This window comes from Vulpes lagopus, chromosome 17 (genome assembly GCF_018345385.1).
Source record: "Vulpes lagopus strain Blue_001 chromosome 17, ASM1834538v1, whole genome shotgun sequence".
Lineage (NCBI taxonomy): Eukaryota > Metazoa > Chordata > Mammalia > Carnivora > Canidae > Vulpes > Vulpes lagopus.
The window spans coordinates 39069373-39140314 of record NC_054840.1 but is presented as its reverse complement, the minus strand read 5'-3'; the positions used below and the strand labels follow the sequence as shown (position 1 = coordinate 39140314).

Genomic DNA, 70942 nt, shown 5'->3' with positions numbered 1-70942 from the left:
GCTGAGCAGAGAATGGGGTGCAGTCCCAGGATCCTGAGATCATGACCTGAGCTAAAGGCAGACACTTAACCAACTGAGCCAGCCAGGTGCCCCACATTCTTCCTATATCGTAGCTAGATGCTAAGTCTTCTGCTTTGAGAATTGTATCTTGAATAACAATAACTTCCCCCCCCACCACCACCCCCTGGGCTATTTTGAAGCAAATCCCAGACATGTAGTAGTTTTATCTGTATTTACAGCAGCATGTAGCTATAAAAGGTAAGGATTGTGTACACACACACACACACACACACAAACCATCACTGTGGTAGTATTATCCCCCCCTTCCCCACCATTAACCATAGTTCTTAATACCATCAAATTCTGGTCAGTTCAATTTCCCCCAGTTGTCCTACAAGTGATTTTTACAGTTGACTACTGCTATGGACTGAATTGTGTTGCCCCTATGTTCATCCGTGGAAGCCGTAACCCCCAATGTGATGGTGTTTGGAGGGGGTGCCTTCAGTGGTTAGGTTTAGATGAGGTCATGAGGGTGAAGCCCCTTGATGGGATTAGTGCTCTAATAGGAAGAGGCCAGAAAGCTTGTTCTCTCTCTCTCTCTCTGTGCCGTGTGAGGACACAGGGAGAAGGAGGCTATCCACAAGTGAGGAGGAGAGTCCCCATCAGCACCTGACCCCGCCAGCACCCTGATCTGGGACTCCCAGCCTCCAGAACTGTGAGAAAGACATTTCTGTTGTGTACGCTGCCTAGCCTGTGGTATTTTGTTATGGAAGTTGAGCAGGCTACTATGTACTTAATGAAATTATTAATTCTTTTCCTTATGGTTTATGTTTTTGGGTCTCATGTAAGAAATGCTTCTTTACTCCAAGATTGAAGAAACCTGTATTTCCTGTTTTCTTCTAACAGATGACTTTTGCTTTCCTACTCAGGTTTCTCACCATGTGGCAGGGCTGCTACGTGGTAGGTGGGGATCCACTGTGATCTGTTTACTTGCCTGGGTCACTCAGTGTCGCATTTTATCCCCTTTATTGGCCAGTCCATCTTCCCGCCATGGATCCACCAAGCACTCCTGCCCCTGTAATGACCTCCAGAGCCCTGTCCTGTTCTACTCCATCTCTGTGCCAGCTTCACACCACCATCCTGCTGCTGGACCTGGCTGGAGTGATCAGCCTCAGGGACCGTGCACATTTCCCTGGTCTTTCATTTTCTCACTTCTCTTGACCCATCCAACCTCCCGCCTGCTCTCACCCTCACTGTTGACTCTGCTCTCAGGTCTCTGAGCAGATGTGAGTAGGGAGCATCCATAGCCTCCTGCCCCGATGCCACCCAGCCTTCCACCTTACCTCCTGGGACTGTGGAGGATCCATCCATGCTTCCTAGGAAGGTGATCTTCTCCACGTGCTGACCCTGTTCCCTATCACCTAGCTAGAGACCATTCCCCTGCGCCCCTCTCACCGTTGGTTCGGTTTGGTTTTGCTTTCTTTTCCTCTGTGAGGTACCATTCTTATCCACATATAAATGTGCTGAGATTTCTTCCATTAAAAAATAGAAAGACATGTTGCCTTATCTTCCCTTCATCTTCTGCTCACTCTCGTTGCTCCTGTTTCTGGCAAAAACCTTGAAGAGCTTCTGTATTCACTCTGATTCTCTCCTCTCATTCTCTCCAGCCTGCTGCTGTCTTGCTCATCCTGGTCCTTCAAACCTGTTCCCATGGAGGTCACCCTGACATCCACGTTGCTCAACCCTGCAGCCAACCATCTGTATCTCTCAGGGCATGTCCTCTTGTAGAACATCATGGTCTACACTCTGCCTCTTTGAAACCCTGTATTCATGTGACTCCAGGCTCATGACTGGGGGTTCCTCCCCTCTCGCTTGCTATTTCTTCTCAGGCTCACTTGCTTGTTGCTTCTTACCTTCCCAAAGCCTTTAATGGTGAAGGCTCCAGGGCTGATCTTCTAGATCCTTCTCTTCTTTGTCTACTGTCATTCCCTACATTATGTCATTCACTCTCAAGGTTTTAAATATTATGTACAGCTGATTCTCATTATTTACAGTATAGTTGACCCTTGAACAACATGGGGGTCATGGGGGTTAGGAATGCTGACCTCCGTGCATCCAAAATCTGCACATAACTTTTGACTTCTCCTAATACCCTATTGTTGACCTGAAGCCTTATTGGTAACATAAACAGATGATTGATACATATTTTGCATATTATACGTATTATATATCACATTCTTACAATGAAGTAAGCTACAGAAAAGAGAGCATTAAGACATTTTAAAAAAGAGAAAATACGTTTACAGTCTTGGATTGTATTTATTGAAAAAAATCCATGTTTAAGTGGATCCGTGCAGTTAAAACCTGTGTTGTTGGAGGGCCAGCCATAGTCATGTTCTGTGAAGTCACATGGACAAGTGGACCAGCAAATCCTGAACCACTGCTCCGAGGGGAAATACCAGTAGGTTCCTGAGAGCCTCTGGTCACATTTCTGTCAACTGGTCAGTACATAACCTTGTTTAATACGCCTTACTTAATATACAGTTAACTTATTGACATTGAACCCATCATGAGTAGCTGTAGCACATACCTGAACTAAGCTTGTCTACTGTACATATTGTCTTTGGAGGCACATTGCAGCCCTCGTACCCGTTGGATCATGAGACAGCTCTTCAGCACTATGCATGGAGTCCATTTTTAAATAACGAAATCACCAGCAAAAAGCACTGAAATGCAGAAAACGTGGCACTCAACAGAAGGCAAACAGGATGCTTGTTTGCAGTGGGAGCTGATGAGAAAGCAGAGCATGGCCTTGTTAGACCTTGGTTGGGACTGTGCGTGTCAGTGACTCAGACTTGTCACTGCTTTACAAAAGTCTGTGGATGGTGGCGAAAGCACTGCAAATATTGATTTTGGAGTTGCAAGTAAATTTTGCAACTAGGCAAATTCATGTGCATGGAATCTGCAAAAAAACCGAGGCTTGGCTGTAGATTGCTGACTATTCTCAAATTTATAGTTTCAGCTTGGACCCCTGCCCTGAAATTCTTGTTATGAGCTGTCCACTGAGCTTGTCTGACAGACAATGCAGACTTATTGCCCCACATTTAAGACCCTACCTCCTCAAACCTGCTCTTCCCAAATCTCCTCTTTCTCATTTAAAAACACTCTGTCCTCTTCCAGTTGCTTGGGCAGAAAACCTCATCTTCACGGACTCCTCTTTGCCTCATTCCCCTTCATGTGCCATCTGCCAGAAAAACAGTTGGCTTTCCCTGCAAATTCTCTCCAGACCCCAGCCGCCCTCAGGCTTTTCCCCCTACCGTCCGTCTTCAATGGGTAGTGTTTTTCTGGTCATGGATTGTGAAAGTCTTGCTCTAAGTAGATTTGCATTTCCTTCTGCCTTGTGCCCAGGGATTTCTCTGCCCAGGGCCAGTTGTTCAGTTAATTGCATAATCTATTCCTACTCTGAAAGGGTAGTGGACATTTTGGGGGATTGGTTTCTTTCTTCCCCTCCCTGGGCTTTCTAACCATGGTTTTAGTCCTAGTTGGTAGAGTTTTCTTTTCTTTCTTTTCTTTTGTTGTTTTTGTTTTTATTTTCCCCACTAAAGAGAATCCTTTGGAAGCTCTGACAGTGTATGGGGTCTCAGTCACAAACCTCCATCTCATAGGGTCCCAAGGCTTCACTGGACACAGAATCCTAAGCACCGGGTTGTGTCACTGCTTATTCCTGGGTCTTGCCTGCTCCCCAGCGTCCCCAGGCTCCCCTTGTATTTGCTCATGCCACCTTGAACCTGGCTTCACGTCTCCTTTCCAATGCTGGCTTGGGGTTGTGCCCATTTTTCCTATGAGCTCCATTTAAATTTTTGTCTGTTGGTTACGTTCACTCTGGTATTTCTAGTGTTTGTAATGGGAATGGATTCCTATTAGCTCCAATCAGAATCCCAAGTTACCAGCTATTTCCTCCATGAATACACTATGATTGTAGTTAAAATTAATTCTTTTCTATACTCTTGGTTTTGCTTACTGTATATAATCTTGGGATTTGCACCATTCAGAATATAAATAATGCATGTTTCTCTCTCTGTAGCCCAACTTAAATCTCTCCAATGGCTAACGAGGCTTATCCCTGTCCGTGTGACATTGGCCACAAGCTAGAGTATGGAGGGATGGGGCGTGAAGTTCAAGTGGAGCACATCAAGGCTTATGTCACCAAACCCCCCTTTGACACGGGCAAGGCTGTGATTGTCATCCAGGATATCTTTGGCTGGCAGTTGCCCAATACCCGATACATGGCTGACATGATCGCAGGAAATGGATACACGTACGTATGAAGTTCTGTTGCTTTCCTTAAATTCATGCAAATTTCTGTGATCTCTTTTGTTCCCTTCTGGGAAAACAAAACCCAAACCAAAAAACCTCGACTGCATTCTAAGTTAGGCTACCTACTTCCTTATCTCTCCGGGGTGCAGATAAATGGGGAATGTCAAGTGAACCCAGAACACCACCTGGCATCCAGAGGAAGCCACTGCTCCCAACCCAGGCCTGGGGCTTCAGTTTCTCCTTGGCGTGCCTGGCCCCATAGACTTGTCGGACCCTGACAGAGTTATTTCCCGATGTGGGGCCCTGCCTGGACACAGGTACTGGACGCCTTGGGCAGACTCACCAGCTCTGAACTGGATCTGCTCCTCTGGCCCTCGATGCATCTCAGCCCAGGTCAGATTTCAGCAGGGCGCCCGGGGTTATCCTAGTGCCAACACAGGCTGTCCTGTTTGAGTTACAGAGGCTTCCAGAACTGATACCATGAGGCCTCACTCCTCTCTCGAAGGTTATGCCTTTGTCAGATCTAGTGGCGTGCTCGCCTTTGGCAGATACACCTGTCTGCTCCCCACCACACCAGGTCTCCGCAAAGTGTCAGCAAACACAGAGGAGAGGACGAGCCACTCCTTCCCTCTAGCTTCAGAAAGCTGAAGACCCAGCCAGCCCTGAGTGTGGCGCACCCCCGTTTCCTTCGTTGGCTCAAAAAGCTGCAAATCAAAGTGTGCACCTACTTCATTTTCCTACAAGAGAGGTCACTTTGAAAGCACACCCTGTGTCACATGATGCAAAGCTAGTGCTGACCGAACAGAGGATTTCCACTGGAGTTATCACTTTTTCATGCCCCCAGATTCCATGTGCATTGCGAGGCAACGTAAGTTTCTAGGGGCAAGCCCAGTAATAAACTCCTTGGCCAAGCCTGGTGGCCCTCTGGCTCTGCCGGAGCCTGAGCTAGTGCGTTACAGGGGTAACTGTCCTTCATCCTCCCAACAACCGCCCCAGGATGGGCCTGCCCTGAGCCACCAGGTAGAGCTTGCAGGCTCCCACTGCAGCCGGCAGGCAGCTTGCACGGGACCGTGGCTCCTGTTGTCTCACGGTAGCTCATTTATTTGGAGGCAGAACATAAAAGATGACCAAAGAAGCCTGTGCCTGCAAACCTCTCTCCCACTGATCCAACTCCTTTGCCCTCACAATCATCCTCTGAGGGTGGCGGTGCAGAGTGCAGTCTGTTCAGCCAAGAAAATGGGGCTAAAAGTGAGGAAGTGACTTGTTAGGGTTACAGGGCAGACGGGGCAGGACTGGGACTTGAACTTGGATTCTTCTGACCCAGATGTTCCTTCCCTTCTGACGGGAAGAGCTCGGTTCCTCCATCCATGGCAATGGCCTTTATTTTGGGAAGCGAGTCTCTGGCCAGTGTGGACCCACCCTCCAGGGTTGACTAGCATGGAGGATGGACACGTATTCAGGGACCCAGCTTGTTTTCTCTCGTGGCCCTTTTTAGGCCTCCCCATGAGGCCTTCCCCTCTGCACAGGAGGTTGTGTCCTGTTGGCATCCTGGGAGGAGGCTGGGGAAAATTGCTTGGTCATAGTGACTGGACGTGCTACACAGGTGTACCTTCTGACCTGGGCTGATGCAAAAGGCCAGCCAAGCGATGGGACTCCTCAGGAGGTGGGGCAGGGGGAACCCTGTGCTCACCCCACCCACGGCCTTGTCACCCAGGGCTCCCTTCTGTGCCATGAATCTTGTCAGGAGCGTGCCTGGCCGATTGCCCCATCATCTCAGATGGGCTGGGCTATAAGCAGGCTGCCAGAGGCCGAGCACCTACTGTTGTGAAATCCCAAGTGGCCTGGCCTGGTGCCAGCTGGCTCTTTGATGGGATCAAAGTTGGCTTCCGTGGCCACCACTTTTCTTCTGTGATTCAGAATCACCAACATAGCAAGTTTCTTAACGAATGTAAGCAAATACCCACAGCTCTGAAATGAAGAGCAGCTCATATCCTATTTTGCAGGGCCATCGTTCCAGACTTCTTTGTAGGGCAAGAACCCTGGCATCCTTCTGGGGACTGGTCCACCTTCCCAGAGTGGTTGAAAACAAGAGATGCCAGAAAAATTGATAAGTAAGTTATCACGCATGTTTGTGTCACCCTCCCTCCCCTGGCCTCCCTGCCCCAGGGCACCCAGGAGAGCAGGGGCTGGAGGGAGAAGGGGGTACAGCTTCACCGTTCAGACACCTACTCACCCTCCTTCATGGGGGGCTTCCATGGCCACGGCTAACAGAGTTTGTCCAGCTGCTTTCACTTAGCGCCGTGGGTGGCCTGGAAGGTGGGCCACCAGCAAGCACTCCTGCTGCCTCCGCAGGCTCATCTGCCATCCCCCCTTCCCCCAAGCTTCATGCATGACTGCCAAGGGAACTTGGTCGATGCACCACAGTGTGGGTGGGCAATTTCCCTTTACAGGGAGGCTTTCAGGATCCAGAGGGTCAACACTCCTTCCTTCCTGTCCTGGCTGCAGAACCAGCCGAGACAAGGAGCAGAGAAAAGAAACCAGAGCAGGGCCAGCCCCTTACTGCCCAGATGATTGGAAACCCACTGGGCCACCCCCACCCCTTGTCTAGACCGGACCCCACCTGCCCCTCTGAGAGGACTTTGGGTCTTTACACCAGACCTACCAGGCCAGGGCTGCGGTTTTGCCAGGGCCCAGGGAGCAGTGTGAAATGAGGGGGATCCCCCGGGATTTTAGCCTTTTACTGAATTAGCTCCAGCGGCCCAGAAGCTTGGATCAGAGCGCTCAGCTGCCACTCCGACACCCCCTTTGGGTCTGGACTAAGCATGGAGGGTTCCCCCCACACCAGCTGTGACTCACCTTGGCCATTTATCCTTCTGAACACTCTCCTTCCCTGTTGCCTGACATGGGCCTGAGGTTTGATAAGCTGCTCCCCCAGCCCAGATTGGGGAAGCTGCTAAGAATGTGGTCTCTGGCCTGTGGCCTCTTGGTCCTTGGAACTAACTCTCTGCTCATTTTTTCCACCATCAGAGCTGAACCCAGGGCTGCTGGCCCCTCTGTCCCCTGAGCCTGCTGGCAGGCCTCCTGGCATGGCCGAGTATCTGCACCCGGGGCCGTGTTAACCAGCGGGTCACCTCAGGGCCTTATGGGCGGGAGATCAGTCCATCAGCTGCCTGTGGACTGCGTCTGGGATGTCAGCTACCTTGTCTTCCTCTGCCCCAGCCTGAGGAGCCTCCCTACAGGGGTATGAAGGCCTGGCTCCCCACCTCAAGTCAGGCAGATCCTCAGGGGCCACCCTGGCTCTGAGCTCCCCTGAGAAGCTGCTTGAGGCCCATGTGGACACTGTGCCACAGCTGTCTTCTCCCCCTGCCTGGCCCTGCTCCCTTCCTGCCCTTCCTGCGGTTGGAAGGGGGCCCTGAGATTCCCGGCAAACACCCTCCTGCACACTTACCTCTTCCAGGTCCCTCCCAGGGGACCTGCAACCCCCTGAAACCAAAATGAAGCAAGAAGTGAAGGGAAAGTTAGAGGTAGAAACACAAGAGAGCCACAGAGACTGGGGTGTGGATGTGAAGTCCAGCTTGCCATGGGGCTGGCGTGGGGGAGAATAGGATGTTTTGCTGCCTTCTGATGAGGAGCTGTGTGGGTCTGCCTTCCGTTTGTGAATACAAAGCAGAGGGATCGTTTCTGGCAGGTGCTGGAGCAGCCCGGTGGCACTCTTCCACGGACGAAAAGGAGAGCCACGCATTTTAAATAAAAATGGCGGGGCACCTGTGTGGCTCAGTGGTTTACACATCCAACTCTTGGTTGTGGCTCAGGTCATGGTCTCAGGATCATGAGAGCGAGCCCCACACATTGGACTTCATGCTTGCTTAAGATTCCCCCTCCTTCTCCACCCCCCCCCTCCGTGTGCTCTCTTTCAAAAAACAAAACAAAACCTAAAAACCAGAGACACTAACTTTGAAAGGGAGACTGAAAACCTTTATATGGTCAGGTGTTTTTGTTTGTAAGTAACAGAAGACCCATCTTAAATCTTAAATGCTGACTGCTTCAGCAGTCCTGGGATTTCTTGGTTTGTAGAACTGCAAAGAGGTAGTTTCTGGCTTCAAGCAGGGGCTGGTTTCAGAGTGCAGAAACTATCTCCAGGACTTGCCTTCCAACATTTCTCTGCTTCATTGCCTGTAGGCTGGCTCCATTCTCAGGCAGCTTTTGCCCTTGGGTGGCAAGATGGCTGCAGCAGCTCCAGCCTTCCATTGGTCTCTTTTCCAGCAACCCAACAAAATTCTCATTATGCCCTGATGGTATGGCTCAGTCGCAGGTCCATCCTTGGACTGGTCATTGCTACGAGATTGCAGTCCTCTGATGGTCAGCCTGAGCCACACAACTTCACTCCTGGAACTGAGGGCAGAGTCCTCCAAGGTGTGGGGAGATGGGGGGAGTCGAGGGGAGGTGGGGGGAAGAAGCTAAACCCTGATGCTCCCTGAAAAGTGGGGAACACATGCAGAGCAACACAAGCAAAGACATGTTCACTTGAGTTAAAGTATTTTTATAGAAATGGCCTCTTCCTTCCTGTCCCTTCTAATTAAGGCCGTTATTCTTAAGATCAAAGCATTCAAGGAAAATTTACAACCACAAATGTCAAGAACTATTGCTTTTTCCATGTTATTTTGCAGAATTAATTATTGCTCATGTCATGAATATAACTGCTTGTATGCAGTGGTAGGATACATATATTTAAATGTGCTCAAGGATATGCTATGATTAAAAGGGAAAGGAAGTGCAATAGAAAGGCTTTCGTTTTCTTTTTTAAATTGTAAGCAGCATTTCTTCCTTATCAGATCATACAGAACTTTCTGGCTGGCCTCGCTTCCCTACTTCCATTTGGGTGTATTGCTTCTAGTTGGAAATGCACCGAATTCCAAGCAACCAATTTGCAAATGAACCATTTGCAAAGACAGGGCCACTATTCTTGGTCCTCTCCTGGTTTAAATAGTGCTGATGGCTTTCCAAATTCTACTCTGCTGTTTGGGCACAGGAAGGGACAGGCGGTACAGAGTTGGGATGTTAGCTGAGAGAGTGAATGTGCCAAGTCAGAGAGTTTGGGGAGGTGCCCAGTTGGGCCTGGTGCCTGTCAGGGGAGAATAGGCTGGGGTGCTCTATGGGGGCGGATCTTGGGATCAGGTTTTAGGAGCTGTGCTTAGGGCTTTGGCCTTTATCCTGAGGCTGTGGAAGGCCGGGGCTCAGCTTTCAGCTGGGATGTGAGCTGGTCTGATTTGTGGTTTGCAAAGAGCCAGCCTGCAGCCCTGTCAGGTGGTTGGAAGAGGCTGTGCTTGGTTAGAGAGGCCCGTGGGGAGATGTGCCCGTGGTGAGGACAGAGCTCCAAAAGTCGGAATCTTAGAACCTCAGGGAAGAACTAGCTGCTGCTGAAGCCCTGTTACCATCCATCGGCAGAGCACTTGCTGCCCAGCGCACTCCCCAGGACTCGTAAAATATCTCTTGATGTTTTTTGGTCTGCACCCCCCACCCCCGTGGCTTTACTGAGACACGGTTGACACATAATGTTGTGTAAAGTTCAGGTGTACACCGTGTTGATTTAATACATTTATATTTTGCATAATGATTGCCAGCACAGCCTTAACTAACATCTCTACCTATCACATAGTTACTGTTTCTTTTTTGTGGTGTGGACACTTAGGGTCTTTCCTCTTAGCAACCTGCAAGTATAGAATATAGTATTATTAACTCTAGTCACCAGGCTGCACACCACAACCCCAAACTCATCAGTCTTTTAACTGTAAGTTTGTGTTTTTTGTCCAGTCTTTCCCCATTTCCTCATGGCCCACCCCTGGTAACCACTCTACTCTGCTTCTCTGAGTTTGGCTGTTTGGATTCCACATATAAGTGATCTCTGTCTGTTGATTCTTGAATAACTTTCTGTTCTAGAGAGGTTGATGCCGTCTTGAAGTATCTGAAACAACAGTGTCATGCCCAGAAAATTGGCATTGTGGGATTCTGCTGGGGTGGCGTGGCCGTCCATCACGTGATGATGAAGTACCCAGAATTCAGGGCAGGGGTGTCCGTCTACGGTGAGTAGGCCTTGTACATTTTACACAGTGGAAATGGGAGGAGTGGTCGAGTGACGGTCCTGAGCTGCTTCCCAAGCTAACAGTTCCAGAGCAACACACAGCCCCATGGTGCAGAGATGGCCCAACCTAAGGAAATTGGCTTTAAAATCTGAAAGTAGAGGTGGAGGTTTGTAATACAGTGACCAGAGGACGTCACTGGGATTGTGGCATCTGGGTCCCAAGAGCCAGCTGTTGGGAAGGTCACCTAACCCAAGGGCTTGATTCTTCACCTAGGGTGAAGAGGGTGACATTTATTTCTGTGATAATGGTTAATATCAAGCACTATTTTTTATAAGGAACATCTATGAACATATTTTCCCGAGATATGCGTTATTTTCAACTGCGTACACACTACATATATATACATATACACACACACAGGGAAGGAAGGAAAGAAAAGGAAAAGACTCTAAAATGTAAGTAGCAGCAACAACCCCGGTATCATAGCAATGAAATAAGAACATACCTGTATATAGGAATGGCATACTAAGTTCATGATCGAGAAGCAGACCATAAAAATGTCAAAAAAAAAAAAAAAAAGGAAATTTGGCTTTCTTTCATGATGGTACTAAGGATTCTTATTTGGACTAATGGTTTCTTGCTGTGGTGTTTTTGCTTACTTTTAGCATTAAAAAAATCCTTTAAGTACGAACTTGCAGGCAAGCTAGTAAGGGTCAGGTGCGGTTGGGCGCCGGAGAAGGCTGTCCCAGGCCCCTTCCCCCCGTGGGCCGCCCCCCTCCCCGCCCCCGTGCCCCCCCCATCTAGCCTCGGCGGCCCTCCTGGACGCCTCGCCGGCGCCCCCTCCTGGACGCCCTGCACCCTGCACGAATTGCGGGGCTTGTGGGGACTGGGAGGCTGGAGGCCCCACGGCGCTGTCCAGCCTGGTGGCCGGGCCTTCCTGTGGCTGCCCGCCTCCCGGAGAGGACAGGTGAGGACAGGTGAGGGGCGGTTCCGGGCTGCTCAGCTCGGCTGTGCTGCCCGGGACCTGGACACAGGAGGTACCCGCTGCTGCTTCCCACGGCCGGGGCCTGTCCCCACCACACCTGAGTCAGGCTCACCTGTGAGTCGTCTGACGGGGCCCCGGCTGGGCTCTGTCCTTCCCCATTGGGGCAGTTTAGCGAGCACCCCCCACTTGGGTTGTCTGACCAAATCCCTCACCCCAAACCCCCCTTCATGGCAGCAAGAATCCTGTGCATCATCCAGCCAGAGTCTTACTCTGTTTCCTCGTAGTGATTTTCCATTCACTGCCCTGACCCTGCTCCTCAACCCTAAATCCCCACTTGTCCTTGGGGTACTGGGCTTGAGTGACCTCTCTCCCCTGCAGCAAAACCCCGTTTAGAGGTCCCTGTTGAATAAAACTCCCTTATCGAGCGTCAGAATGACCCTTTAACGCAGCTCTTACCTTAACATGGCATTAGAGTGCAAGACTCTGGCCCGTTTTCCTCCAGCAGCGGGCACACCGCAGTCTGAATCCTCGAGGCAGAACGGGCTTTGACCAAATGCTCGCTAAAATTCTGAAATGAAGGACGCCAGGGAACTTTTACAGACGGCCTGTGAGGACCTGCGGGCACCCCCAAGACGTCACAAGCATGGTCTTGTCTGAGCACAGATACCTCATGAAACAGCCACCCCGCCTTGGGAATGAAGTCACTGGGCATACTGAGGTCAGAGGCTGCAGGGCTCATGGACCGTGAGAGGCTTCTAGAACAATAGGGCAGATGGTCCCGATATGAACGTTTCTCACCTCTTGGTAGTTGAAGGCAGGTCCTACAGGGAGCATTTCTCGGGCTGCTCCTGTCTCTTTGCAAGCCAAGCAGACAGCAAGGTCCTATTCCATTATTTATGGTCTGACTCGTAGGGAAGGGAAGAGCGGGAAGGTCTGATGAGATCAGTTTCTCTTTGAGATTAATTTTATAGGCCACGCCACATCTGTGGAATTGCTAAAAAGGAAATAAGCCAAACACCAAAGCACATATTTTACTTTGAAAAATCAAACCAAACCCACATAGATTTCTGAGGCCCATGAATGGAAGTCCTACCCCGTGTTCCTGTCTTCATCTTCCAGGCATCATCAAGGATTCTGAAGATGTGCACAGTTTAAAGAACCCCACATTGTTCATTTTTGCTGAAAATGATGCTGTGATTCCTCTTGAGCAAGTAAGTTGACCTCTTTCCTCTTCTCTTTCCTTCTTTCCTTGTCTTTCTAAGATCTATGTATTTAGAGGGAGTGCGTGTACTTGAGCTGGTGGAGGGGCAGAGGAAGATGGAGAAAGAATCCTCCAGCAGACTCCCTGCTGAGCGTGGAGCCAGACCCGGACCCGGACCCAGGGCTCCATCTCAAGACGCTGAGATCATGACTTGAGCTGAAATCAAGAGTCTGACGCTTAAGTGACTGAGCCACCCAGATGACCCTCCTCTTCTCATTTCTGTATTTAATAACATGATCTGACCTTTCAGGGAAAATGTTCCAAAGGGTTCATTTGTTGCTCCAAATATTTTTCAACATTAAAGTTTTAAAGGTGGGTGTTATTGGGGACTTAAGGGCCATAACCCCCACAAAGTGCTCCAGGTCTGGCCTAGTTACTGGGCATAGAAGCAGGCCCTGCCTCTCCACCATCCCATGTGGAACCCATGAGTTAAGATAAAGTGTGTGTCGCTAAAGACGTGGGTGTGGGGGCTCCTGGCTGGCTCAGTCATTGGAGCTTGCAACTCTTGATCTTAGGGTCGTGAGTTTGAGCCCACGTTGGGGATCACAGCTTAACTTTAAAAAAAAAAAACTTGGACATGTTAAACCCCCAGCATGTTGATAAGAAAAAAGCAGAACTGTGGCATACAAGCAATCGTTTAGAAATTATTGTTGTTATTCATAATTAATACATTATATTAATACAAATTTAAAATAGTTTATTCTTGAATATTTTGTTGAATGTTATACAAAAGATATTTATACAGTTTCAAATAACTGGTGTTGTGTCATTTTTATATGTTCAAAATCCTATCCTTTGCCAGAGGTAAGGACTGTGTTAGTTATAAAATTAAAAGAAAAAAAATTCATGATAGCAACAGAATTTAAGGCACTGATGTTAACTTTCTTTCATGAGCATTCAGAGAGTGTTTGGAGGATGGGAAATATGACTAGATTGTTAAAATCATACCATCATATCTTTTGCACATCAGGTGTCTTTGTTGACTCAGAAGTTGAAAAAACACTGCAAAGTGGAATATCAAATTAAAACATTTTCTGGGCAAACCCATGGCTTCGTGCATCGAAAGAGAGAAGATTGTTCAGCAGAAGACAAGCCCTATATAGATGAAGCAAGAAGGAATTTGATTGAGTGGTTGCACAAGTACGTTTAGCCGCAGCCAAGTATAAACTTCCTCAAAATAGTTTGCATCCAGAAATTTGCTTTGGGATACTGGGGTCATTTGATTTAATTTTCACTTTATATAAAATACATCAAGGAATCCTGAAACTCATTATTCCATCTGAAACATACATTCAGTAGAAAATGGCAATGCATGGTATAATTTAACTTTTAACGCATTAAAAAAACCCCAAACCAGGTCAGTACCTGAAGAATTTGGATGATAGAGTAATATCCTAACTATTAGTAAAAACCTAGGGCTGTTTATGGACCAGCTGACAGCTCCGGTGTGGACTTCATGATTTTTAATTAAGTACATCCTTTAAAATGATTAACGTGCCAAAGCCATGAAGAACATGAAGTATTAACTCAGATTCAAAGCCCAGCTTAATTGGGCATTTATCTGTCTCAATGCAGAAGAATCTGTGATGTTCATAAATTTCATTATGAGAGATCCTGAGGTTAAAATAGGGTTTCATTGACCTAATTCTATCAAGCCCATAAGCTTACTTTTTGAATGTGTGGCTTTTTCTAAAAGCTAATAAAGAACCATGGGTTACACTGACTGTTTCCTAGGAGGTGATTTTCCAAAACACGGGCATTCGCGGGGCTCAGGGCTGGGGCCTGCATCAGAAATCACTCATGCATTCACTCAGAAGGATGGCAGTGCACAGGGTTGGGGTTCAGTTTTTAGAGTTTATTTTTTCATTTAATTTTTTATTAGAATTTTATTATTTATTTATTCATGAGAGACACAGAGAGAGGCAGAGACACAGGCAGAGGGAGAAGCAGGCTCCCTGTGGGGAGCCCCTGGGACTCGATCCCAGGACCCCGGGATCATGACCTGAGCCAAAGGCAGACACTCAGCCACTGAGCCACCCAGGCGCCCCCAGTTTTTAGATTTTAATTAATTCATATTAAATCCCATGAGCAGTTCGGCTCCTCAGTAGCCCTAGCCACAGCCATGCTCAGCGGCCACACGAGGCCCATGGGGGCCGTATGGGGCAGGGCTGGCCTGCGCAGGAAAGGCTCTTCCAGCCGCGCCCTGCTCACTACCCTGTGACAGGCCTGCAGGTGGTCTTGCTCAGGCGAGCCCGAGGATCCTCACTGCAGACGGCAAGCCGAGGCTGGCAGCGGTCACTCCCACTGGCCCCAGGTCTGCAGATCTGGAAAGGCCAGCTCGCTTCCCCGGCTGCCCAGGCCTGGGCCCCGTGCCCCCCCCCGCCCCCCCCGTCGGTGGGACCGCGAGGAGGTTGGGGGGACTTCCTACCCCAGGGTGGGTGCCACGGCCCACCTGGAACTACTTCCAATCAGTCCTGGGGCTCTGGGAGGGAGACCCATGGCACGTCTGCCCTGAAGACAGGGACAAGAAGGGTCCCTGCAGCTTCAGGGATCCACACCCACCCGTTCTGCCGTGGCTGGGTTTGCGGGGTGTCCATGGGACTTAACAGTCTTCAGTTTCCTGTGAGGACAGACGGGTGATGAGACGGGCCCCCCTGGAGACAGGGAGCAGTGATGTGGGCCTCACTGGGGCAGGGAGCCAGAGACGAAGGAGGGAAGGGGGAGGGCACAGAGAGCCATCTGAGGCCTGCTCAGGGGTTATCCGGGATGGAGAGGCGGGGCTGTAGGGAGAAGTCTGGTTTGGGTCCACCAGAAGTCTGGTGTTTGGGCTGCAGATTCCCCAGTGAACAGTGGCTGAGAGACTAACGGGGACGTCTCCCCGACAACACTCCTAATTAGCTCCAAGAGTGGTTCAGGGCCCTGCCCTTCTGCGGCCTCTCCTGCCAGCAGGGCTCTGGGCTCCGCCTCACAGCACCAGCCAGGGCAGGGGGAGGGCACGGGCTCTCTTCCCGTCTCTATTTTCACGAGGGCGGGAACTCTTCCCCAAGACTCCCCCCTTAATGTGGGACTCCCAGGCCCCCAGAACTGTGAGAAGGCAATGTTCAAGCCACCATCTGTGGTAATTTTGTTCAAGGAGCTAGAACTAAGATAGTTACCCACGTTTGTGGCTCACTGCATCATTCTTGGGAAGATGTCATCTATCCAGGTGTAACCAGGTCAAAGGTCATCCTCTCAAGGACCGACGGTGTTTGTGAGAAGGGTTAGTTCGGCTGGCACGACCACACCGATGTGCTTTCCACTCTGTCACAGAACGTCAGAAAGCTGTTGCCCCAGGCCGGGAGCTAGGATTCTGTGTTTGCGCTGCTTGGCGACGCCCTCCTTCTGGCAGAGCGGCTGCTGCTCCTTGGGTGCTGCTGAATGAGCGCGGGCAACGCTGGGAAAGGCAAATAAGCTCTTCGTTCGTATATATAAAAGTGCTGGGGACCTCATGGCCACCTGAGGCAGTTCAGGACCTGAGTCTGGGGCCGCACGTGAAACTGCTGCCAGGATCTGTGTAAAACACGTACAACAGCGCTTAGCACCAAGTGCTTCACACACCTTCACTCTGTGGTCACCTCCTCCTGCGCTGGTGGACCTTGGAGACGCTCCATGTGGGGGTCCCCGCTTCACTCTCTTGCGGTGCTTTAGGTGTGTCCGCTATCGCGCAGGCCGCCTCCAAGCAGCGCCTAGGGTGGAGCAGCACCTCTTCATGCCCACGGTGAGCTCGTTACTACCACGCTGCACCCTGCCCTGGCCCAACTCCCAGTCCTTTAGTGGAGCTGGGTCACCGGGAACAGAGAAGGACAGAGGATACAGAACCCATTGCACACAGCACACTAGCTTCTCGGCCCCTCCAGAGGCAGCTGCAGTGGTTGCGTATAACTAAAGGCCAGGCTGTTTCGGAACATGGAATAAACCCAGCAAGCATAGGAGTTGAGAACTAGCAGGCAAGTGCTGTCCGCTGTCCTGCGTGAGAGTCTGGCCTCGGGGACACGTGCCTTCAGCCGTTGCCACACAGATGGTGGTCGGTTGAAGCACAGGGACTGATCCTGCACTTTGTGAGGAAGCTCTCTGGGACTTGTGTGGCCATCAGGAGAAATGCCGGTGTCAGGTGGAAAGTTAACAGCTGAAGGCAAAACACACGTGTCCCACCCCGCACTCCTGGTGTCATGGGTCCCAATATGGGCTACTGAGGACTCCAGAGCTTCTCCATCTGACATAAGACTGGTTTCTTTTACCCAGTGTCCTCATGTTCATTACAGTGCTGATGTAAAGGTTCTTGGCACTATGTATATAGAACTTGACAAGAGAATTGTAACCAGAGTAAAAAAAGCTCACACTGCCTTGGAGAGGTCCTTACCTGAAGCAAAATCAGAAGTCTGTGAAACATCTCTAGTTTTCCTGTTCATGGGCCACGTGGTTTCTCTCAACCCCCAATGCCGCTGGGAACACGCGAGGCCCATGTTGGGAGACGGGTGGTTTCGTGGCTTTTCTCACGCAGTTCTGAACCCCTTCAGGCAGGACCGGTCCACAGCAAGCCGCTGTGCTGTCTGCAGGCTGGAGTAAGCCCTTGTAAGCAGGGTCTGTAGGACTGGACCCCAGATCTAGAACCGACGCACCTGGACGCCATGCCAAGCCTAGCAGTACAGGTGATAATAGTGCAGGATACATTTGAAAATGGAACAGACCAGGTTCTATGTGCAGGTTTGTTTTTTCATCTGTTCCTTTGATAGAGCATGTGAACACACAGGTGGGGAGGGGCAGAGGCAGAAGCAGAGTCCCCACTGAGCAGGGCATCTGGCAAAGGACTCGAACTCAAGACCCTTGGATCATGACCTGAGCCGAAGGCACACGTTTACTGACTGAGCCACCCAGGCAGCCCAGCATTCAGGAAGTTTTAAGCTTTCAAAACTGGACTGGCTATTCCACAACATTCTACAGAATAGCTAAGCCGCAGGAGCCTCACTTCACCAAACCACCAGTGCGTTCACAGAGAAGCAATGAGGACCCTGGCAGGACTCATTACCATCCAGGTTCACAGAACCAAACTCTGAATGGTCAGAGGTTGTCGTGGACAGCAACAATTCACCTAATTATAATCATTGGACTAGTCCTGTCAGCAAATTCTCTCCCCTGAAGGCACTCAAACTCTATCATGATTCTCCAGAAAAATGAATCTAGAGAACCATGCATAGGGCACAACAGCGTAGGGAATGAGCAGACCCGGGAGCCAGACCACCTGGGTCTGACCCAACTCTGCTGCTCAGTGGCCAGGAGGTGAGAGCAGACAACAGGCTCTCCTGGAAGCTGTGAGAGAACGTCTCCTCCCAGGGTGGTGAGAGCATTAGGGTCCAGCTCAGGCTCAAAACAAGGCCTGCTCTGTGCTAAGGGCTGCGTCACGTTAGCCCGTCACCTGAGGAAGGAAACAGGTCTACCCACGCAGTGATGAAACCTTTCCTTCCACTCAACCCATTCCAACATCCACTGATGGCTGTCTGGGGAGGGCCTGGGGGAATCTGTGAAGCCAGGATGCACGCTGGCCTCAGCCCTCCTGGTCCACGCTCCCCATGCGACTGTACCCTAGGAGCACTGAGGACACCCTGCAACCTCCTGTGGCTTCCCACACTTTTCTCAGACGTGTCTCTATGATCAAAGGAACCATCTATTCAGAGGTGCAGCATTTGAGTATGTTATAGGATCAAGCCCATAGTCATCCAATAAATCTTAGGAACTCAAATGTTTAAGCTGTTGAAAGTACCCACATATTAAAAAAAAAAAAAAAAAAAAAGATCCACTCAAACTCCTTAAGGCATTTGATCGGTACAGTCGGTGTTTCTTGAACAGGAGATAACAGTTGTTTAAAGGGATGACTTTAATGGAATGAATACAAAAGCTTCTGAGGTAGCACCCCCACCACTGAACATCTCTGAACAAGTAAAGCCATGGTTACCAAACAGCTGTTTTTATTTACTGTCACATCTACAGTGTCTGAAAAAGGACAGTAATAAATAACTGCAGATGCGTCACAGGACATCCCTTTATTCAGTCACAGCAGTGGGTCTTACTACTACATCTTATTCTCCATTTTTCCTTATTCTTCAGATTCCCCAGGCTTCCGGATGTCATCAATCTTCAGAATCATTCTAACCATTTGTGTTGCAAGAGAGATCTGCTGCTTTTTGCCAATCAGAGTTTCTATGACATGTTGCTGCTTCATATCTGGAAAACACAGATTATCCTAAATGTATTTCTTATTCATAATTTTGCTCTCATTAATACAATCATGCCAAAACTTAGAAATACCAATCTACAAGAATCCCTCAGTCCCAGCTACAATTTCAGAGGAACAGGACTGAACCCAGGGGCCAGAAAGCTGTGGGAGGCAGGGTCCTCTCTTCAATGACAAGCTCAAGTGCTGGGCGACTAGCTAATGGCCTTCAGAGACCTCTCACCCACAAAAAGTAGTCACTAATAACATCATTTAGTAAGGCCAAAATAAGTGAAAAAAACCGGACTATACCTGAAATGCAAATAATTCCAAAGGCCTAAAAATTATAAAGTTCAGTAGAACCAGGCATTCAAGTAAAAAAAAAATTAACATTTGTCTGATGAAGAGTTGCTACTGTTATTAAAATCCCTGGCCATGAACTAAAGCCCAGAGCACAGCTGCCATTCTAAGCGAAAGCACAAATCCTGATCCCGTGGTCGGGGAGAAGTGTGAAAACTCTGGGCACACCCGAATACAGCGATCACCCACACCACCGTCCAACAAGCCCCAGCTAGGCCAGCCTTTAAACTACATGAGCGGCTGCAGCGCAGCACAGAGGAGAACACTCCGTGATTCGGGGACATGACCCCAGAAGCAGCTGAGTGGGAGAAGTCCATTTCAGAGCTGCTTCCCATGATGCCCAGAACCTACCTGACAGACATCTGTGTAAAAAAAGATAGGAATGATTTTCTAAAAACCAAAGATTAAAATGGAAGCCATCTTTGGTATGAAACAGCACATTGTAGTTTAGTCATTAAAATGGGGCTATGTTGCCAGGACTAGCAGACTAGCCAACTCCTAAGGTAATAAAACATTCTAATATTCTGAATATCTTAAGCGCATAAGTATTTAAAAAGACAGGAGATGCTCCCACAATGCACTACACACAGTATAGCCAGTACAAAATCACTCAATGTGAACCAAACAGAGCCCTCCAAGTTGTGACAGCGCCTCACCATTTGTACCCTTGTGCAAACAGTCAATCCCAAGAGCAGGGTTCATCTCCTTCACTTGTCTGGCTCGGACCTCGGTCATAGTCTGGATGGGATTCATGCCACTGTTTTCGGAAAGGGCCATGGGGATGACCTCCAGGGCATCAGCAAAAGCCCGCATGGCATACTGCTCCAAGGTTGGGCACTAGAAGGGTATAGGGTTATGGTTAGCGTGCTGTGCAAAAAACAATTAGCCAGCGTACTTGGAAATGTAATTAAATCACATCCTTTGAAAACCTAACTCATGAAGAATTCTAAGAATAGGTTAATTTTTAATCTATCAGAATATTTAAATGTCGCCACACAGTGAGGAAAAGGTATACATGGGAGAGAAGTCTCAAATCAGCTATTTTGTTATCATATTCAATTAACTTTAAACTTCAAACAACATAACAACACTGCAGAGTTACTGTCAAGGCTGGAATGGCCGAGAATGCCAGTATTTGGTAACTTGTGCCTGAGTATGTGGATGAGACCCACAGACCAGGCACTGGCCACCCACAGCTATGGTGCCTTGTTTACGTGAGTCCAGGTTCCCCCACCTTTGCTCTCAGCACCACTGCCTCACCCACCCCGGTCCAGAAATGCCTTAGTCTGTCATGAGCCCCCACAGGCCTTACCTTGTCCGCCTCTTGGCTAACTGCCAAGGCACAAGCTATCTCAGCAGCGCCTCCGCCATACACCACACGGTTATCACGGATGAGGTTCCGGATGACGCACAGGGCATCGTGAAGGGATCGCTTTGCTTCCTCGATGATCTAAGGGAAGACAGCTTTGCCTAAATCACTGTTATCACAATCTGTTTGTTTTAGAGTCAAATACTCCTACCCACCCCCACCCCCCACCCCAATTAAAACTGTGTTGGTTAAGAACAAATGGAGATACAGGCCAGAACATTCATTACCAGGTGGTTTCTATCTTTAACACCCCCCTTTTCTCTGTAATGTAGTTAAAACCAGGCAGAGGCAGCCAGGGACTCATTCTGGGTGTGACACACAACCAAGGGAAGGGGCCAACAAACCCGAAGCCGACCAAGAACCTCACGAGTGTAACAGAGCAGGATGCACTAAGTATCCATTCTCCAACAAGGGAGAGGTTAGCAGCGGTTATGTCCTTAGGCCCTAACTTTCACCAAAGCGACTCAGAGGCCAGGGTGCCTTGCAAAATTAATATTAGGTTGTGGTCTTTGGTAATTTTACAACAGTTTGGGGGAAAGAAAAAAAAAACCCAAAACCCCCAAACACACCCAGCAAGTATATCTCAGTTAAATATGTTATGGGCAAAGCAAATCAGGTACCAAGAGCAGAACAAATACTGGACAAAGAAGCAGATTCTCACCATCTTATTTCCTCCTCTGATGAAAACGGTCACAGCCCTGGAGTTCTTACATTGCTCAATGACCAGCATTTTGTCCTTAGTTGTCCCAAAGGAGATCTCTTTTACGAGCCCAGCAAAGCCCAGCTTCTCAGAAGTGAGTTCTGAGAACCGTGGGACGATCCGTCCTCCTGTCGCGATGGCGATCAGCTAGGTGGGGTGGGTCAGGTGGAAAAGGGAAGAGGACACTGGTGAACCCCAATCTTTCTACTTTAGACCGTAGATGAGCTAAGCTCCACCTAGGACCACCTGCTGCATGCAAGTGCTAACCCACACCAGCCCCAAATGGCAAGGTCAACCCCAAAGCCACGTCCAATCAGCATGCTTCTGGAGAGGTGGTGTCAGGTCTGGCCCCATTACCCTGCAACACTCCCCATGGCTCTTAACTGCCTCTACCGACTGGACTGAGCTGTGTGCAGCGGCCTCTCACCAAACCTTGGTGGCAGTGAGGACCAGGGGCCGTGTATGTCTGGACATGACCACACCTGGGACAACTGCCAGCATGTGGCTGACACAGAAGTGAGCAAGACAGGTCTTCCTGCCTCAGAGAGCCAAGTGGGATGACACATGGAAAGCACTTCTAAGTACCCTGGAACACCCGAAATACACTGCACTTTTGTTAGAAAAAAATAAATTTTTACAAATAAAGATTTCAGCACTTTTCTGTCTCCCCACTCCTCTTCCTCTAGTCTATGGAGCCTGGGCACAACGAGGTTACTGAAGGTGAGTGCTATCACAGCAGCCCTCCCACCCCCCATATGCACAGGCATCGTAGGCTCAGTGCCTGCGTTCAGAGCACTCTTCGCATGGAGCTTCCTACCTCTATTTCAGGTCCTCCTACCCAGCGAACTGCAGGCAGGTTATTCTGAAGAAGTAAATGATTTGCTTCATCGTCGAAGCCCCATTGGCAAATAGCTAGGTTAGCCCCCGTTTCTTTAATCTGGGGAAAAAAACGCCAATCATGTTAATAAAAGTGTCCCCTGTGCTCGGAACATGGGATGCACAGTGGGGTGTTTAAGGGGGCGCGTTAAAACAGAAAAGAGGAAACATCCAAGGGTCTACTTTCTGTCAGGCCCAAATTCCAAATAATGAACAGGTACCAATGGGAATCACCTGAACATTTTTTTTAAAGAATTATTTGAGAGGCAGAAAGAGCATGCAGGCACAAGCACAGGAGGGGAGGAGAGAGACCTCAAGTGGACTCAGAGCCAAGTGCAGAGCCCGACACGACCCCGACATCAAGACCTGAACCCAAATCAAGATGGATACTCAACTGAGCCCCCCAGGTGCCCCTAGAACACCTCAGTTTGTAAACTAAGTTATTTTTTTTTTTAATTTTTATTTATTTATTTATTTATGATAGTCACAGAGAGAGAGAGAGAGAGAGAGGCAGAGACACAGGCAGAGAGGCAGAGAAGCAGGCTCCATGCACCGGGAGCCTGATGTGGGATTCGATCCCGGGTCTCCAGGATCGCGCCCTGGGCCAAAGGCAGGCGCCAAACCGCTGCGCCACCCAGGGATCCCTGTAAACTAAGTTATAAGAGTCAGTAATTCACACTGAACCCTGTGGTTACAGTGAAATAAAAACAAAGACGTGTCAACAAGGCTTAGCACACACCGGGTCCCAGGGTGACAGCTGGGTCTCACCACAAATACCCTTGAGACAATTTCATTCATGTGTTTAACAGAAGCAGCATCTTTGATACACGTCTCTCAACGTGGTTTACTCTCCTGAGTGAGCTATCCTCTGTGGATTAACAGGCGAGGCCCCCAGAGCTGATCCTGCTGCTCACCCCTGCAAATGGCTCAGCTACCTGTCCCAGGAAGGCAACCATGACCCAAACTGTCTGTCCATCTTGCCCTCGGCGGTTGCCTGTGGTAGCCGGGTCACACCCCATGTCCATTACTCCACTGTCTGCACCCAGGCCTCTTCAGTCTTCCATACTGGCTCTCTGAACTCAGTCTGTGAGCAGCCCACTCATTCTGGCACTGCTTCTGGCACATTCCTGCTCTGAACAGCATGTCCCCTGAAACCAACTTGCCTCAGTTCTCTCTCCTCAAATGGTTAGTTTTTCCCTCCCACGTGCTCAAAATAAGAGGGGTCCTTCTCAGTCCTCACAGCTACTGTCAACATTCCTCTTTGGGCAACATTCTTCAACATTCTTTTTTTGGGGGGGGGGCATTCTCATTTAGAATGTTAGCATCTAGTCCCATTGTTCCCAGGACCCGGTACATCCACCAACACGATCCATCCAACTCCTTTGGCCTGTTAGTTCCTGCCATCTTCTGGCCCAGCGCACCTCGGCTGGCATTTCCACGGCAGCCTTGTAGCCCAGATAATGGGTTTGTATTTATAAACTCCTGCCAGCACACTCCAGGCTCTCATTCTTGCTATTCCCTGCACATGCCAACCATGTGTTGCTTCAGGACCTTATACTGCCCATGGCCACCTTACCTCAACCTGGAATGCTCTTCACAGATACACAGCTCTCTCACTTAAGTCTCTGGCCACATGTCACTGCCTTAGAGAGGCCTTCTTTTCCTTTTTAAAAAGACTTTACTAGAGAGGCTTTCTTTAACCACTGTCCTGACTAGAGCCCCACCCCTTATTCTGTGCCTCAAGATCAAGAGCTCTGCTTTATTCCCTGCTGTGTCTCAGGTACTTATGACAGTGCCTGATATATGGTAGGTAGATACAGATCGTGTAGGAGTAAATGAATACAACTACTCCTGCGAAGACAGACATCAAGATAGTTCCTAGTCTGTTATGTTTTAAGGTAAGTTATGTTTTAATTGATACCCATGTTCATGGAGTGCTGATGCTGTAAATTCCCAAGGGCAGAGTTCCAAAGAGGAGCCACTGTCAGGGTATGCATGCGCAAAATATTAACAGCCAGAGAAGAAGGGACAGGTGTTTATAATACTTTGACTTGTAAGAGCAATGAACTAGAATCACTATAATTGCATTCTAGTTTAATTCTTGTTATTCAGAAAAAATAAATTCTTGTTACTCAGTAACTCTTTCCCCTACAGGTTGTATTTAGATGTCTGGAACACGTGCTAGCGCTAAAGCTATGTTGAAGTCAGTCCAAACCCTGGGCATACTAGCTTAGAGGGGTCCAGGAAAACAAGTGTTGTAAAATCAAAAGCACAGCATAAAGTAACCAGTCCACTCTTTTAGGCACTGTACACATTACCATTTTAAGACAAAATCAGATTTCTTTCCTCCTTAAGCCTTTCTGTGCCCTTTGATTTCTTCTGTCAACATTTATTACTTTTATAACTCAAAAGTGAAATAAGGCAGCTCATACTGATAACACGTTTTCTGTAGTCACATAACGAAGTACTGAGACAATTTAGGTAGCACCATGTGTTATTTATCATCCACAGATCTACAGCTAACTGTATCCCTTGAGAGCCTAAATTTTACTAAGAGCTACAGTAAGTCTTACTTGTTGAATCATTTCTTCAAACTTCTCTTTTTCGTATTTCTGAAGAGCTTTATAATCTTCTACTGAGGTCACATCCAGCTTATGCTTGGTCTTTGGTTTTGGTGGTTCAAACGGACACGTGAGGATTGCAATCTTAGCATTTTCTACTTGCTGTGGGGAGAAAGAAAACCCTTAAGTTGGTGAATTTAAGAATGAAAAAACAGTTTGAGGTTGAAAGGCACAGACTTACTTTTGGCATCTGTGGATGACTGAAATCCTTGTCCACGATCACACCCTTAATGAGTTTAGTGTCTTCCAGCCTCCCGCCCACTTTGCCTTCCACTTTGATTAGCTCAAAGTCAACGTCTCTACGCTGCATGTCGGCTACGGTGAGGACTGCATTCACGGCGATCTCAGCCATCTGCCGGTGACAGCTGTTAACCCTGGTGAAAACAGAACAAACCTTTCACATTCCTTGACGACTGCTGTAACCAAAGCAGGGCATGTAATAGGACATGGTAACTCAGATACTTCATAAAGCTAAGGATGCTCAGTGTGCAGAGAGCAATGCCACCAGAACTTGCACTTTCAGCAGTCTGGGGCAGGACTTCTTAATCTGGGATCCATGGACCCCAAAGAGAACTGTACTGGGGATGGAGAAAAAAAAAATCACATCTTGTTTAAATGAGGTAGAGCACTTAGAAGCAAGAAGCCTTGACAGGGCTGCACCTTTTCAAGAACTTCCATCAACATCAGTTACAGATTGGGGAGGAGGGAGCGGTGGCATTATCTTTTTTTGAAACCTTAGAAACATTTGAACAGATTGCTCAATAAAATTACTTTGGTTCTGGAAAAACTGCAGGGAAATTTAGTACTTCAAACAAGTTAATGCCTGAAACATATGCTTCAAACACAATGCCTGAAATCCCGAGTCAGTTTAGAGAAAAGATAACCAGGACACTCTAAAAGTGTTATTAAATCCTAACTAAGGGATTTATGGTATTTTGTTTTATGCTGAATATATTTGGCCATGTATTAGTTGTTCCAAACATTTTTTGTAGTAAAGACCTATGCGTCCTTGGATTTTATAAAGACCTGCAAAGAAAGCAAGGTCAATTTATAAAGCTCTAACAACATGAGATTTGTTGTTGTCATTTCACCCAAGGGTAACACTTTCCTTCCAGGAGAACAGCACTCTACTTGTGAGAGGCCATTCCTCTAGACAGCTAATCTCAGCACCTGTACAACAGGAGGCACCCAGCACACTCGAGCACAGCACTGAGGTAGAGGTCTCTCCTTGGGGAAAAGGGAGCAACAATTTTTGTTGCATTCCTCCTGACATCTGAGTCAAGACTATGTCTTTCTTTTTGCTAAAACTACCACACATACAAATTAAAAATTAAGACATTTCTTATACTGATCTTGATTCAAAATAATCAGTGTAATAAAGCACATCAGGCTTGATTTTTATGCTACATCACAGCAAGAACCAGTAAATCTCTATTATTGTTCAAATAAGTGTGTCTCTTGGCGCAGGCTGCTTTGAGTCTCCAGGGGACAGGAACTGTGTCTTTGTGCTCTCAAGACAGGCAGCAGGCCTGATAAATAGCAGGCATTATGCAAATGCTGAAAACACCCAATGTAAGTCAATTTGAGGACTGTCCCTTCTTACTAAATTAAAATTCTGGACCAGTAACTTGCTTGTTCAATAAGTGGAAAGTGGAACCCCTAACCCCAAATGGCTTTCCAGCAAAGAAACGGTAAGAAGTGTGTTGAAAGTTAACATTCCTCAAGTAGGACCATTTTCTGCTTGATTTCTAACACCACCTAACCTGTTAAATGAAAGAACTGTATCTCTTACATATACTGTGGTGAGGATATAATACCCAAACCTAGAACTTCAGTTTCCAACTAAAACAGACCCACGTAGCTAGACCTGTATTAAAAACAAAGCAAACCAAAAAGCAGTGCACGGAGCCAGTAGGAGGCTCCCAGCGGCCCTCTGAAAGGATGCCGTTAGTAACAGGCACACGTTCTGCTTCCTCTCTACAAGTGCTAACAGTGGCACTTTACTGTCCACGTACACTTTGGAGCCCAGTGTGGTCTTTGCAGTCTGAATCAGGGGCTCAGTGTCCTTTATGTCAACAAGGACACTATCGCTGATCTTGTCCAGGTGCTCAATAGCGATGCGGGCGGCCTGTTCGTAGCCGTCGGCGATCCTGATCGGGTGAATGCCTCGGTCTAGCAGCTGCTCGGCTTCCTCCAGTAGGGCACCAGCCAGAACTGCAGACAGGAGAGTGCAGGAGCAGATATCAGGAGAATGCTAAAGCTTATGTGATCAATACAAATTAGAGGCTACCCTAGAAAGATGAAGGTTCTGGAACAAAGGTAAAAGTATCTTGGAGGCTGAGTGATTTCTTAAAAGAGAGCCTCTAGTTCTGCTTTTAGCAAAGATCAAATACCTCACCCCTTATAAATGGGTGTTTAGCTCTCAGTGATGGACAGAATGTAACCGAGGAATATAACCTAAAAACATTTTTCTAAGGGCAAAAACTTCATGTGTCTCCCAAGTCAAGAGTTTTTTTTGTTAAGGAATCTACATCTGACATGGGCCTCGAATTTACAACCTCAAGGTCAAGAGTCACATGCTCTATGAAGTGAGCCAGTCAAGTGCTCCTCCCAGGCCAGGGATTTCTTTTTTTTTTTTTTTTTTTTTTTTTAATTTTTATTTATTTATGATAGTCACAGAGAGAGAGAGAGAGACGCAGAGACACAGGCAGAGGGAGAAGCAGGCTCCATGCACCGGGAGCCCGATGTGGGATTCGATCCCGGGTCTCCAGGATCGCGCCCTGGGCCAAAGGCAGGCGCCAAACCGCTGCGCCACCCAGGGATCCCCAGGCCAGGGATTTCTATTCAAATTTATGTTGGTGGTAAAAGGATTCAAGAATGTATTTATGATTTATCTTCCCCACCATCTTCCTTCCTTTGAAGTTTTAGACCCATAAAGAGGAATACTACTGTTTGCTTTAATACTGCTATACTCCAAGCACATCCACAACAGTGCTTGGTACCCAGTAATTGTTGAATAAAAAAGAATTCAAATCTCATCTGCAGAAAAGATTAAAACATTAAAGCCTTCTACCTTCAACTTAAATATTTCCGACCTTCAGAAAAAAATGCAATAGTAAAATGAAGAGTTTATTTACTAACACCATTTTGCCACATTGGTTTTCTCTACAAATGCACACATGTATTCTATTCAACTACATGAGAATCAGTTGCAGAAATCCTGATACATCACCCCTAAGTACCTTGGCATATGGCTCCTAAATACAACAGCGTTCTCCCACAGCATTATAATATAACTGTCATGCTCAGGAAACTTAACAGGGCACTACTCTGTAATGGATAATCCAAATATCCTCCCATGTATCCCAAACATCCCTTACAGTTAAAAAAAACAAAAAACACCCACATTAAATCAAGTGTCATGCATTATAGCTGGGTGCCATTTTTCTTTCGCTTCCTTGATTTAGATTTAGTCATTTGACTGATTTAGAATAGTTGTTGAACTCTCCCTCAAATCCTTCTTGTTCTTCCAGAAGGACTTTTTGGCCTTGTATTGAGCATTCAGCTTGGATTTGCATGACTGGTCTCCTCATGACTGGATTTTTTTTTAAAAGATTTTATTTATTCATGAGAGACGGGGGTGGGGGGTGGCGGGGTGGAGAGAGAGAGACACAGAGAGAGAGAGAGAGGCAGAGACACAGGCAGAGGGAGAAGCAGGCTCCACGCAGGGGGCCTAATGTGGGACTTGATCCCGGGATTCCAGGATTATGCCCTGGGCCGAAGGCAGACACTAAACCGCTGAGCTACCCAGGGATCCCTATGACCAGACTCAGAGTAAACATTCTTGGCAGAGTCAACATTCCTGGTGTGTGTGTGATTTTTAACTAACACCTCTGAAACAAGGTATCAGCCTATTTTGCTTTCTTACCAACCACCCCTGTGGTCCCATCTCCAATTTCATCATCCTGTGATTTGGACAGTTCAACCATCAGCTTGGCAATCTGGTGATCGACGTCCATCATGCTTAGAATGGTGGCACCGTCATTCGTTACTGTCACATCGCCATCCTTGTCCACCATCATTTTATCAAGTCCTAAAAAGACGGCAACGTTTACCACGGCATTAAGCAAAAGAACAAAAATAAAATCTATACCAAGAACTTTAAAAAAAAAAAAAAAAGACCTCTTGAGCTACTTCTTATTTACAGAACTCATACAGAAGAGTACCCACATGCACTCTTCTAGTTTCCAGAAGCAATCTGAAGGGTGAAAGCCAGAGAAATGGGGGAACAAAAGGAGCATCACTAAGTGTAGAATTAATCATAAAAAAGGGCAACTATGATTTGTAAAATGCTCATGAAATGATGTGAAGAGGGAGGAAAAAACCCTGACCTAAAACTATCTGCACTTACGATCATAAGCATGTTGAAAGCTTGGAATACATCATACAAGTTTGTTAGTGTTGGGGGCCTAGTATGCCTCCTGCTCCACATTCCAACCTTAAAAAAAAAAAAGGGTTGTATCTACCGTCTATAATTGATTAACACTCATCAAAACACACAATGTTAGCCTCTTACCATTTGGTCCAAGTGATGTTCTCATTGTATTTGCTACAGCTTTCGCTGCCATGATATGAGACTAAAAAATGAAACAAACAAAAAAACAAATGTTCAACTTACATGGAATTTTAATAATTAAAAGCATCTGATTGTTATAAAATTTAATCATATACTTTGCCTTCTCTAGAAGCTTCTACATCTAAGAGGCAACAGGCAACACACTAGTCTAAAGAAGTGTGGTAACCTTCACAACTACATCTTTACTAGACCATTCTTACATAAAAGAACCAGAACCTAGTACTTTAACTCAGCACTTCTAAGAGGCAGGTTCTCTTACCTGCCCCCATTTTACAGCTGAGAGCACAGGCAGTCTAAGCGGACAGCCTTGCAAGACCACTCTGCAATGCTAACTTTATGTGATGAGTCTGATGTGCGCATATAGCAACCTGAACTATCCGGCTAAAGTGCACTGCAGAGATGTACCCCTCTCTGACCCAGTCCAGCCAATACATGACCTGTATGTGAAAGTCATCCTTGCTTGTCACGTGCGAAGGGTATCAGTACAGTAACAGACCCTTGCAAGCATCCTCTCCTGTTTGCACATAGAATCAGGCTCATCCCTCCACATGTTTCCTTTGGTCCTAGTCTTGCTGTCGCCAACCTGACCTGGACCCACAGCGCCCTACAGAGATCCAGGGTCTCTGATCTCACTTCCTACTGTTTAGATTCACTTGACATCCAGCTACCTCATCCATCTTCCTCAAACGTGTTACCTGCCAGTCAGCAAAGCTTCAGGGACTCCCTAGTGCCTCAACACTGAAGTCTGAAGGCTTAGGCGTCTTCTTCAATGCCCTCCACAATCTGAGAGCTAGTTCCTTCCCACTGCTGATGGGCCACGCTTGTTCCCCAAGTATGGTCTCCCATCCCTGTAGTAAGGTCCACAGGAGGCTCTCCACTCATCAAAACCCTGACCAATTTTCAAAGCAGTTCAAACACACATGTTCTGTGAAGCCCTCCTCAGCACTCCATCTGGCAGGTAAGGAAAGACGCAAACTTCCTGGATCCGTGAAAATGGTGGTAACCATTAAATTACACATTGATGGGTTTGTCTGCGTAATGGACTTCTTAAAGGATAATCGCCACAGATCATCAGTTCTTAACCATGGACGATTTTGTCCCTCAGGAGGTAGCCGGCAGTGTGCACACCTGCCTCTGGTTCTAACAAATGGGGCCGGGCTGCTCTTAGCACGGATGCAGTGGGTAGAGGCCCGGATACTGCGCACCGACCCGCACAACGATTGGGCCCCCAAACAGCAACACTGCCAAGGCTGAGAACTCTGGCTCCAGACCACTGCTCTGGGGTCCGCCAGAGGCGGGCTGGAATCACGGCCCCAGTCTCCATGAACGATGAACCCTGAAGCAGATTCTTAACCTCAGGGCCAGGTTTCCAACTATGTAAGAGAACACCCATCTCAGCACGAGGGTGACAGGAGTACAGCACACGTCCGTGGGTAGCGGTACAGCTGGCGCAGAGGCAGCCCTGCGCACCACGGTGCCACGCGGTCCTCCCGCTGACCGCCCCTCCTGAAGTCGCCGCCGTGACCCTCCGCCTCAGCCCGACGGGTGCGTGTACCGCCCCCACCGAGAAAGGAGCTTCAGAGACGCGGTGCGGCAGGCCCTAAGGCCGACAGCGAGGGGGCTGCACGGGGTCTTCGCTCGCCTAAGACACAAGCCCTAGGGAGGGCCCGGCCTCACACCTTCCCCGGCGCGTTCAGATGACCTCAGCGGACTGCGCCCGGCCCCCTGCGGCCCACCGGGCCCGCCTGCTCGCACAGCGGTGCCCGACACCCCCTCCCGCGGCCAACACCCCGACCGCCAGGCGTCCCACGACTTCCACCCGCGGGCGGCGGCAGGACTCGAAGCAGGCCGCGCGCTCCCCGACAACGCGCCTGCCTTTGCCGGCCCCGCGCCCACAGGCCGCCCGCGGCACTCTCGAAGCGGGACCCCACGCCGGGCCCAAAGCCCCCCCACCGTTGGCCCCACCCGACGGGGCTGCAGCCGCACGCCGCCTGGCGGGCCCCGCGTCACGGTTCTGCGTGTCCGCCTTCCCTCTGGCGGGGGCTTTCTTGTCTAAGGGCACACGTTTAGCGCTTTCAACGGCACCACGTCCAGCATCAGGCCGTGCAGAAAGGCGCTGGGAGACGAACAGCCTCTAGGGAGCCACAGGGACACGGAGCCTGGTTCTCTGGGGCCGTGCTCGTCCCTGGCCAGGTGCCCCGCGAGCCCGGGGCCGACGAGCAGGGGCTGCAGAAGCGCTCGGGGGCGGGCGCACCGCCCAAACACCCAACTGCGCCCCCAACGCAGGAGGGCGCGAGCGGCTCCTCCCGGCCCCCACACGGGGACTGCGGGCTCGTACGCCGGCCTCGCCCGAGCGCGGAGAGCGGAGCGCAGGGCCCCGGCCCTCCCGGGAGCACATGGCGGAGCCGCTCCCAGCCGCGCGCAGGCGCGGACCCCGGCCGCCTCCCCCGAGCCTCCGCCAGCGGCCGGCCCGTTACCTTGAGGGCCTCGAGCCCCATAAGACGAGACTTGCGATCCTGATCCTTGATGATGAGGAAAGGACGCCCATATTCATCGAAGGCGAGGGTTCCGACCGACGCCATGGTGCAGCAGCAGCGCTCACTTCCCCCAACCGGCGGAGACCGCTCCGGAACCGAGCACACGCCTTCCGCTCGCGGGAGGGCGCAAAAGCGCGCGCAGGCGCAGTCCACCCGCCTGAGACTTATTTTTCACTCGAGACTAGTCTGACGCTGGACAGTACCTTCTGGAATCAGAGGCCTTAGGAAACTTCTATCATTCCGGAAGCTGTGGGGGGGGGACTTCGAAGACACGGGCGGGAACTTCAAACCTACAAGTCGAGATTACATGGAACTCATTGGCCAGAGCTGTTCAGTTGACGGTTTCTAGGTAGTGCGTCCCAACGAGGAACTCGTTTACTTACTGCGTTACTTTCTCCCTCCGTCCCACCCCGGCTCCGAGCAGATGGTAGAACCCGCTTCCGGATTTCCGCCCTTCCTCCTCCCGCGCACTGCCCCCTCGGGACGCTAGACGCAGGAAATCTCGCGATGGCGAGAGGAGGCGGTGAGGCGGCGGGCGGCGGGCGGCGGGCGGCGGGCGCCCCGTGGGTGGCGCCCGGCGGTGCAGGTCGGGCCTCCCGGGAGGGAGCGGGAGCCGCGGTCCGCTCCCCTGAAAGTCGGAGCCTGCCGCGGCTCGCACCGGGGGGATCGGCGCGGCCTGGCTGGGGCTCCGCGGACGGGCCTCCACCGCCGGTGCGTCGTTCCCTTGCCTGCAGAAGTGGCGGGAGGGTCCCCCCTGCGGAGCCCCTGGAGCCCTGCGGTGCCGGCCCGCAGCAGGTTGGGCTGAGGCGCCCGTTAAAGCTAGCGCGGCTTCGCGCGGACAGCCCAGCCCCTCGGGCGACGTGATCGCCGGGAGAAGCGGGGCCCCAACTCCAGAGGCCCCTGTCCTCGAGTCCCTTTCGCCTCCTCTCTTTTCTTTTCTTTTCTTTTCTTTTCTTTTCTTTTCTTTTCTTTTCTTTTCTTTTCTTTTCTTTTCTAATATGTGTAGGTCTTTATTGGAGTTCGATTTGCCAGCATAGAGTGTAACGCCCAGTGCTCATCCCGACAGGTGCCCCCCGGTGCCCGTCACCCAGTCGTCAGCCGCATTTCTTTTAAGGACGCTGATGGTGACCTGGTAGTTTATAGGCTTGGATTCGGCCATAAAAAGGGATGAGGTACAGTTGACCCTTGAACAGCCTGGGGTTCGGGGTGCCGGTGCGGTCAGACCCGTGCGGCGGGAAGTGCACGTGTAACGTGACTCCCCCACAACTTTACTAACGACCTGCGGTTGCTGGGAAGCCACTTGGCATATTTTGTATGTTATACGTATTACATGCTGTGCGCTTACGATGACCTGAAAATACTTTAAAGTCATTAGAGAAAATATGTTTATGGTGCTGCATCAAAATAATCACTTTCCAGTGGACCTGTGCAGCTCAAACCGGTGTTGTTCAAGGGGCTCCTGTGCTGCCCCGTGGATCTTGAAAACATTATGCTGAGAGAAGCCCGTCACAGAGGAGCACATAGTATATGACTCCGCTGCCCTGAAAGTCAGAATGGGAGCTCTGCAGAGCCAGAAGGTAGAGGAGTGGTTGCTTGGGGCTAAGGTGTGAAGGGGAGGGGAGACACCTACAGGTTAGGGGCTTGCTTCTCCGGTAAAGACCTCCTTCTAAAATCCACTGTGGTGATGGTTACGCATATCTCTGAATGTACTAAGAATCTTTGGATTATATGCTTTAAATGGGCACATTGTATGGTATGTGAATTACATCTCAACGAAGCTGTTAGAGATTATGGAGCCCCCCCCCCCCATAGTGTTGAGACCAAGGTTAGCAGCTAAGGGTCATCACTCTCTCTCACTTAGAGCAGTAAGGACTTCAGATGCATTATTTTAAGTGTTCGGATAACCCAATGAGCATAGTCGTATTTTACAGGTAAGGAACCCAAGCCTTGGCCAAAACTTAGCTCATGTTACACACTGGTTGAGTTCTGTGACTCCAGAACTTTATGACTCAAATCCTTTTAACCACTGTATTGCATAATTGGGATACCCACAGGATAGTTTTGCAGAGGCATGGCAGATGGTGCTTTCACTTTTTAAAAAACAGTCAAATACATGACTATTTACTGTAGCGAGTAAATTCCTCCATTCCTCCAGCAATCCATACAATGCTGAAAAGTATAGCCAAAAATTTCTTAAAACTCTTGCCTTCTATTAAACACTGTTACCTTCCAAATCTGTACTTTTATTTTACCTCCAGCACCAGCAGTAGACTTTTGTTGTTCTTGTTTCTGAGTTGGTTTTCCACTGTGAAACCAGTTTTAAAACTCATTTTAGGGGACTTCAGAAGTCAGGAAGAAAGCTCCACTCTGTGTGAGATGCTGGTGGTTGGTCAGTTGCCTTGGAGCAATGACTCACTGCCGTGGGCTAGCTTGTTGTGTGCCCTGTGTTCACATTTGAACCTCACAATGTTGTAGCAGATCACCACATTCATGGGTATGGTAGGCAGACCACCCCCTCCCACCAGTAGGTCCATATCCTCAGCTATGGAACCTGTGAATATGTTACACAGGAGAATTTATTTATTTTAAAAAGATTTATTTATTCATTCATGAGAGACACAGAGAGAGAGGCAGAGACACAGGCAGGGGGAGAAGCAGGCTCCCTGCAAGAAGCCCGATGTGGGACTTGATCCCAGGACCCTGGGATCATGACCTGAGCCAAAGGCAGACACTCAATCACTGAGCCACCCAGGTGCTCCACAAGAAAATTTATAAATGGGGTGAAGTTGGGACGCCTGGGTGGCTCAGCAGTTTAGTGCCTGCCTTTGGCCCAGGGTGTGATCCCGGAGTTCCAGAATCGAGTCCCACATTGGGCATGGAGCCTGTTTCTCCCTCTGCCTATGTCTCTGCCTCTCTCTCCGTGTCTCTCATGAATAAATAAAATCTTAAAAAAGAAAATAAATGGGGTGAAGTTAGGGCTTTGAGATGGGGAGGCTTTGTGATGGCTTGTCTGGGTGGACCCGGTGTCATCACAAGGGTCCCTATAAAGAAAAGGGAGGCAGGAGAGTCAGAAGAGGTGTCCTGATGGGAACAGAGGTTGGGGTGATGTGGGGCCACTGGCTGAGGAATGTGGGCAGCTTCTAAATGCTAGAAAAGGCAAGCAAATTGATCCCACCCTCGAGCCTCCAGAAGGAACCCAGTGCTGCCAGCCCACTTTAGACTTCTGACCTCCAGACCTGTATGATAATCAGTGCAAGATGCTAAGATTTTTTACTGCAGCGTTGGGAAACTAATCCAGTGAGCCCTTTGGTTTACTAATTCCTGAAACCATGGATATTAACATCTTCCAACGACAAGAATCTAATGTTTTCCCCTCTCTTATTGTCTTCTATTTTCCATGATGCCTGTGTTTTGGGCCTAACTTCATCTTCTCCACTAGACTGTGAGCTGCTTCAGGGCAGCCTTGTTCCATGTGGGGCTCAGCATGTAGCTAGCGGTGGGCACTGCCAGCGTATACCAGGCAGTGTTCTAAGTGCGTTTCTTGCATCTACTCGTTTCATCTGCATAGTGACCCTGTAATCCCCGTGTTACAGAAGAGAAAACCAGGGTTCAGAGAAGTAAAGGGTCCTGCCGTTAGTAAGGTGCAGAGCTCAGGTCCTTAGCTTGAGGTTATGCTCTTACCTGCTGATTTGCTCCTTAATCAACTTGAAATTTTTTTTCAAATCAATTTCAGCCCCCAGAACTTGAGATCCTCTTAAAAATGTATTTTAAAGAGTAAAACTCCAGAGGAGGCTATTTTTGGTATCATTCATTTCTCTGTTTTCAAAGTGATTGGAGTTCACTTTATTCCATACTGGTGCATTGAAATGATTATTTTATCTTCTGTTCTTTTTGGATCTTCTTTAAAAATCTTTTCATAACCATACTTACTATTTTTTAGTGAGACCTGATTTTAGTCTCTATTATTTGACAATTGTATTAGTTCGACTGGACTGTAGATACCTCACCAACTTTGATGTGGATTCTTTATATCTTATTTGAAATAGGGTAGTAATTAGACATTTTAATATTTGTGACGCTTTGTTCTACATCATAAAAATACAGAGTCCTTGGTTAAACGCCTTTGTTAATTGGTATTTTTATTGAATTCATAAAATACCAAAGAGGGACAAATACATTGTTTTCTTAAGGATGATTCAAAAAAAAGTACGTTGGAAAGAAAAGATTTTAGATTCCCATTAGAATTGAATAATTTTCTCTAAAACACTTTAATTTAGTTGATGGAATTAGAACTCATGGAATCCTACATTTGTAACTTAGCCTGTATTCAGCTAAATTATCCTTCTTTAAACAGTGTGAGTTTGTCAATAAGAATTATAGAAAAAAAAATACTACCTTGGGATTTCAGATTTGGTGTGATGTGTGCATTTCCTGTTTGCTTCCCATCTAGGTACATCCCCTGAAATACTTGAAGAAACTCAGTTGGGATGTGTTCTACCTACAAGTCTTGGCACCAACAGTTTGAAGAAAAGCAGTTGGGGATTTTTATTTACTGGGATTGTTGGTGGGACGCTGGTGGCGGTGTATGCTGTGGCCACACCATTTCTAACACCAGCCCTCCGAAAAGTTTGTTTGCCTTTTGTACCCGCAACTACAAAGCAGATTGCAAATGTTGTGAAAATGCTGCACTGCAGAAGAGGATCCCTGGTTGACATTGGTAGTGGCGACGGGCGTATTGTGAGTTATGCTAAGATACTTTAAGGTTTTGAACCAGAGGTTTTAAAATTCCTTCTTTTCTTTTCTTTTCTTTTCTTTTCTTTTCTTTTCTTTTCTTTTCTTTTCTTTTCTTTTCTTTCTCTTTTGGTATCAAGTTTTTATTTAAATTTTAGTTTGTTAACATATAGTGTAATATTGGTTTCAGGAGTAGATTTATGTACAACGCCCAGTGCTCATTACAGGTGCCCTCCTGAATCCCATCTAGCCCATCCCTGCTTCACCTTTCTTACGAGGTTTATGCAAAGACCTACTCAGTCTCACAGATTTTTTTTTTTTTTAAGATTTTATTTATTCATGAGAGACACAGGCAGAGGGAGAAGCAGGCTCCCTGTGGGGAGCCCGATGTGGGACTCAATGCCAGGATCCCTGGGTCACGCCCTGAGCCAAAGGCAGATGCTCAACCACTGAGCCACCCAGGTGTCCCTCAGTCTGACAGTTTAATAAAATAGTTGTTTATTTTGTGTGTTTGGCCAAACTATCAAACCCTCCAGTGTGAATTGGAATTTATTTTTTTAGATTTAAATTTTCTGAAAGTGCTCTGTAGATTTGCCAGGCAAAAAGGAGCAATTATTTGGTAATTACGAAATTTTCTAATAAAAAACTTAGGCAAGAGAGGTGACATAATGAGAGGAAATACATTGAGTCATGGAGTTTAACACAGATGTGTGCTTCTACGTTTATCTATTACACATACGTAAGAATTCCTACGGGATCATTGAAATAGGAAAGAGCCAGTGCATTAACCCTCCCTTATCCAAACTGGACTTTTAGGGTCCTCAGCTCACCGACTCCAGCTGAGAACCTATGAGATTCAGGGCCACTGACAGGCCAGCGGGTGTCCTGGAGCATGTTCCACCATGGACACGGTGGCACCGTCCTTATGCCTCCATCCAGTGATGACTCGGAAATTGAGGATGCAGTATTCAAGGCTCGCATTCTGGAAATGTTAGTGTGGAGACCAGCAGGGGTGTGACTCCTCTCACCATCGCCTGGAGCATAGACCTTGCAATTTCATCATGGTGACCTGATGGACACAGTGTGAAAACAGAGCTCTGTTTGTTTTTAAGAAATCAAGAGAGGTTGGGACGCCTGGGTGGCTCAGTGGTTAAGCTTCTTCTTTCAACTCGGCATGATCCTGGAGTCCCGGGATTGAGTCCCACTTTGGGCTCCCTGCATGAAGTCTGCTTCTCTCTCTCTGCCTATGTCTCTGCCTCTTGCTATATGTCTCTCAGGAATAAATAAATAAAATCTTAAAAAAAAAAAAAAAAGAAATCCAGAGATGTATACATGAACCAGGACGAAGTTTTAAAACCCAGATTTGAATGCTTTGCATATCCGAGTTGTATCTTTATGGTTTCCTTTCCTTCTTAAGGGGGTGACACTGTAGTTAACTAGGGAAATTACTGTGGGCAGACAGCTCCATCAGGTATGCTCCGTTGAAGAGTACTGGCGAGACAAAATGAGCAGAGACTCCAGGACCAGCCCACTGTCCTCACTTTACAGAGTGAATAGTCACCTACAGTTGACTATTCTTGACTCATTCCATTTTCCTTTTACTTCCTTTTACAATTTTGAGTGAAGCGTCTTAAAATACTGAGGAAATGTGTAAGTAATTGCACGTGTTTATTGACAGGTCATTTTGATTGTAAATTACAACTAGCTCACAAAACACTCTCCCAGGCAGATTCATTTTGCGTGGTGCTGTGCTCTCATTGATGGAGAGAGACGGTGGGTTTTCAGCAACTTCTCATCAGACCTGCCCAGGGGTTGGCCAATCCAAAAGTGCTTTTTCCAAAACAAACCTGACGGTTGTGCTACTTGAGCTGAAATCTTTGACAAAAACATGAAAACTGAGTTTAAATCAGCATTATCTCGTCTATAAAGCTACATAATTATAGAGATATATTGTTAAGTGGCGTTTGAATAAAAGAAGAGCCTTTTGATTGGACATTTTGTGATTATAGACCATAAATAGGAAGCAGTCATATTATTTGACCATGTAAGTTGATGTTTTTCTTTTTTTTAATTAATTTAGAAATTTTAAAATTTCAGTATAATTGTTACTAGTTTCAGGTGGACAATATAGTGATTCAATAATGGTGTACTCGTCATGACAAGTGTACTGTTAATCCCCTTCACCTACTTCACTCCCACCCCCAACTGTGTTTGTTCTCTATATTTAAGAATCTGGTTTGTTTGTCTCTGTATTCATTTGTTTGTTCATTTGCTTAAGTTCCACATATGAGTGAAATAATGGCATTTGCCTTTCTTTGACTTATTTCACTTAGCATCATACCATTCTAGATCCCATCCATTCATTGCAAATGGCAAGGTTTCATTCTTTTTTTATGGCTGAATAATATTCCATCGTGTGTGTGTGTATACACCACTATTCTTTATCCATTAATCTAGTAAGTGGATATTTGGGCTGCATGAAGGTGAATACTTCCATAATTTGGCTATTGTAAATAATGCTGCAATAAACATAGGGGTACATATATTTTTTCAAGTTAATGTTTTCATGTTCTTTGGGTAGATACTCAGTAGTGGAATTACTGGATCATATGGTAATTGTATTTTCAATTTTTTGAGGGCCCTCCATACTGTTCCACAGTGACCGCATTCCCACTAATAGTACACGAGGGTTTCTTTATCTCCACATCTTCATCGACACTTGTTTCTTGTGTTTATGATTTTAGCCATTCTGACAGGTGAGGTGATATCTTATTGTAATTCTGATTTGCATTTCCCCGATGATGAGTGATGTTGAGCATCTTTTATGTGTCTTGGCTATTTATATGTTTCTTTGGAGAAATGTCTCTTCATGTCTTCTGCCCTTTTTTTAAAAATTTTTTTTATTTATTTATGATAGTCATAGAGAGAGAGAGAGAGAGAGGCAGAGACATAGGCAGAGGGAGAAGCAGGCTCCATGTACCGGGAGCCCGATGTGGGATTCGATCCTGGGTCTCCAGGATCGCGCCCTGGGCCAAAGGCAGGCGCTAAACCGCTGCGCCACCCAGGGATCCCATACCCATTTTTAAATTTAATTTAATTTAATTTTCAGATCCTTATTTTATTTTATTTTATTATTTTATTTTATTTTATTTAAAATTTTTCTTATTGGAGTTCAATTTGCCAACATATAGCATAAAACCCAGTGCTCATCCCACCAAGTGCCCCCCTCAGTGCCCGTCACCCAATCACCCCAACCCCCTGCACACCTCCCCTTCCACTATCCCTTGTTCATTTCCCAGGGTTAGGTGTGTCTCATGTTTTGTTACCCTCACTGATATTTTCACTCATTTTCTCTCCTTTCCCTTTATTCCCTTTCACTAATTTTTATATTCCCCAAATGAATGAGACCATATAATGTTTGTCTTTTTCGATTGACTTATTTCACTCAGCATAATACTCTACAGGTCCATCCACGTCGAAGCAAATGGTGGGCATTTGTCGTTTCTAATGTCTTCTGCCCATTTTAATTGTATTGTTTGTTGTGTTTTTTTTTTGGTGTTGAGTTATATAAGTTCTTTACATATTTTGGATACTAACCCCTTATTGGATAACATTTGCAGATATCTTCTCCCATTCAGTAGGTTAATGTTTTTCTTCTTACCTAGAATAAACACAGGCCTCTTTCTGCAGGTGATAGCAGCTGCCAAAGAAGGATTCACAGCTGTTGGTTATGAATTAAACCCATGGCTAGTTTGGTACTCCAGATACCGTGCTTGGCGAGAAGGGGTTCAGGACTCTGCCAAATTTTATATATCAGATTTGTGGAAGGTATGTAAGGCAGAGAATGGTCCTAGGAAATGGCAATCAAAACTTTGTAATTTGTAATTAGTATGATTAAAAACTGAAGAATGTATTAAAAGAAAAATAGTTAAAATAGAGCATAATGTGAACACCTTTTAAATGGATAGATTTACAAACCAACCCTTTTAGAGTAGAAGCTTAAGATTTTAGACCTGATAGGTTATGTGAATTCTAAGAATTTGCTCAATTAAAAAAATTTTTCATTTCTATTACAAAATGATGAGATTTTAAAAATCTCATATGGAAATCTTATAAATTATAAGCATTAAGTTGTTGATGTTCTTGGTAAATGGTAGACTTTGTGTGTGTGCATGTGTGTGCCTACAGAGGTATGTATGTGTGTGGCTGCATATGTACATGTGTATCTACAGAGAGGTGAGTGCAAAAGACAGAATCTACTAACTTTGTTATGTTTTTTTTTCTGGTTTTCATAATGTATAAGATACTTCCCAGTTTATTTGTACTCTAAAAAAATGTCCTGTAATTTTGCTTTAGAAATGCTCCATAAAATGTTTTTTCTTAAATAAGAATCTCCCACTGTAATATTGTCATCAGTAGCTTATAAAAATTCACATGAGTTTTGCTTGCATTGTTTTTTATTCTGTATATACATAAACGATCTCCCTGCAGAGTAAATAAGACTTTTATTGGACAATAAGAATTTTGACTGGCAAAGCACTCCCCCCGCCCCGCCGCCTAGTTTTTCAACTAAAGATCATTTTATTCAATTTTTACTTAGTATTTTAGAGGAGAGGGACAAGAATTTTAAGAATGGCTAAACATAAAAGACAGGTGGTTGTCCTATGTCACATGCTCTTGCTGAGCTAGTTTGGTGATGGTGGTGAAGAATAGAAAAGTGTGGACTGGGGCACCAATGGCACAGGGCAACTGGCGCGGCCACCAGATGGTCACTGGACGAGTCACTGGCATTTCCGACAGGTGACCCCTGGGCGGACCCTGCATGGAGCATCCTTGAGGATGACAGGAATGACTTAAGGGAGGTGTCTGGAAAACTGTAGTGGATTGAATTAACAGACACATAAACGTGGATTCCTGTGAAATCTTAAAGGGAGCCACTCTTTGTAAAAAAAACCTGCTATTTGTCGAAATGGGAAATTGCTACTCCTTTTGAAACAAAAGTTAAGCTTGATGTTTGGCCTTTTAAAATTAACCTGTGCATTATTCCCTCTCTTTTTTAGGTTACTTTTTCACAGTACTCAAACGTCGTTATTTTTGGTGTGCCTCAGATGGTGAGTATGCACCCGCCTGTCCCCTGGTTGGTTCGCTGTAGGTCTTGGGTAGACCCTCCAGCTCTAACAGGTCACATCTGTGTGGCTGCCCATCCATGTGGCTGCCTGCCTGTGTACCCAACAGCAGCCCCCTCACCCCCAGAGATTCTGGGAGGACATGGGATTTCAGCTTGCTGGCTTGACAAAGTACCGCGGGGCCTTAAAAGTATAATTGTAAAAGGGGCAGTCATGTTGTTCAAACTTCTGCTTCAGATCAAATTCTCAATGATCTACCTAAGCCCTAAAAACTCCAATCTGGAAACTCCTGTATGAGCTGCCCGTGTCTAATGTAGTTGGAGGTTTTCGAGGTTGCTCACTTAATATCCAGCTGAAGTTACTTGGGAGAGTTAATGGCATGTTCCCTTCGAATTGATCAGGCCTCTGGTTTCATAGTGAGGCAGTTTTCAGGGTGGATGAGCATTGACTACTGTCACTTGACCTCAGCTGACTGATTTGTATTGAACTTAGATTACATACTTTAGAAAGTGAAAACATTGTGGCGGCATCGTACTGTAAATGGTTCTAAATTTAGCTTTTGGGAAGACGACCAGGATGAGATGCTTTTATTGTAATTGTTGGTTTACAGACCATGGAAAGAAATCCCTTTTCACTTTATAAGGTCTATGATTGTAACCATAATAATCCTGGAAAAATTGGATGTTTGCTGAAATGCCACTGTGTAACTGATATGGATGGTTTTTAACTTAAAAAAGAAGGGAAATTTACTTTTTTGTTTTGTTTTCTTAGTCGCACATTAATATTTGTATAAGACAGTTCAGTGTTTGAGAAATCTTTTCTTACTATTAGGAGCTTTGGTACAATGCCACTTTTACTTAAGTCGATTTAGAAGTGCTGTGGTTACATATTCTTGTAAGTAGCAGGATTCTATATGTTTGGAATTCTTAGTAAGCCAAAATTAAGATAAAATATGGGTGTTCACACTTCTGTTATAGAAATGAAAAGCGGTGTGATCCCTGGTCATTTAAAAGAAACAATTTGATATCTGAGCATTGCTATGGACTTTGACGGTTATCTACTCCTGATGATGTTCGGGCATTCCTTTCGAATAATCAACATTTTGGAGCAAATAAGTTTAATTTGAATTCCATGCTTTATAGAAAGTAAAAGTAGATGTTTACTGCGACTTCCATGCCATTGTGAGAGGCCGGCCCCTGGTGGCTTGAGGCCGTAGCAGCTCCGCTCGGGATGGGGCAGCAGTGGCCTGTGGGCTCCAACTCCTTGTGGGTCTACCATGTTTGAGCATGGCCAGTTTTTGGAGTTGTTCACTTGGGGGAAATAAGATTCCTGTTTTTTTGATGAATGCTTTTGTAATTATTGCCCATTTGTTTGTATACAGAGAAACCTTAAAGAAGTTGTACCATTTCACTGTTCCCAAGAAAAAGGGGAATAGCTGAAAACATGAAGCAGCCATGTTCTGTGGAGTGAGAGGGATTCAGCCCCTGGGCAGTTTTCCACATAGGTGGCTTGTTCACAGGACCCACAGGGGCTTGTTCGTCGGTGCAGGGTCCCCCTTTTAAACCTCATGGAGCTTCATCTATGTGGAAGTAGTAATGGGGAGGAAAGTGCTGTCAGGGGGTCAGGAGGCCAGTTCTGCTGTCTGGAGTCCGGGGCGCCCTGCTGGGGCCGTCTGCTAGTGAAATGCACTTCTCTTGTTGATCACTGGCCGGCATGGCTGCGTGGCCCAACGAAGCCCATGTAGCACCAACATCTCCTGGGGCAGCTGAGTCCCATACAGGCCACAAGGGGCCAGGAGAATACTTAGGGAGCTGGAGAGGCAGAAACTTGGAATTAAAAATCATCCACCCTACTTCTGATCCCATACCAATGGTTCCTGACAGCTCTGTGCTTTCGTGGCTCGAAACTTATTTCAACTCATCTAACCCTCTAGGGGTGAGGAATCATTTGGATCTGGTAAATCCAGTCCTAGTGTGGTAAATACCCACATATAACTCTAGCTCATGCTCCTCTTTTCAGAATGTGAAACAGATCAATCGTGTCCTTATTTAAAACCCAACTGCGACATCCTGTTGCTTTAAAGCAGTGAAGATAAGGTTCAGTGAACGCTCTACCTGGCCCAAGGCCTTGTGTGGAGTGGCCTCTGCCTCCCTCAGCTTTCTGTGCACCAGCCTTTTATCCTTCTCTCAGCCCCTGAACTCCACTGTGTGAGCCGTGTCCTTCCTTCTGACTTCACATCCCGTCCAGCTCTGGGCCTTGTTGGTGAATACCTCCTGACCACTTGCAGGTCTAGTGTCCCTTCCTCCAGGAAGTCGTCCCTGATTGCCCAATGAGATGAACCCCAGCGGCCTGTTTTCTGTCTTCTCTGTAGTGAGTTCTCGCACATTTCCTTACATGAGGGCTTCGTCAGGTTGGCCGCGTACACTGCACTGTAGGCTCACGAGTAAGGGCCGGCCTGTGTCTGCTGCCAGACCCCTAGGATGGTGGCACCAGCGCAGTCGTGACTCAGGAAATCCTCATCAGATGAATGAACGAGCATGGTAGAAACATACCCGTTAAGGATACTTCCTGGTGGGCTATTACATTTTGGAACTTCAAAGACTGCCTAATTTAATTTTAGTTACGAATCATGTTGTGAATTGATGAACAAAAATCTTACCATCGTATTCTGATAAAGATAAATGATTCACCATGGGACCATGTATCCTTTGTTCATTCATTCGACAAGTATTTATTCAATACCACAAAGTGCCAGACTCCATGCTAATCACTTGGGGGTACTTTAGTGAATGAAGAAGAGAACCACCCCTGGCCCGAGGTGCCTCGGTGCTAGTGGGGAGAGCAGACAGTAAAGGCAGTCCCTATAAAAAGGGCGCCAGGCTGGCCCAGTCAGTAGGTCATGTGACTCTTGATCTCGGGGTTATAAGTTCGAGCTCTCCACTGGGCATAGAGCTTACTTAAAAAAATAAAAATCTTTAAAAAAATGTGGTACAACAGGAGAGGGTGAGTGCTGTGGGGCGGAGTAAAGCAGGGGAGGGGGGGCAGAGACCATGTCCCTGCAGAGGCGCCCGGGTTGTGTCCTGCTGGGTTTCAGCGGCAGCAGGAGGGTGAGTAAGGCCAGAGGAGAGTGAGGTCAGAGAGGCAGTCAGGGCTGTGGAATGCAGAAGCCCTGGCGGTTTTGGGCAGAGGAGCGGAGGACTGCCGGGTTGCAGAGGATCCAGGCTGCTGTGTGGATTCTGGGCGTGAGTAGAAGCCAGGAGACAGGTTAGGTGCTCTTGCGGGCAGCCAGGCAGGAGGGGTGGTAGGTGCGTGCCAGCATGCAGAAGCTGGTTCTGCAGGTGGTGGAGGATGGAGACAGCAGGGTGGGCCGGCGCATCCCCTTGGGGCGTGGGAGAAAGGAACCATTCCTCAAGGGTTTGGGCAGAGATGCTGGAAGTGCATTGTTGTTGCTGAGCTGGGCAGGCAGGCAGAGCTGCAGGAAGCCTGAGATGGGGGTGCCTGGGGGGCTTAGGCGGTGAAGCATCTGCCTTGGGCTCAGCTTGTGATCTTGGGGCCCTGGGATGGAGCCCCGCATCTGACACCCTGCTCAGCAGGGAGTCTGCTTTTCCCTCCACTTGCACTTGCTTGCTCGCTTGCTCTCTCTCTCTCAAATAAACAAAATTAAGATTAAAAAAAAAAAGGGGGAAGCCTGAGACGTGTGTGGAGATGTGTGGTTGGCAGTGGTGGGTAGAGGGGTTCTGGGGCTTGGGGAGGTGAGGGGGCCCTTGGAAGGAGTTGAAGCCCAGGAGTGGCTGAGGTCCCCCGCCAACAGGGCAGAGCCGGTCAAGGCCCAAGCTCTGGCCTCTGACAAGTGAGGGGAACCCAGCAAAGGGCTTGAGAGGAGGGGTTGGGTAGGAGGAAAGCCCGTGGTGGGGGGTGTTACCCTAGAAGTCAAGTGAAGCCATTGTTTTGGGGAGGAGGGAGCCTTTGAACACTTCAAGAGCTGCTCATGGGCATGGTGGTTTGGCTTATGTCTTTGAGCTGGTTTCAACTTATGTTCAAAATTTTGAAGATGTAATTAGAATATGATGAGTTCGTGTCACTTTGAAATCTCTAATTGTATGAATAATTTTGAATTCCATTAGACAGACATGACGCATGACTGCCTCTCTTTGTGCATGATATCAAGACCCAGGCTCATTGCATATTTATGTGTGATTGACTCAGTTAATTTCTTACCATTGAAATAGCTTCTTTCATTTGTAGGTTTATCTTGACTTAGCATATGACAGTCATTGGGAAATAAAAGAAACTGTAAAAGAAGAATAATGATAACATGAATACATTTACAATGATCTTTTTATGAACAAAATTGCTGTAAGAATCCTCTGATATTTTGAAAAAACACATACTGTCTCATTCTTTGCCTATTTAATTTTTCCCTCAAGGAACCTTTTTTTTTTAAGAATTCTTTTACTGGCTGTTAAAGGAGTAGAAATAACCCATCCTTAATGGAATTTACTCTTGGTTACCTTGGTATTAATTATAATAAAGAATCAGAGTTTTGGCTCACTGTAGCCAGAGGTCACATGGAGGACTTTCTTCAAGCCACTTTTTAAAGACAGAGGTCAGGAGTAAAAAGTCTTCATAGAAGCACTATTGATTTGTTTGTCTTGATTTATTTGGTTAGTTTTAAAGGGATTAGTTTTTTTTTTAAGGGATTAGTTTTTGCTCAGATCTTGATTTCAAGATATCATTTCCCATTTAGAGGAACCAGGAATGTCTGAGAGGTGGCTGATCTGAGGGCTTAGGGGGATCAAAACAAAAGCTTGGGGCATTTTGCTCAGCCCAAATATGAGGAAGTGTTCAGAGTATTTTGGGGGCGCATCCAAAGGGGAGAGAGGCGACTTGGGGAGGCTCCCAGGGGCCAGGCTGGGATAGTCTGAGTATCAGAAGACACAAGGATGATAGTAGATCAGAACCCACTGTACAGAATAGGAATCTAGGGGCTCATACTTATAACGATAGGTACATAGGCAGAAAGAAGGGAGAGCTCTTCCTTGCAATAGAATGCCTATTGTCAGTCTGATGGACTGACAGGAATGATGGAATTAGCAAATTGCCACTTTGTAACCATACAGTGAAAATTAACCTAGGCCAGAATCACCAAGAATGCTACATCTGGTGAGGGACATTTCAGTGGGCAGCAGGATATTTAATTGTCTCAGGCTACCTCTGGCAAATTGCTCATTATAAGGGAAAACTAGCAACCCCACTGCCGAGACACCAGGTGTCACCCTAACTAGGTGGTGACCATCACTCTCACAGCAGAAGGTCCCCATGGACGTCTGACTGTGGGGCCCTGAGAAGCTCACAGCCTCACTTGTGGGGCCTTGCCAAAGATGTGTGTGCCGAGTCGTTGTGAGCAGAAGTCGAGAACCCAAGGTGAGGGCCCACCAGTGGATCAATGGCCCGACTTCCTAGAGAGGTTGTCATGAGAGACAAGGAAAGATGGAGGAACTGTTCCAGGTTAAAGTAGACAAAGGAAACATAGCTACATGCAGCATGACATTGTGGGGGAAAGTGTTACAAGAGATATTATTGGGACATTTGGCGGAATTGGAAGACTTTGAGATTATGATTGGAATACAATCTTAAATTTCCTGAATTTAATAGCAGAGCTGGGGTTGTGTCTCAGAGAACACTGACGTATCAAGGAACAAAGGGGTATGTTGTATGCAACCTGTTCTCAAATGGTTTAGGAAAAGTATTCATAGGGAAAGAGGGCAAATTACATAAAGCAAATATGCCGAACTATTAAAAATTGGTGAACTTGGGTGAAGGAATATAGGAATTCTTTGTTCTATTCTTGTGACTTTTCTGTAAATTTGAAATTCTTTCAAAATAACAAAAGAAGGAGGTAAAGATGGTAGGATCTGAAGATCAATTTTAAAGTGGTTGTTAATTTGCTGATATAATTACATCAATACTTTTAGCAGGTAGGTTGGTAATAAAAGGATGCAAAATTGATAAATAAGAGGATTTTACTTTTTATAAGTTGTGTTGACTATGAAGTTTTCAGTGCATTAAAGATAAATTTTTGAAGAATCATGAAATATTTCATTAAATTTAAGTTAGAACGAGTATATTTTTCATGGTCCAATTTAGTAATACCATATTTCACTGAAGCTAGATACTGTGTTTTTTTTTTTTTTTAAAAGATTTTATTTATTTATTTGAGAGAGTGACAGAGCAAGCATGAACAAGGTGGGGGGGGGTGTGGGCAGAGGGCAGAGGGAGAAGCAGACTCCCCTCTGAGCAGGGAGCTGATGCGAGGCTTGATCCAAGGACCTTGGGATCATGACCTAAGCTGAAGGCAGATGCTTAACCACCTGAGCCACCCAGGCGCCCCAATACTGTTAATTTTAGTATGCACCGTTGCTATTGAGAAAGAAAAAAACTGCCAATTATAATTCTAAGACTATGTCAATTGTAACATGTATCCTGATTTCAGAGATGTTAAAATGTGGGAAAATGTGTTAAGTAGTTGAGACAGGGTAGATTGAAATGCTAGGTGGGCAGATAATTTACAGCTGCTTCTCACTTTTTTTTTAAATAAGGGTACTTTATTTCATATTTTTAGAGTGGGGGAAGGGACAGAGGAGAGAGAATCTCAAGCAGACTCCTTGTTGAGGGTGGGGCTCAGTCTCCACCCTGAGATCATGACCTGAGCTGAAATCAAGTTCGGCACTTAACCCACTGAGCCACTCAGGTGCCCCTGTTGTTAATGTGACTTCTGCATTTTAATGGATCGTTTGATAATGTATTTATGCTCTGAAGGGATTTTATTTACAATTATTAATTTTGTCTTAAAGATTTGAGAGAGAGAGTGTACGAGTGGTATGGGAGCAGGGAGCAGCAGAGGGAGAGGGAGAAGGAGACTCCCCGTTGAGCAGGGAGCCTGACATGGGGCTCAATCCCAGGACCCTGATCATAAGCTGAGCCGAAGGCAGATACTTCATCAACTAAGCCACCCAGACACCCCCACAGTTCCTAATTTTGTAAGGTATCTTCAGGCACTAAGATGCAAAAGAACACTTGGGAATCTTTTCCTCCAACTCACCACTTGTTGAAATAATGGCTGTTGTTCTGCACAGATGCTGCGGTTGAAGGAGAAACTTGCGCTTGAACTTGAGGATGACGCCAGAGTCATTGCCTGCCGATTCCCTTTCCCTGGCTGGACCCCAGACCATGTCACCGGGGAGGGGGTAGATACTGTGTGGGCCTATGACATCAGCACTCTGAGAGGCAAGAGGCCCCAAGGACCAGCGCACACCCAGTCAGTCACTCAAGTGTAGACTTTTATCAAGCATGGTTTCCCAGGTGTTGGCCGTCTTCGATTTTATAGAGACTTCCATCTGTGTCTTCAGCAAAGAGTATATTTTTCTTCAGTATGGAATGAAAAACTACTGTTACTTTCCTTAACTTTTAAGAGCAGCAGGTAGATTTAAGGTCCCCTTTCACGGTGTATTCAAAAAAGTGGTCTGACTTCTTTGCATGCACTCAGACACATGAAAATATGAATGAGTCATAATCACATCGACGTGCGGGGAAGATGTGAACAGCTTTTCACATAATAAAAAATATGACTTAATGCCAGATGAAAAGAAGCACTTTTTAAACAGGGTATATTTATAGTTTTCTCCAACTTCATTCATCCTTAAGATTTATGTCTTTTTTTTGTCTAATTCATGGTAAAACTTTCTAAAGGACATAGGTCCTCATATTCTATAACATTTAAGAATATGTATATCACAAATTAAGAATAATTTGTTCCAAGGCTAGTGGACTACTGTTTTTTATTGAATCTGAGATGTATGTGTGTGTACATGTGTGTTATTTGTGTCTGTATTCAGCAGTAAGTTTCTGGACAGGCTTCTGGTGGATTTCTGCAGGCATCAAACTATCTGCAAAGGCATATTTAACTTGCCATTTTGGGTTTCTCCTTTAGCTTCCCAAGGATTAGATGATGCCTGGTCCCACAACCTCAGAATAAAATGGACCATTTCACAGAAGTGTTGAGACTCATGGAGTTTGTAAGATCTTTAATTGATTTTTTTTTCAGCTGTGTCTTTAACCTGTAAGTGACCTGTAAGAATTTTCTCATAGAAGTTGCACACGACAAAAGGCAGGGAGTAAGAGCTACTATTTTTGATGCCAAGTAGGATTCAGAAATGTCTGGCAGATTGAAATAAGGGATAAATGCTAACTTGATAAAATTTAAAGTTTAAAAAAAAAACAAAACAATAACCAAACAAAAATAGAATAGAGCTTAGTGGTGACATAGCCTAACAGGAGCTGTTTGACCAGACCTAGAGGTTCCATTGACATTGGGGTCAATGATCAGAGCACATTCCCATTTGAATGCACCTTTCTCTAGAAGCTTGGTTCCAAGATTGCAAGCTTTGCCTTCCCCAGGTGTGCCAGGTCGGCTTTCTTGGATCCTCCGCCAATTCTAGCATTCTGATTCCCTGAAATGCTTAGCTCCACTAAGAGGATATAAAACCAAGTTTAAAAGATCTAAGAACTGAGACTCTTCCAAATAAATACACTGTGTTCACCATTGCTGAGTGATGGCATACACTGTGACAGGTCACAGCCAAACAGAATGGAAACAGTGCAAGATTCCTGATGTTTAAACCTCACAGCTGGACACTACACATCTGCCAAGGTACTTTCCTGATGGCCAAGGGTAGGAAAGAGCTGCCGTGAAGGCATAGATGTTCTCAAGGGCAGGAGTATTCTGAGCTTGTGCTGTAATGTGTGTCTCCTAGACCATCTGCAGTCCTCTGGGCTGCAGTGGGGCGTTTCACACCTGGCCTGGCACCAGAATCTCCAGGTCTCTGACCCAGGCACCTGTACTGGCTGAAGGTATGCAGGCACTGCTCCCTCTGATCCCATGGCCATCTCCCCTCTTTCCGGGTAACCCCAGAACCCCCAGCACTTCAGGTGTCAGGGACACTGGGCCGGGCCAGTTGTCTGATCCCATCCCCTGGGTGTCAGGGTGGGTGCTGGGTCATGGGCATGTGATCCAGTTCCCTCCAGTGAAGTGTGAAGGGACATCTGCTTAGAGCTTATTGCTAACAGAAGGAGGTGCTTGAGGAGTGAGCATCCCCCTGTCTTCGGGCAGCTGTACAAAGCAGTAATGCCTGCAGTTGTCACGGCCGTTTTGCAGCCACCAGGGGAAAAGTGAAGCTGGGAGCCAGGAGGTTGGTGGAGCAGAAAGCTGGATAGACTGCGGGTCTTTGACGATACCACTGAGTTGCTGAACTGACTCGAGCCTCCAACGGGAGGACATCTTACATGGACTGACAAACCCGAACCCGTGTTGTTGCCCTCCCACGGGTGTGGTGGAGTTTGTGCCCTGCGGCGGCCTGACCCAAATGGGGGGTGGGTCTCAAGTGGGGCGAGGGGGCCTGGCAGTGTGGAGGGCAGATGGCCCTGGGCCCGCTCCCTGTCTGGAGGCGCTGCGGGGGGATGCACTTGCTGGCAAGGTCAGACGTGCGTCTGGAGTATTCGGGAGGGACGGAGAGCTCTCACGGGGGGATGCCCCGCTCCCAGAATGGGGTTGGGGTACCAAGTCAGGAGGGCTCTGAACTCAGATCCAGCCTTCACTGACGGCAGGAGTCCTCCCCAGTGGGCCTCCTGTCCTTGGGGACATGGGCAGGACCGGGTAACAGCAGAGCCTTACCGCGTCCCTGCACCCGGGGAGTTTTGCAGGGGGAAAGATAATTCCTCAGGATTAGAAAGGAATTGGTAAAAGAAGGGAATAAACCACTCAGACTGCCCTCCTGGCGGGTGGGGCTGCTGAGGGGAGCTGCTGTGACGTGGACCGCGGTTTGCGTCCTTAGATTAAATCCTGACCCTCGGTGTGATGGTCCGGGGAGATGGGGCTTGGAGGGGGGCTGAGGGTGCTCCGCCTGAGGGTGGGCCCTCTTGAATGGGAGTAGTGCCCTGCGAAGGCGGCCTCAGAGCTCCTCCGCCCACCCGCGTGAGTGGGAAGACCACCAGCCATGAGCCAGGAGGCGGCCGCGCACCAGACCCCGCGCGGCTGCCGTGCCCGAGGCTTCGGAGGCCCAGAGCCGAGAGGAATGGATGCAGGGGGTTAAGCTGCTTGTGTCCTGTGAAAGCAGTGAGCTGGTCAGAGGCCAGCCGGTAGCTGGAAGCGCCACACCCAGCACCATCCAGACTAGCCATCGTTTCCTTGGCCCGTGTGAGGTAAGGAGGTTGTAGGGAGCCAAGCTTCGAGAGGATTCTCTCCAGTGCCAGCTGGGGAGAGCGGGAAGCCAACCGCTTGATGTAATGGTCAGGGCCGGTGGGCTGAGTGGCCCCCCCCGCCGGTTCCACTGGAGCCCCGTCTGCATCTGTCGGGGGTGTGGCCGGCACTGCCACGGAGGCTTCCCTGGGGGGGCTCCCTCTGTGCCCCCCGGGTCCCACGGGGGATGCTTTCAGCAGTTCGGCCCTAAACCAATCTGGATGGTATAAACAAACTAGAGCAGAGCTCCCAACGTGTGAAGGCTTGCCAAGCAGGAGAAAGGAAAAAGTGGCCATGAGCATGACTGGGTGCCAGCATGTTCCGTCTTTGGAAGCACCCCGTTCTCACCTTCAGGGAGGAGGCACGGTCTAGTGATTTTTCTCCTAAGCACAGGGAGGTGTGGTCAACTTGCTCAGCCACAAGCAGACACAGGAGCACAGAGTCTTACTACACTTACTTACTAACCTGCAGTTAGGCCTGTTCTAACTGGCGCTGAGGCCTGACCTTGGCTTTTGGCGTTGGTGCTAAAAGGATGTGAAGCTAAGATCAGTCTGAAGTATGGTTTTAATAAAGTCGTTTGAAGTTAGAATGCGTTGCCTCTGGACATAGTTACTTTCTTCTCAGTGGAGATACTGCAGCAGAAGGCTGGGCAGCCACTTGGTGGAGATGTTGCAGAAGAGATCCATCTGGAGTCTCAGAATGACCGAAAACAACCATGAGTTTTCTGCCCTTAGCAGGACCGCTGGAACCCTTTGAGCTGAACCCAGTGGGAGTGCTAGGCATGAGAGCGGCCTGCAGCAGTGAGGGCGTTTCACACAACGCCAGCCCAGCCATACTTAGCCTCCCCCAACAGAAGGCCATGGGCAGCTTTTTACTCTGGTATAGCAAACAAAAGCAGCCGAAATCTTGAAACTTCGGGGATGCTGATGGATGACAATAAGATTTATCAGAGCTCCGGCTCAGAAGTGGTAATGCTTGGAGAAGGCTGGAATCTGTTAAAGCCCAGAGGGCTTGGCTGCGGCTAGCACAGTCTTCCCTAAGTTCTGATGAGAACCAGGAGACCATTCTTGAAGCCCCTGGGAGAAATAATGTCACACTGGTGCCTTGTCCTTCTATGTGACACTGTCCCACCCATCGCCTTGTCAAGGGAGCAGTCTTATAAGGACCCGGGGCTCACTGACTCCTCCGGCTGATTGGGCCAGAGTCTGGCATCTGAGCCAAAGGCCATGGAGATGGGATGAACCATGCAGATTCCATGCCGAGAAGTTAAACTGAGGAGCACAAAGATTGGGGACACCCAAGTGGAAGTTAGAGTAAGGAAGTTGAGGCCAGAGGAGTTTAGAGTTTACAGGGCCATGAGAGATGAGGGAGTGACAGGTTTCTCTCTGGGTGAAGGGCTCAGACCAGGGAGCAGGCCACAGTCATGTGGAGTAGGAGGCTGCCCCCATCTGCTCTCGAGGGCCCAGGAACTGGGGCGGGAGCAGAGCCCTTGCCATCCCTGGTATCTCAGCCCCCCTCAGAGGATTCAGTTGAGGGTTGTGTTTTCTTAAGAACTCCTTTTATGCAGTAGATTGTTTTATGAGGAAGGAAAATTGCACTTGTCATGACATGCGTTAAACACAAAGATCTCATTATCCTCCAAAATGGTGCAGGCCATATATTTAAATAGAAAGATGGATATTTATATAAATGTAAGGAGATCTCCCATCTGAATAACACAATAGAGTGTCTGCCCTCGAATAGAAAACCTGAGTCATCCGGGACCCTCTCAGGCAGAGTGAAGTGTTCCTGTAATAGTGACGCATTATGGTTATATTGGAATTGGCACACTTGTGACCCAATGGACTGATACAAATTGAACATGAACAAAAAAAATCATATAATTTTTATTGGTGAGGGAAATTCAATCTTATTTTTTCTAATTTAATATTATGGTGTGAATATTACCAGAGAAGGATAAAACAGTAGCTCATTGATCACAAGAAGAGTCAAGGAAATTTTCTTTTTTGGAATATCATAGGGTGAAAAATTGGGCAATGAAATGACCTTTTATGAGAATTAATCCCAATGTCGGGAAAGTCCACTGAGCCCCACACTTGTCCCAAACTTGGTGGCTATGTTCCAGTGGCGAGGTGTTGCTGGGTTTGCTGTAAAGATAGCTGGGCAGTGCTGTTCTTGGGGAACGTGATAGCTGCAGGGCTGGCGTGTCATAAGGCATTAGTACGTGCTGGTGATCAGGGTGAGCAGTCAGCACATTTGGGAGGCAGCCGGAGCTTCTGCTTTTCCAAAGACCGTCCCTTTTCGCTCCCTGGCATTCACCTGTCCCAGGCACCCATGCTTTATTCCTTCATTCCATGGCCTTCCTTCCATGTGTCCACTAACCTTTGATTTAGGTGTTACATTCCATATTCCCATTTTCTTTTTTTTTTTTTAGATTTTATTTATTCATGAGAGACGGAGAGAGAGAGAGAGAGGCAGAGAGAGAAGCAGGCTCCATGCAGGGAGCCCAACATGGGACTTGATCCCAGGATTCCAGGATCATGCCCTGAGCGGAAGGCAGGCATTAAACTGCTGAGTCCCCAGGGATCCCCTCATTGTTTTTTTTAAAAAGGTTTTGTTTATCTATTCATGGGAGACACAGAGAGAGGCAGAGACACAGGCAGAGGGACAAGCAGGTTCCTCACAGGGAGTCCGATGCGGGACTCGATCCCAGGACCCTGGGGCCATGACCAGAGCCAAAGGCAGACAGACACTCAACCACCAAGCCACCCAGGTGCCCCACATTCCCATTTTCAAGGGGATTTACACTTTGTTAAGGAGCGCTATAATATGAATTTGACTGAAACATGGATTTGTAATGGAGAAATGTCAGATTCCTAGCTTCTTCTTTTTTTTCTTTTTGTATATTTTTTTATTGGAGTTCTATTTGCCAACATATAGCATAACACCCAGGGCTCATCCCATCAAGTGTCCCCCCTCAGTGCCTGTCACCCAGGCACCCCAACCCCCTGTCTACCTCCCTTTCCACCACGCCTTGTTCGTTTCCCAGAATTAGGAGTCTCATGTGCTGTCACCCTCACTGATGTTTCCCACTCATTTTCTCTTCTTGCCCCTATAATCCCTTTCACTATTTTTTATATTCCCCAAATGAATGAGACCATATAATGTTTGTCCTTCTCCGATTGACTTACTTCACTCAGCATAATACCCTCCAGTTCCATCCACGTTGAAGCAAATGGTGGGTATTTGTCATTTCTAATGGCTGAGGAATATTCCATTGTATACATAGACCACATCTTCTTTATCCATCATCTTTCGATGGGCACCGAGGCTCCTTCCACAGTTTGGCTATTGTGGACATTGCTGCTCTAAACATCGGGGTGCAGGTGTCCCGGCGTTTCACTGCATCTGTATCTTTGGGGTAAACCCCCAGCAGTGCAATTGCTGGGTCGTAGGGCAGGTCTATTTTTAACTCTTTGAGGAACCTCCACACAGTTTTCCAGAGTGGCTGCACCAGTTCACATTCCCACCAACAGGGCAAGAGGGTTCCCCTTTCTCCACATCCTCACCAACATTTGTTGTTTCCTGTCTTGTTAATGTTTCCCATTCTCACTGGTGTGAGGTGGTATCTCAATGTGGTTTTGATTTGTATTTCCCTGATGGCCAGTGATGCAGAGCATTTTCTCATGTGCTTGTTGTCCATGTCTATGACTTCTTTGGTGACATTTCTGTTCATGTCTTTTGCCCATTTCATGATTGGGTTGTTTATTTCTTTGCTGTTGAGTTTAATAAGTTCTTTATAGATCTTGGATACTAGCCCTTTATCTGATATGTCATTTGCAAATATCTTCTCCCATTCTGTAGGTTGTCTTTTAATTTTGTTGACTGTTTCTTTTGCTGTGCAGAAGCTTTTTATCTTGATGAAGTCCCAATAATTCATTTTTGCTTTTGTTTCCCTTGCCTTCCTAGATGTATCTTGCAAGAAGTTGCTGTGACCAAGTTCAAAAAGGTGTTGCCTGTGTTCTCCTCTAGGATTTTTTTTTTTTTAATCTTTTTTTTTTTTTTAATTTTTATTTATTTATGATAGTCACACAGAGAGAGAGAGAGAGAGAGAGAGAGAGGCAGAGACACAGGCAGAGGGAGAAGCAGGCTCCATGCACCGGGAGCCTGACGTGGGATTCGATCCTGGGTCTCCAGGATCGCGCCCTGGGCCAAAGACAAGCGCCAAACCGCTGCGCCACCCAGGGATCCCTCCTCTAGGATTTTTTTAAAATTTTTATTTATTTATGATAGTCACACACAGAGAGAGAGAGAGAGAGAAAGAGGCAGAGACATAGGCAGAGGGAGAAGCAGGCTCCATGCACCAGGAGCCCGACGTGGGATTCGATCCTGGGTCTCCAGCATCACGCCCTGGGCCAAAGGCAGGCCCTAAACCACTGCGCCACCCAGGGATCCCTCCTCTAGGATTTTGACGGAATCTTGTCTCACATTTAGATCTTTCATCCATTTTGAGTTTATGTTTGGTGTAAGAGAATGGTCTAGTTTCATTCTTCTGCACATGGCTGTCCAATTTTCCCAGCACCATTTATTGAATAGACTGTCCTTTTTCCAGTGGATAGTCTTTTCTGCTTTGTCGAATATTAGTTGACCATAGAGTTGAGGGTCCATTTCTGGATTCTCTATTCTGTTCCATTGATCTTTGTGTCTGTTTCCTGTGTTTTTGGTATTTTGATAGGGATTGCATATTATGAGCAGCTATACGCCAATAAATTAGGCAATCTAGAAGAAATGGACGTATTTCTGGAAAACCAAAAACTACCAAAATGGGAACAGGAAGAAATAGAAAACCTGAACAGGCCAATAACCAGCAAGGAAATTGAAGCAGTCATCAAAAACCTCCCAAGACACAAAAGTCCAGAGCCAGATGGCTTCCCAGGGGAATTCTATCAAACGTTTAAAGAAGAAACCATACCTATTCTACTAAAGCTGTTCTGAAAGATAGAAAGGGATGGAATACTTCCAAACTCCTTTTATGAGGCCAGCATCACCTTAATTCCAAAACCAAACAAAGACCCCACCAAAAAGGAGAATTATAGACCAATATCCCTGATGAACACAGATGCAAAAATTCTCAACAAGATACTAGCCAATAAGATCCAACAGTACATTAGGAAGATTATTCACCATGACCAAGTGGAATTTATCCCTGGGATGCAAGGCTGGTTCAACACTCGTAAAGCAATCAACGTGATAGATCATATCAGCAAGAGAGAAAACAAGAACCATATGATCCTCTCAATAGATGCAGAGAAAGCATTTGACAAAATACAGCATCCATTCCTGATCAAAACCCTTCAGAGTGTAGGGATAGAGGGAACATTCCTCAGTATCTTAAAAGCCATCTATGAAAAGCCCACAGCAAATATCATTCTCAATGGGGAAACACTGGGAGCCTTTCCCTTAAGATCAGGAACATAAGAGGTATGTCCACTCTCACCACTGCTATTCAACAATAGTACTAGAAGTCCTAGCCTCAGCAATCAGGCAACAAAAAGAAAGAAAAGGCATTCAAACTGGTAAAGAAGAAGTCAAACTCTCCCTTGTTGCAGATGACATGATTCTGTACATAGAAAATCCAAAAGACTCCACCCCAAGTTTGCTAGGATTCATACAATAATTCAGCAATGTGGCAGGATACAAAATCAATGCCCAGAAATCAGTGGCATTTCTATACACTAACAATGAGATTGAAGAAAGAGAAATTAAGGAGTCAGTACCATTTACAATTGCACCAAAATCATAAGATACCTAGGAATAAACCTAACCAAAGAGGGAAAGGATCTATACCCTAAAAACTACAGAACGCTTCTGAAAGAAATTGAGGAAGACACAAAGAGATGGAAAAATATTCCATGCTCATGGATTGGCAGAATTGTGAAAATGTCTATGATTCCCAGGGCAATCTACATGTTCAATGTAATCCCTATCAAAATACCATGGTCTTTCTTCAGAGAGTTGGAACAAACAATTTTAAGATTTGTGTGGAATCAGAAAAGACCCCAAATAGCCAGGGGAATATTGAAAAAGAAAACCAGAGCCGGCGGCATCACAATGCCAGATTTCAAGTTGAACTACAAAGCTGTGATCATCAAGACAGTGTGGTACTGGCATAAAAACAGACACATAGATCAATGGAACAGAATAGAGAACCCAGAAATGGGCCCTCAACTCTATGGTCAATTAATACTCGACAAAGCAGGAAAGACTATCCACTGGATAAAGGACAGTCTCTTCAATAAAAGATTCTTAGTTTTTATTTGCTTTTACCCCAGCCCAGACTGCCTGACTGGCATTTCCGAGACAGCTCAGAAAGGCAGACCATGGTCACGAGTCTCTCTTGACTTGAAAATGTTAATTAGGAATAGAAATTCATAGCCCAGAAACGACGATAACAAGGATAGCTCTCAAGTGTTGACTGTCTACCAATCCTGGGTCTCTTAGATACATTATTTTTAATTGTTGTACTAACCGCACTGTAGAGATGATATTTCTCAGTGGGGAAACTGAGGCATTTAGTGAGTACTGGGTTTGCTAAAGGCCCATGCACTCATTAGCAAAGAGTAGAGCTGGTATTCAAACCCAGGCCTGATTGACAGTAGCACCTGTGTGACTTCTTTGTCACTGCCTGGCCAAGCGTGTGGAGGCTCTGCTGCTCTGAATCAATCCCATCTACTCAGTAGCTTAGACATTAGCAACATTTGAATAACTTTGAGGCTTAGATCCTCTGTCTCTTTGAATCAGAATAAATCTTTTTTAGATAGGCACAGAGTGGTCCTTGAGTTAGAAGCATAAGCCTGATGAATTATTGGAAACTACATCTGAAACTAATGAGGTACTACTATATGTTGGCCAATTGAATTTAAATTTTAAAAAGAATGGACTGAAGGCTTTATAAATATTGTCTTCATTGATTACGTCTTGTCACTTATTTGATAGTGTCTTTTGATACATAAATGTTTTTAATTTTGAAAAAAAAAAAAACCACATAAGCCCAAGAGAGGATAAAACAGCCAATTTTTCAGAGTTGTCCCCTCCATTCAGAAATAGGTAGAGGAAGTTATATCTTCTGAGCAGAACTGAGTTATCCCATGCTTTGTGGGTCCACCTCCTAGACATGGGTCAGTGCAAACATATCACCTGTCTGTTGGACAGTAAGCAACCTGTGGGTGTCTGCACATCCGACTGTCTGCTGGGGCTGCTCTAGCAAAGCAGCACGGGCCGGGCCCTGAAACAGCAGATGTGTCTTCCTCATAGCTTTGGAGACTGGAAGTTCCAGACCAGGGTGTTGGCGGGACTGGTCTCTCCTGAGGCCCCCTGCTTAGCTTGCAGATAGCTACCTTCTCTGCTCGCTGTGTCCTCACAGGGCCCTTCCCCAGGGTACCAGCTTCCCCGATGTCTCTTCCTCTTATAGGGACACCGGTCCTGTTGGATCAGAACCTGCCCTAACAACCGCATCTTAACTTCATCTTTAAAGAGCCCTCTTTAGAGGCCCTGTCTCCAAACAGTCACATCCTGAGTACTGGAGATTAGAACTTTAGTACATGAATTTTGGGGGGCCACAAGTCCATAAGAACATCTTACCGCGTTAATTACAGCCTCACTTTAGTAAACAAATAATTGGACACAGCCTAAGGGTGGGTCAGCTGAGGCCAGCTGAGCACGCGTTGGTATATATGTACGGAGCAGCCGTCAAAACGCTGCGGCAGAGTGAAGCATACTGAAGCATGTGTGATTTCCAGTAGAGCTCCTCTGCTGGAACGCGCCTTCTTCCAGAATGCATTCCAGAATGCACATGGAGCCTAGCTGGTCTTATGGAAAAAAGCAGGGATAATGGGAGACCACTCAGAATGGTTGCAACCTTGAAATCAGGGCATTAACAGAAACAATCATTGGTGTCTGGGGAGAGAACGTGACAGTCCAGGCAGGCAGCTCCGTGGCTCTGGAGACCGCCCGAGGGGATAATAATTTTACAAAAACAACCCAGCATGGGAATGCCAGCTTGAGGGGAACAACACAGTGCAGATGAGCACTGGAGGGCTTGTACCTGCTATGAGCCCAGGACTGCAAGGCTGGGGAGCCCCTCTCTGGGGAGGGGTGGGCATTCTTCTTACATTTTCTAAAAATCCAACTGACAGGTTGAGGGTCACTGCTCTTCTTATTGAAGTTTACAGCTCTCATAATTCAAAGCTAAGCTCCTCTTGAAGAAAGAACCTCACAGAAACCAGCGAAACTTCCAGGCTATTCTGACATCATTCCCCATGCAGCAGTGGTATGGGAGTTAATTGGTGTTACAGGAACAGGTGCGGTAGCAGAGCAGAGTGTTGTCAGGTGTAAAGACAAGGGGCAGGACTGTGATATTTGCCTCCACTTATGTAGAAAAGGGACATTCAAAAAAAAAAAAAAAAAAAAAAAGAAAAGGGACATTCACATGCTGACACATGGTGCTCCCCCTTCTCCGACTCTCCCAAATATACCCTGCCAGAAATAATCTATGAGTATATGAGACACAGCTTTTGCCTCTGGGGAGGGTGGGTGGGGTTTGGGATCTGAGGTGAGAGGAAGACCCCTTTGATTAGAGATTTTAAAGTATCTTTTTTGCACTTTTAAACCATATATATGACTTTTCAACAAAAAGTTAATTCTTTAAACTTCACACGTACAGGTAGGAGATTAGCTTCAGTTCACATATGAGATGCTACTTTTGAAAGCATATACCGGAGAGAACTGGTTAGTGATGACGTGGGACTGGAATAGGCTGAGCTGGTATGATCACGCTGAGCTGGTGTGACCATGCCAAGCTGGTGACCATGCGAGGTGACAGTGAATGGTGACAGTGAATTTTGCGCTTCTACCTCCATCTACCTATTCTTTTTCTTTCACCTTTTATATTCCAGGGAAGAAAAAAAATGTATGAACCACCCCTGAAAATTTACGTTATTGACAATATGATAGATTTAGAAATGTCTTCCTCATGGTTATTAAGATATTTCCATTTGACTTCAGTTTTTCCATGGCAGTCATATTGGGTTACATTTATGTTCAATAGGCAGGGAGATAACAAGACTCTGGAAACAGACATCTTGGGAGTAACTTCCAGTCCTGCCACCTACCAGCAAAACAGACTTTAACTAACTTTGTTGTGTTACACTCAGACCCCTAGTTTGTTAAATAGGAATAAGATCAATAATACTTATTCATAGGGTATTGTAAGTGCCAGATAAGTGTGGATCCACACACATAGTGCCTATCACCGACTAAGCACTCAATAAATGTTAACTATTAATATCAACCCTTTCCCCACTAAATCATGCTCTCTCTACACTATTTTATATTTTCATAGAAATTATTGTAGCTTATGTTGTCATATGTATGTTAACTTGCTTATTTTATAAGAAAACCTCTCCCCTATCTTTTCCTACTCTGTGATATATATACTCATAAATATAAGCTCTAAGAAATAAAGGACCTTATCTGTTTTGTTTACAAAAAAAAAAAAAAAAAAAAAAAAGTTGGTGTGGAGTTGGTGTGACCATGCTGGGCTGGTGTGACCATGCTGAGTGGATGTGATCATGCTGAGCTGGTGTGACCATGCCAAGCTGGTGTGACCATGCTGAGTGGATGTGACCATGCTGAGTGGGTGTGACTGTGGTCAACTGTGTGACCATGCTGAGCCTGTGTGATCATGCTGAACCAGTGTGACCATGCTGGGTGGGTGTGACCATGCTGAGCTGGTGTGAACATGCCCAACTGGTATGATCATGCTGAGCTGGTATGACCACACATAGTGGTGGGTCAGACTCTGGGACACCTGAGTGCTAGTGTGTTTTAGGTCAAACTCGTCAGCATTCAGGGCTAAACTTCTGTGAAGGTGGGGAACTGAATTCCAGTGACTTGTATTACTGGTTAAATATTGTTTGTGTGTGTGTGTGTGTGTGTGTGTGTTTTCCCCTTTGTTCCTGATACACATCATTATCATAAAGTGGGAAGAGAGAAGCACAGGATTTGTGAGGTTTAGGTCAGTAGCTTGTAGGACCCCAGAGTTAGGAAGGATTAAGGGTAGGGGGTGGTGGGGGCAAGTCTGTGGGCTCGTGTGGAGGGTGTGTGAGCAGCTCTAGGGGAGAGCCTCTTCCCAGGACACCTCCCCTCCATACTTCTCCCTGGCTGCTGTCAGCCATGTCCACTTCCTGCCCCTGGCGTCCTTTCTCACTGCTCTTTCTTGCCTTCTCTGAGAGTTTGGTGTTGACTTTTAGAACTGGTTGTGCCTAGCACCAAATTGTGAACAATAAGTTAGAAGCCAAGACATGTTCTTCTTTGTTTTTTGTATTGTGTAAGAAAGGATGTCCTGGGTAGACTAGAAGGTGACCTACACAAATAGTGCCGAATGGAAACTTTAGGTTCTTGATTCTAAATAACCATCAACTCCCGTCTGAAACATTTCATTTTTGGTTATGGTGTCCCTGCCTGGGGCCTTCTGGGATTCACTCCTAACTCTTACGGCAGCTCATTTTACCTGAGGGCATCCTGTTAGAAATGCCTTCTGTATACCTGGCTGCAAACTGGCTCCCTGGCACTTCCCACATGCTGGCCCTAATTTTGCCCCCTGGGGACCACCCCAAACAAATCTAATGTTTCCTCTGTGGGAAATCCAAAATCCAAAGATTTGGAGGACCCTCTCCTGTCCATTCTCATGTTTATTTATACAAACCAACCCTCCCTAGCCTGGTAACTCTCCTCTTGACAGAAGCTAGCTAGTATTTATTTATTTATTTATTTATTTATTTATTTATTTATTCATTCATTCATTCATTTAATTATTTATGAGAGAGGCAGAGACACAGGCAGAGGGAGAAGCAGGCTCCATGCAGGGAGCCCGATGTGGGACTCGATCCCGGGTCTCCAGGATCAGGTCCTGGGCTGAAGGTGTGCTAAACCGCTGAGCCACCGGGCTGCACTGACACTCCCTTTTAAACTATCTTTCTGAGGTGTGGGTTTTGGAGCCAGATACAGAGTCAGGTGTGGCTCAACCAGGGCAGAGGGCAACAGACAACTCCTTCCTTGCACTGAACTTGTCTTTAGACTGGTGCTTGATACTCAACTCACATGGAACTTTTCCTTAGGCTTCTGATAAGTCATCTATACTATACTATTCTTATATTCTTATAGAAACTGTGTCAGTGGAGTTTTAAAAAGATTTGTGTTTTTTTTATTTGAGAGAGAGAGAGAGAACATAAGCAGGAAAGGGGGAAAGGGAGAGAAAATCTCAAGTAGACTCCATGGAGCCCGGCATGGGACTTGATCCCATGACCTAGAAATCATGACCTGAATGGACACCAAAAGTCACATGCCCAGCTGACTGCATTGCCCAGGCACCCCTGGAGTTATTATTATTATTTTTTGACTCAAGTATGTGTGATATTTTTGAAATAAGTGAAAAATTTAAATATTTTCCTTATAAGTTTTGTCATGTTAGATTTGCCCTGCTGCCACAGGATTTTAAGGGATTTTGGATCCTAATTTAATCATCCAATTATTTGGTTGTCTCTGTGTACTTTATACCACATACAACTTTAATAACCATGAAATTAGTGTTCTCATCTATGTTATTTGAAAGAAACAGCCACAAATTTTGAATGAGACAGAGCCCTGGGACCTCTCTATCCTGTAAAGTATATCATTTTCTCCGTGGGCCAGTGCTCACAGGAGGTGGTTGTTCATTAATTTATACTCTACTCTGTGATGCTCTGATCTGACTGTAAGGACATGCAGATGAGTGTGTAGCCAGATGTCACCTCCACATGGGCTTCATCACTGTGTGCCCAGCCGGAGGACGATGCCTGCATGCCTTAGGCAGTCCATGAATATTTGTGAGTGAAGGATGTCAGGGGAGAGTGTACACATGTCTTACTGAAGTCCAGCTGTGCTGTTTTCCCTTTATTTCAACCTAGTGGTGTTGGTGTACTGGTTTAAAAGAAAAAAATCTCCAGGGGCGCCTGGGTGGCTCAGTGGTTGAGCGTCTACCTTTGGCTCAGGGTGTGATCCCCGGGGTCCTGGGATCGAGTCCCACATTGGGCTCCTTGTGGGGAGCCTGCTTCTCCCTCTGCCTGTGTCTCTGCCTCTCTCTGTGTCTCTCATGAATAAATAAATAAATCTTTAAAAAGAAAAATTTCCAGAATTCATTCCTGGCAATCCATGCTGTCTCCTGAAGTCTCTACTTTTCTTCTTTTGACTTGCATTACTTGCTTTCCCAGATTTTTCTTTCTTCTTTCTTAAGAAAACTCACACTTTTTTGAAGCATAACTTATATACCATAAAAACCAAACCAAACCAACTAACCAAAAACCTCCTATAAAACCTGGTCATGTTTAATGCGTACCGTTTGATGAATTTTGCACACAGCCCTGAAACCACCTCCACAGTCGAGGTAACAAACACATGCTTCTCCTCCACAAACTCCCTCCTGCTCTGCTTCTTGATCGCGCCTTGTTTGGTGCTCAGAAGGCAGCGTCCGTCTGCCCCCTCAGAGCCGTGGGGGCGCAGCCCGGCAGGTGGGCAGGTGCCCGGCGCTTCTCCATCCCGTGGCGCTGACACTTCACAGCCCCCAGCCCCCCAGCTGCGGCAGCCCCCGCGTCCGCACCCCCGGCGCTTGGCGACCCCTGGTCCCGATTCCGCCGGGCGTCGGGTCCCCAGGTGCAGCCGTGGGTCTGTGGGTCCCTGGACGGCCTCCCTCACTGGTACCTGCGTCGGCGCTGGGTCCAACCTCCCCAGCCGGCGCTCATACCACCTGCCTGTTCCCCAGGTGCGGTGTCGTTCTAACACGGAGTCGTTTGGAGCAGTTCACTGGCAGGGCTGTCTCTCCCTGTGGGCTGACAAAAACCCAAGTTAGGATACGTTTTGCTGCCCACCTGTTTTGTTTTGTTTTTTTATTTCCTTTTGTTTTTTATTTTTAATTTTTTTTTTAATTTTATTTTTTAAAGATTTTTATTTATTCATGATAGACATGGGGGTGGGGGCAGAAACACTGGCAGAGGGAGAAGCAGGCTCCACGCAGGGAGCCCCACATGGGACTCAATCCTGGGACTCCAGGCAGGATCACGCCCCGGCCGAAGGCAGGCGCTAAACCGCTGAGCCACCCAGGGAGCCCCTCCTTTTGCTTTTTATGACTAGAATTCTTGCAGCGCTAGGTTCCTCCTGAGTAAATCAGTCTAAACTCGGAATTTCTAATGAAAAAGTTTCCTCTTAGCAAAAGCCCTAATTGAGAGAACATGCCTTTCGACTCACAATTTTTCATTTTTAAGATGTCAGTTAAAATCTAAGTACTTTAGGGGTGCTGGGTTCCCAAAATAGAATGGTGAATTTCACATTTACTACACATTTCTGCTTTTATTTACAATTTACAAGATACTTTCCATTTAATAGGTTTTTCCCCCCCACAAGTTCAATTGAGCTGGTTACCCTCTTCCTCCCACTGACCTTCATCTTCGTGTTTTCTATCCCATCTCTCTTGCACCTTGTACCCCGTGCTCCTTCTGTCCTTGATGGGGTCTTATGCTTTTCCTTCCACATTTTAATTTTTCTGAATGCAATTTTTGCTTGCAAAATTCACACCCTAATGAAGTCTCTGGTCGTTTTGTTTTGTTCACATTTAACTAGGCATCATCTTGTTTTTTTATGTTTTATTTTGTAGCCTATCTGCTGATGTAGCATCATTTTTGTTTTTAGTAAATGAAAGGAAAACATTTCCACCCACTTAGTAGTTAGGCAAAGGGAAGGAAAAAAGCTTGAGTGCTCAGCAGTTCTCTGGGATGAGATAAGTACGTGATGGATTTGCATTTTATTCTGCTTCACACTTTGGTTCACTTGTCGGCATTTTGTATCTTCAGTAGTTTGGTGATTATTTGTCCAGGCTTTTACTTGATGCTTTTTAAGACATGAATTTTGATCCCATATAAATAAAGGTTCCATAAAAACAGAAGGTTTTGATTTTTTTTTTTGTAAAAAATTACTTTGCTACAGAAGACAATGGATATGAACAAACAAATATTTCAAATTATCCATATGACTGTTGGTCAAATCCTGCAGACCACTAGCAAACATGAAAATAATTCAGACTGATTATGATGAATTCTTTATCAGCAGCAAATGAACTATTGCTGGAATTAAAAACAAGAAAGAGGGTTTTACTGCTCAATTTGTATGTGGAGGGAAATGATGAAGGACAGTGATTTGCTATTTACAATTTTTTTTTTCTCACAGCAGGAGAAAGTTTCAAAGTTTTATTTATTTATTTATTTATTTATTTTAAAAAGATTTTATTTATTTATTCATGAGAGACACAGAGAGAGAGAGAGAGGCAGAGACACAGGCAGAGGGAGAAGCAGGCTCCACGCAGGGAGCCCGACGTGGGACTCGATCCTGGGACTCCATCCTGGGACTCCAGGATCACGCCCCCGGCCAAAGGCAGGCGCTAAACTGCTGAGCCACCCAGGGATCCCTAGTTTCAAAGTTTTAAAATGGGTTTTTCTTTCAGACGAACTTTTGTTCAGAAAAGACAATATTCTGGCCTAAGAAACTAGAAATCTCCTCTAAGTATAGGCTGATAACAATGACATGTATTAGTACTATGTAGGAATGTTTAACATCATCTTAAGGTGTTAATGGTAGAGTAGGAAAGCTAGACACTTAAAAAATTGAGGTAGGATTCACATACAGAAAAATTCACCCTTTTTGGTCTTTAGCGCTGTGAGTTTTGACAAATGCATTTACGGTCACATAACTACCATACGGTCAAGCCAGAGAATGACCCCAGTGCCCACAACATTCCCACCTACCGCACTGTGGTCAGTGCCTCATCCAACTTCTGTTCCCTGACAACTACTTATCTCTTCCCTGTCCCCAAAGTCTGCCTTTTCCAAAATGTCACATAGATAGAATCATACAGGATATAACCTTTTGTGTCTGGGTTCTTTCACTTAGTAATGCATTTGAAATTCACCCCCGTTGTTAGGTGTTTATTACTTTTCCTTTGGTAAGTAGGGCTCCACTGGATGAATGTATCCATTCATAGCATGATAGCTGACGTTATCATGCTCCAGGAGAAAATCATTTGGATTTTTTCCAGTTTTTGATGATTATGAATAGAGTCACTATACACATTTGCATACAGGCTTTTTTTTCTGAACGCAAATTTTGTTGAAGTTGGGTAAGTCACTAGGAGTGGGATTGTTGGCTTATATGTTAACTTTCTAAGAGACTTGTATATGAGAATTCCCATTGCTCTGCATTCTCATTAGCATCTGGTTTTCTCAGTTTTTTCCCCGCCATTCTAATAGACTTGTTCTAGTTTCTTATTAGGGTATTCATTTGCATTTTGTGAAGCGTCTCCCTGTAATCTTATCTGCTACCCACATATCTTCTTTGGTGAGGTGTCTATTCAAATATTTTGCCTGTTTTCAAAACTGGGTTGCTTGTTTACTTATTATTGGATTTTGACAGTTCTGTATGTATTTAGGATACAAAATCCTTTATACTACATGTGTTTTGCCAATATTTTCTCTCAGTTTGTGGCTTTTCTTTTTCGTTCAGTTGAGAACATCTTTTGCAAAGTGAAGTTTTTAATTTTGATGAAGTCCAATTTAATTGATCTTTTCTGAATTGTGCTTTGGTGTCATATGTAAGAAATCTTTGTTAAGGTTACAAAGATTTTTGCTTATGTTTACTTTTAGAAGTTTTATAGTTTTAGACTTTATTTTGGTCTGTGATCCATTTTAGGTTGAGTTTTGTTACAGGGTAAGATAATAGATGAAGGTTTTTCTTTGAACACGGCTATGCAATTGTTTCAGCAGCGTCTGTTGAAGAGACTGTCCTTTTTTGAGTTGCCATTGCATGTGTTTAAAATCACTTGACAAGGTATATGTGAATCCATTTTGCTTATTTTTAGTTTTTAAATTTTTAATTACAATATAATTAACAGAGTGTTGTATTAACTTCAGGTGTACAATATAGTGATTCAGCACTTCTATTCAGTACCTAGTGCTCATCATGACATGTGCCTTCCTTAATCTCCATCATCTGCTCCCCTCATCTCCTCCCCCCTCCCCTCTAGTGACCATCAGTTTGTTCTCTGATGTTAAGAGTTAAGATTCTGTTTCTTTGTCTCTCTTTTCTTCCTTTGTTTTGTTTCTTAAATTTCACATATGAGTGAAATCATATGGTATTTGTCTCTCTCTGACTTATTTTGCTTAGCATAATACACCCTAGCTCCATCCATGTCATTGCAAATAGCAAGATTTCATTTTTTATGGCTAAGTAATATTCCATTCTCTCTATATACCACATCTTCTTTATCCATTCATGTATCAATGGACACTTGGGCTGCTTTCATAACTTGGCTATTGTAGATAATACTGCGATAAGCATGGAGAGACCTGTATCTTTTTGAATTAGTGTTTTCATGTTCTTTGGGTAAATACCCAGTAGTGGAATTACTGGATTATGTTGTAATTCTATTTCTAATTTTTTGAGGAGATTCCATAGTGTTTTCCACAATGGCCACACCAGTTGCATTCCTCCCAACAGTGTATGAGTGTTCCTTTTCCTCTACGTCCTCACCACCACCTGTTGTTTCTTGCATTTTTGATTTTAGCCATTTTGACAGGTATGAATTAATATCTCATTGAAGTTTTGATTTGCATTTCCTTATGATGTGTGATGTTGAGCATCTTTTCATTTGTCTCTTGGCCATCCTCTATGTTTGTGAGTCTATTTCTTGACTATTTACTTTGTTCCATTGGTCTTTGTGTCTTTTCCTTCAATAACATTGAGTCTTAAGCACTAGCTTATGATAAGTCTGGAAAGTGGATGGTGAGTTCTCCAACTTTGATCTTCTAAAAAGTTGTTTTGGCTATGGGGACGCCTGGGTGGCTCAATGGTTAAGTGTCTGCCTTCGACTCAGGGCGTGATCGGGGGCCTGGGGGATTGAGTTCCACATTGGGCTCCTTGTGGGGAGCCTGCTTCTCCCTCTGCCTATGTCTCTGCCTCTCTCTGTGTTTCTCATAAATAAATAAATAATACATACATACATACATAACGAAATCTTTAAAAAATTGTTTTGGCTATTGCAGTTCTTTTGCCTTTCTATAAAAATATGTATGTATGAAACGATAACCACTAAAACAAATATACCGTCCTTTATAAATATCAAAAGAAATTTAAAAAGTGCAAAAGTGGTGTGATTACTGAATCCTAAGCCTATATTCATTTTATTTATGTATTTATGTATTTATGTATTTATATTGGAGTTCAGTTTGCCAACATATAGCATAACACCCAGTGCTCATCCCGTCAAGTGCCCCCCTCAGTGCCCGTCACCCAGTCACCCCCACCCCCCGCCTACCTCCCTTTCCTCTACCCCTTGTTCGTTTCCCAGAGTTAGTAGTCTCTCATGTTCTGTCTCCCTCTCTGATATTTCCCACTCATTTTTCTCCTTTCCCCTTTATTCCCTTTCACTATTTTTTATATTCCCCATATGAATGAGACCATATAATGATTGTCCTTCTCCAATTGACTTATTTCACTCAGCATAATACCCTCTAGTTCCATCCATGTTGAAGCAAATGGTGAGTATTTGTCGTTTCTAATGGCTGAGTAATATTCCATTGTATACATAGACCACATCTTCTTGATCCATTCATCTTTCGATGGACACTGACTAAGCCTATATTCATGCAAAATTCTGTCTAGTTGTAGGGACAATAGATGATAGGATGGTGAGAAGATAGGCCTAGCTAGCTCTAAGGATTTTCTTTCTACCTCTTTTATCTTCAAAACATCTTCTTTTAACAATTTAAAATCCTTATGAATAACTTTTTAATAGAGTTTTGTAGAAAAGGTTATCTATTTTTTAAAAAGATTTATTTACTTTAGAGACAGTGGGAGGGTAGAGGTGTAGAGAGAGAGAGAGAGAGGGAAAGAATCCCAAAAAGATTCCCCACTGAGCATGGAGCCTGATGTGGGGCTAGATCCCAGGACCCTGAAATCATGCCCTGAGCCAAAATCAAGAATCGGACACTCAACCACTGAACCACCCAGGCACCCCTGTTATCTTTTTCATTTTATGGTTTCAAGAGAGCATTTCTAGTCTTTCTTCACCTTCTTGGAATTAGTTATTTAGAAACGTGATTCCAACACACAGCAACTCGTACTAGTTTTGGCAGTGCTATATTCATACACACTCAATGTGTTTGGAAAAATCTTTGATTTAGAGTAGGAATAATTTTTAGTTCCTAAACGGTAGAGGCCACATGGCTTAATTTGCTTGTTGTGCTTGTTTTCTCTCTTACCTGGCCTACTCTTAAAAATGTTTGTAATATGTAGTGACATTTTCTTACTGAAAATATGAAATGGAGATATTAGTACCTGATTTCTCCTTCCCTTTTCATGACTAATGAAAGAATTGTGAAAAGCTGGCTTCGTATACCAAAGGTGTTATAAACATTATAGCTGTAATATATTGTAATTAAGAAATCTATTATGATAACAACTGATAGATTTGATCGTTACAATTCAAATCCAATATAATCATTGCCCTCTAAAATTTATTACATATCCACAGCATTTGTGCTAGAATGATGCTGAACATAATGGACCAGTGTTTTCAGCTTTCAGGAGCCTCTCTAATGTTTTCCACTGCCATTTTATAAAGAATAGCAGATTGATCTTCAGATTTGTAGGTCAATTGAAACCA

At 46.0% G+C, this 70942-nt stretch overlaps 3 protein-coding genes across 4 annotated transcripts in view; 2 read left to right on the top strand and 1 right to left on the bottom strand.

Annotated features, from left to right (window-relative positions):
- CMBL (carboxymethylenebutenolidase homolog) overlaps positions 1-14366 on the top strand; it is a 22997-nt gene extending 8631 nt beyond the window's left edge. The window contains exons 2-6 of one of the 2 annotated variants that reach the window (XM_041731518.1): positions 4085-4318; positions 6321-6428; positions 10255-10397; positions 12502-12593; positions 13614-14366. In XM_041731518.1, coding sequence (XP_041587452.1) covers positions 4104-4318; positions 6321-6428; positions 10255-10397; positions 12502-12593; positions 13614-13793 — 738 coding nt within the window. In that variant the 5' untranslated portion in view covers positions 4085-4103 and the 3' untranslated portion in view covers positions 13794-14366. The remainder of the gene's footprint in view (positions 1-4084; positions 4319-6320; positions 6429-10254; positions 10398-12501; positions 12594-13613) is intronic. The other variant, XM_041731519.1, reaches the window with a different exon arrangement.
- A 4262-nt stretch (positions 14367-18628) lies between these two features.
- On the bottom strand, positions 18629-32099 carry CCT5 (chaperonin containing TCP1 subunit 5). Its single transcript, XM_041731516.1, has 11 exons — positions 31930-32099; positions 29393-29453; positions 28745-28909; positions 26832-27030; positions 24998-25190; positions 24769-24918; positions 22137-22256; positions 21281-21466; positions 20563-20700; positions 19907-20087; positions 18629-18901 (listed from the first exon to the last, which is right to left on the bottom strand). Exons 1-11 carry the CDS (start codon positions 32032-32034, stop codon positions 18774-18776), a joined length of 1626 nt encoding a protein of 541 aa, XP_041587450.1. The 5' UTR covers positions 32035-32099; the 3' UTR covers positions 18629-18773.
- A 264-nt stretch (positions 32100-32363) lies between these two features.
- ATPSCKMT (ATP synthase c subunit lysine N-methyltransferase) lies at positions 32364-49900 on the top strand. The gene is made up of 5 exons (XM_041731520.1): positions 32364-32512; positions 36440-36726; positions 40411-40548; positions 41781-41831; positions 48983-49900. The coding sequence occupies exons 1-5, from the start codon at positions 32497-32499 to the stop codon at positions 49181-49183; spliced, it is 693 nt and encodes a 230-aa protein (XP_041587454.1). The 5' UTR covers positions 32364-32496; the 3' UTR covers positions 49184-49900.
- The last annotated feature ends 21042 nt before the right edge of the window (positions 49901-70942 follow it).

Coding starts and splice junctions, on each gene's coding strand:
- CCT5 (XM_041731516.1), bottom strand. CDS start 32,034: ATGGCGTCGGTCGGAACCCTCGCCTTCGATGAATATGGGCGTCCTTTC. Junction 27,031..28,744: donor TGGGACCACAGGGGTGGTTG/GTAAGAAAGCAA, acceptor TCCTGTCTGCAG/TTCTGGCTGGTGCCCTACTG. Junction 24,919..24,997: donor GTCATCCACAGATGCCAAAA/GTAAGTCTGTGC, acceptor TTCTCCCCACAG/CAAGTAGAAAATGCTAAGAT.
- ATPSCKMT (XM_041731520.1), top strand. Junction 40,549..41,780: donor ATATATCAGATTTGTGGAAG/GTATGTAAGGCA, acceptor TCTCTTTTTTAG/GTTACTTTTTCACAGTACTC. Junction 41,832..48,982: donor TTTTTGGTGTGCCTCAGATG/GTGAGTATGCAC, acceptor TGTTCTGCACAG/ATGCTGCGGTTGAAGGAGAA.